The sequence below is a fragment of the Sorghum bicolor genome, chromosome 3 (genome assembly GCF_000003195.3).
Source record: "Sorghum bicolor cultivar BTx623 chromosome 3, Sorghum_bicolor_NCBIv3, whole genome shotgun sequence".
In the NCBI taxonomy this organism is placed as follows: Eukaryota; Viridiplantae; Streptophyta; class Magnoliopsida; order Poales; family Poaceae; genus Sorghum; species Sorghum bicolor.
The window spans coordinates 53,501,133-53,563,793 of record NC_012872.2 but is presented as its reverse complement, the minus strand read 5'-3'; the positions used below and the strand labels follow the sequence as shown (position 1 = coordinate 53,563,793).

Sequence of the window (62,661 nt, the reverse complement as noted above, 5' to 3'; positions counted from 1 at the left end):
GAAATTGACCAATAAACTAAGACACTTGCTTTAAGTGAGCTCACAGTTTGCATTACGATCGTTCTGGAACTGTCTGATCTGTGGCATCCATATTCAATTGGCAATTCTCCCGTTCAGCAATGCCTTATGCAAGCGGATCCATTTAATTTCAGTTCTTTGTTCTTTGGGTAATCATTATTTGCTGAGTATGATTTTGAATTGTTTGATTGCCTACTGTCTTTCTTGGCCTTCTACTAGGTGATGGCTAATCCAATGTATGTTGCACTATATTACCTTCTATACACACTAGAAGAATTGCGATGTTGACTAATGTGGGATCTGTTGGGACATTCAGGTACACCTGCATGCAGGCACTGATGAACCACTGAATATCACATTTATGAGAGCACCTTCTTCTGCGCTTCTCAAAATAGATGTTCCTCTGATGTTCATTGGAGAGGATGCCTCGCCTGGTCTCAGGAAAGGTTCGTAGCATGTTATGATGATCCATCAATTTGCACAAATTAAACATCAAATGGGAGGCCTTTGATTTTAGAAAGCTGATATTTTCTATCTATGCTTTTTATCTTAAATGGAACAGAATCATTAAAAGAATACTTTGGTTACTTGTAAACATTTCTCTTGAACCATGCCAAAGAAAAGTGAAGAGTTCATTTCTGTTGAAAAATGTTTAGCTATTGTTTATTGTCTTGTTGCTATGTTCATTCGCTTTTGTGTCAATCACTGATCCAGTATCTGAACATCCCATTTCAAAAAAATTTGGCCACAATGCTCAAGCTTTACCTGCATTATGGCTGAAACCTTCATATTTGCCTCCTTTGCTGTGTTAACATCTGGACTAATGTGTATAATTGAAACTCCAGGAGCCTACTTCAACACCATAAAACGAACGGTCAAGTATCTGTGTCCCGCTGACATAGTACCACCGTACATTGAAGTGGATCTAAGTGAGTTGGATGTAGGACAGAAATTGTTGATGCGCGATCTGAAAGTTCATCCTGCGTTGAAGCTGCTTCAGTCACCAGATCAGCCCATCTGTAACATTATCGGATCAAGGGCTCCAGAACAGAAGAAGGGAAAATAACTTGCTTCTTTGTATGAACTGTTTTGAGCACAATAAGGTTCTCTTTTTCTTTTGGTTTGTTTTTCATACCTGAGTGATTCAGGTGTTACTTGTCCTACTGGTAGGATGAATTGTAGCCAGAGAAGGAATGTTTTGAGCAGGCAGATGCTACAGCTAGACGCACTTGCAAAGGTTCCCAAATATGGTCTTGTAGTGTTCACAGAAACTTATGGTGCGGCGAGCATTGTTGAAAATTAAGTCATCATTGTTTGCAATCTAATCTAGCATTACATATTTACAATATGATTTAGATAGCATAAGTTTGTAAGGATGATCAAGAAAGAAAAATGCTCTTTTATCTTTTGCCATTGTGATGGCTTAAGCTCTGTATCTGTGATCACCCTGGAAGCTCAATGTATCCTCAGTTGCCCATCTTCGATACTGGGCTGGTCTAGTCACAGAAGATGTTGACTGTGCTATGTCTAGCTCTATGTTAATGATCTTTAAACACGGGCAGTTCATTCATGCTGTTATGTAATTTTGAGAATCTTTTTTTCTCACTGCATGTATTTTAGAGACAGACTTCTCTTGTGTTGTGTAGACGCAAGACATGAGCATGTCCGTTTGTTTCGCTGCCTTGAGAGCACAAGCATCACTGTCCTGATGAAGGTCTATCCCCGGTCCAGAGACGCCCGTGCATGGCGATCCAGAAGAACAAGCTTCACCTTTGGGTGGCGTTGCAGCTTTCCATATCTCCTTAGCACCTAGCATGGTCGACATCCCGATGAAGAACGACCTGTACGCCGAGGAAGCTGAGTATGATCCGTCATTGGTTGGACCAGCTAGCGCCAGATGAACTTGTCTGATAAAAGTAGGTTGTAGCTGAACACCATCGACCATTTTCCAAAACTTTACATAGTCGCAAAAAGAACGGCCACTGTCAGTTCAGTGCACCGGTGATGTCCATGTCCAGGACCCATCTACATTCTACGCTGATGCCGAGCGTCCTTGACCGAACGTGTACGTGCTCGCCGCGCCACAACACCGAACAGGTCCGGCGCGCGCGATGACAGAGATGGCACCTTCAGGCAACCAAAAGTCAGTGCTAAATCGCGCCGAGGCGCCATCACCAAAAGGTGACCGAGACTCAGGCTGCAAACATCGCCTTAGCACGTCATTCGGTCGTGGACGGCAGAAGGTAATTTCGAGACTAATCTCAACACCGAATCGTATTTAGTAGTATTTGACTATTTACAATAAGCTTGCGAAGTTGAATGAGCTAAAGAGCGTCTGTAATTGTAGTGTGGTTTAGGTGTGTTGGTAGGGTGACAAAAAAAAAAGATTGTATTCTCGTAACAATTTCTACGTTCAAAAATCCTGATCAAAGCGCTTGAACATAGCCATGGACTGAAAGAGCAGCTGATAGTACTGACTACCCCAATCAATCTATAAGGTGCAGAGTAAAATCCATGCCAGATTCCCAGCAAGTCTCCGCACACCAACAAAGACATCACTGAATGCGAACCAGTCACCTGAACTGCTGCACACTGTTCTGTCAATGGGCAAAGGTACCTGTACTGTGATACTAGCAATTGCATACTTGCATAGGAGTGCGAACCTCCTGCCAACAAATCAGTAATTCTACCATGACTTATCAGCCAAACGAACAAGGCAGGCGTGAGCCAGGTATCATGAAATCAAGTGACAAAACAAGTAATATAAGACTTTATTGTTTACCATTTCATTTCAGAAAATATCAGAACATAGGTTCACATACATGATATTAATATAAGAGGCGTCCACATATGACAGCCACTGAAAATGCGGTCCAAGCAAACAAACTCGAGTTGAGACGCGCACGCACACACACCCATCTCCGATCAAGATAATATTATGACCGGAGGTAGTCATTTTCTGGACTCCTCCAAAAATTCGAGGATCCAAGTACGCAAAAACAAAGAAATCAATAGGTGAGGTAAATTCATCAGTGCCGCAACAAACAAAATCTCCAGGCAACAACTCTGCAAACATGATCATGTCCATGGCTGCAACTTATTAACCTCAGACAGCACTTCAGATATGACCATATCAAGTTGTTACTGACGCTGACTCAACGGATCAGTTGGAAAATCCGACCACCATCAGAAGGTGGGCTTCTAGGAGATGCAGGATGATATATGATGGGTTCACCTTCTTCCATCTCATCCACCATGAAATTTTCCCTGCACTCCATGCTGCAAAAGGATTTGTCACCCCTACAATCAATACACAGGATACCAAACATCAAACAACCATCAATAGAACCGCAGGCCTATTCAAGAATGAAAAAAACACCCATAGCAGTGATTCATCTACTAAATTGGATCACTTACTGATAGATGTAGATGTCTTTCCCCTCTTTGAGCTTCTCACTGCAAAAGCAACAGAAGCTCATTGCACCCTCTTTCACATGAAGAGACATACTCTGATCGCCCTTACTCTCAACAGGCATCAGCTGCTCAGCTTGAAACTCAAGAACAAGATCTCCAAAAATGTGGGTAGTCCTAGGATTAGGGCCACGGGAGACAACACAAGTGTAATCCTCTGAATTGACGATATCATCAAGGGACATGACACTACCCATCAGACCATCAGACATGTTATCATCCTTCTGCTCAACTTCCCCAGCTTGACCAGGAGCAGTGGAGCTGTTCTTGCGAGACATGTTATCAGTAATCCTCATCTCAGATCCAAGAAGAACCTTTCTACCACCCAGGGGTACGGGGTTCTCATCAGTGAGGGCGTCCACAAGTCCAAGCCCAACCCTGTCACCAAGCAAGATCTTCTGGTTCTGGCTGGCATCAAGGGAGGATGATCTGGGTGATTTGTTGCCAAGTCCAGTGAAAAACTTGAGGTCTAGGGGTGATGTTGGACTGCGAACCACATCCAGTTCACTCAAACATTTGGCACTCAGTTTGACAAGAAGGTCAGGGACTCTGAAGAACCCCATCTTTTGCGCAATCGATTCAGAGGAAGCCTGCAGAGCTGAGGAATCATTTGCCATTTGGTCGCCTCTCGCTTCCTTCACACTGCATTGATTTGGAGTTAATAACTTAGATATGTAGCATCACCTTTTTAAGACTAACAACTTGATAAAGTTTGACTTATTTACCACTACTAGTTTGAACAACCACAGTTCTGGAGACAAGTTAACTCATACTATCAGTTTCAGAACAAGATCTTCACCAGGTCAAAATAGAATTAAATGAATCATTTTTTTCCACATCGATAAAAAATCATTTCACAAGCAACAGCAGTTAATACTACACAATCAACAGAGGGACTGAAGGTTTAATGAACTCGAGTGTAGTACAGTACAGCATCTTCTCTCTCATTTTTTTTTTGTTTATAATAGATTCCTTCGCTTGTAAGCAATACTCTAGTACATATTAATTCAGTGAACAAAGCATCAGGAGAGGAGTAAGAGTCAATCCACATGGGCATCATCAGTCAGAGAATCCAACAATCCAAGCAAAACAAAAGGGCAAGCCAGGCCTTAGTGATTAATCAATCATCATCTCATTCTCACCTTTGTCTCACCAGCTGTTCTCGCCTCACAGAGTTGTTTCCTCACGGTCACGGCACCCTCCTCATGAAGCACTGAAAAAAAAGTAGGAACAAAAATAAAAATTAACAATACGATCAGCATAAATCCCTAGTGGGAAAAAAAACACCAACTGGGATTAAAACCCTCACAGAAAAAAAAAATCCACAAACAACAAAAGAAAAAAACAAAAAAATCCAAGGAAAAACACACAGACCCCCGACCCACGCCGAAGAATCGATCGAGAAACTCACGAGTGGACGAACCAAACCGAGGAACGAGAAGCAGAATAAAAACCCCATGCCAGGACCTGACGAACGCGCCGCGCCCGAACCAGTTCTCCCCGGAGGGGAATGCAGGTCGGAGAACCCCGAACGAGGACAGGCGAAACCGCGAGGGAATCGAACGGCAGGGGAAGGGGACTCACACTCACCGTCCGCCCGTCGTTGGTCTGTCTCCTCCGCCTGCAGAGCGCGGCACCGGGTGGGTGGGTGGGTGGGGAGGAGGGGGGACTGGAGGTCCTGGGGAGGATGAGGAAGAAATAGAGAGAGCGAGAGGGGAGAGGAGAGAGAAAAAGGTTTACTACTCTATGCAGTTGTTGGACCCTACACCCTACTCCCACAGCAGTCTCTGCCAGCTTGGCCCCACATTTCCCACTTCCTCTTTTTTTCTAGGGGCGAGGCCTGGCCTGCTCCTGCTCCCTCTGTACTTCACTCCGGGCTTTTCTGTGCCGTGTTTAATTCCAAAAAAATTTTGAAAAAAATAGGAATAGTACCACTTTCGTTTGTATTTAATAAATATTATCCAATTATGTACTAACTAGACTCAAAAGATTCGTCTCGTCAATTCCGACCAAACTATGCAATTAGTTTTTATTTTTGTCTATATTTAATACTTCATGCATGTGTCTAAAGATTTGATGTGACGGAGAATCTGAAAAATTTTGCAAATTTTTTGGAAACTAAACCAAGGCCTAGAGAGACATATTCTCTCTCCTCTCTTTCCTGGAGAGGGAGGAAAAAACGAATAAAAATAATTCAGAAAGGGAATGATGGAAATGGCATGTAGCTGCAGAGCCTGCTGGCAGGCCAAGTGGGCCGTTGATTGAGATGATGGCTTGTTGGGATCCTCCCATGGCCTCTTTTTCTAGAATGCTGTATTATTATTATTATTTATTTTATGAAAGAGATGGAGAAAAGGTGTTGTAGATAAATCAAATACTGTAGTGAAGTGTGATTAAAGGTAGTGGGATTATGACGTCATGTGTGTGTCTTGATGTGGAGATTTGATTTGTCATGTTGTTGGTCAGCAGAGAGAGAAGTCATTAGGAAAAAGGCCTGAGAGAGGGAAAAAGGATGCTATGCAGCCTGCGCGCCCTGCTAGGCTGCTAGCATTTGTGACTTTTTGCGTGTGTGCCCGGGCGCTGAGGGACCAGAATTTTTTTTTCATCTGTGAGTGTGAGGTGGGGTTTTTTTAGATACTCCCTCCGTCCACGAAAGAGTCAATTTCTAGAGTTGTCCTAAGTCAAATTTTTTAAACTTTGACCAAATTTTTAGAAAAAAATGCTAAGATTTATAGTATCAAATTAGTATTATTAGATTTATCGTAGAATATATTTTCATATAATGTGCATTTTATATTATAGATGTTGTTACTCTTTTCTGTAAAGTTAGTCAAACTTTAAAAAATTTGACTGGCACGAATTTTAGGAATTGATTTTTTCTTGGACGGAGGGAGTACTTTTACCTAGAGTAATTAATACTAATGTTCTTTGTTGGAGGGATGCAGCATGCAGGCGGTGGTGGTGGAGTTGCCAAAGAAGTGTATGCTGTCAAAATCTGCTTTCTTGACTTGGTTTGGTGTTTGGGGGTCTCTGTCACGGATTGTGCTTGCCAGTCCACTTGCCACAAAAATCCCGTCCGTTTGAAAGTCGTTACAGCTTGTCTAAGATAACTTTGTTAAAAACACACATAGATCTTGTCTCAAAAGAAAAGGGCAGAAGATTGTGTTAGTGGAGACTAATGACCTAGTGTATTGTTTTTTGTCAATAGTAATATTATTATTTGATTAAATACAACTAATAGCTCGTGGATTAAAACTTTTACTTTTAAAATCACAAAACAAACAAAAATAATCGCCTGTATATCTTAGAATAATAACTCAAGACAGAAGAGTGGGTCAAATAAAGTACTTATACAATCACTTATAGTGTGGTCATCTGAATGACTTATAGATACTTTAACTCAATTCACTTTGGCTCGAGCTTTCTAGAAATCTTTGAAAAATATGTGGCCCTACCTTATGTGCCATATGGGTATTATGGACAGCAAGAAACAGAAGAAAGCACTTAGAAACATCAATTTCCATATATCAAGCTTGCAAGTGGGTGTGGGAAATGGCAACTAATCTTATTGGTTCTAGCCCACTATCAGCATACACTTTGAAGATGCAAATGCAGAAAGTTCGCTACTGCCCTCCTCCTGAAGGCGTAATTAAGGTGAATTTTGATGTAGTTTTTAAAATTGAAACTTATCAAGGTGCCTTGAGAGTGGTTTTATGTAATGAACAAGGTCAATTTGTAGCAACCAAATGCAAAAAAACATGAGTCGATACCTGGTGCTCTTGCTGTTGAACCTTATGATTATCGTTATGTGGCGCTACTCATAAAGGATCTTGGACTAACAAAGGTGATTACTGAAACGAATTGTCAAGAATTAGTGACTCTATGGAATTCTAGAGGTACTAATAGGTGTGCTGTTATTCCATTGCTAATTCAAATCTAGGAACTTAGTGCCCAATGCACATATTTTTGCTTTTGTTCATGTTAGGAGGGAAGCAAACATGTGGTTGTGCATTATACAACTGAGTTTGATTTTGCCTCAAGTTCTGAATGTATATGGTTGCATGATGTCCCAGACTTTTTTCTCTATGTATCCAGCACGACTATGATGATGAGAAATGAAGTAATATAAAGTTTCTTTATTCTAAAAAAAGATTTGTAGCTTAAAGATTTATTCAATGACTACGCTATGGGTTTTAGTTGATCTTGAAATTGAACTTCCTACCATGCTTGAACGTGTTACTCTAACTTCATGAACAGGAGAGTCTTGGAGGTTTATCTGATGATCATGTAACGCCCTATATTTTAATATTATGTGTGATTCTTAATAACCCACTATAGTATTATTATAGCTTTCTCATAGGTCTACCACTACAATATTGTTGAAATAATATGAATGTTGATGGTAGTCGTTAGTATGTTGATTGACTTATAAATACCAACTAATAGACATGGAGACATGTTCTCCTAAAGTTTGTACATATATGTATTTGTGTTTTTCCTTACTTAAATGTTTCCATTTATAAGGATTAAGATTTTTTTTTATTTTTTCTATAACATCAATAAATAAAATAGCTTCTGCTATATCATGCTATAGTTTTTATAGTTTTTGTAGGTGGCAAGCTCTAAACGTCTTATCCCTTTGTTTCAAACATTGATACTAGATATAGATATAGATATAGATATATATATAAATATAGATATAGATATAGATATAGATATAGATATAGATATAGATATAGATATAGATATAGATATAGATATAGATATAGATATAGATATAGACTAAGTATATAAAGTGTGTGTATTAATTATTTGTAGATATAGCTATGGGTCTAATTAAATGCCCATCTTTTCATTGAATTCTATATGCTCCCACCGTTCCAAAAATAAGTGATATTTCATGTTTGTTCTAAGTCGGACCATTTCAAGTCTAACCAAAATTATAGGAAAGACCATTAATATTTATGAGACTATATTGGTAGGATACGAAAATATATTTCAAAGTACAATAATACCTATTTGGTATCATAAACAATATTACTTTTTTGTAAAATTTATTTAAACTTGAAATTGTTTGACTAGGACAAATATAAAACATCACTTATTTTGTGATAGGGGAGTATTTAGGATTAACTGATTTCTTCCTTCTTCTTTTTGCGAAGAACCCCCAAAGTTGTTTTAGTGGTACCTTTAATTGGTGACTTAAAAACGGCTTAATCATCAATCGCCCTTTAAGGCTTTCCGCGTGGAGTACTAGGATTGTTTTCAAAAAGCCATTTTGAAATTTGAATTACTGCTGTTGCTCAAGGCCCAAGCAACGCACAGCCATGCTCGTACTAGTGTTGGAAGGCCGATGAGATAGCAAGCTGAGACTGGTAAATTAAAAGTAAACTCAAAGTTGTTCAGAGACTACGAGACTGCTACACATCACTAGCAGTAGCAGTACTGGTACTCCGTATAGCGGACGCACCATAATAATTATTGTACTTATAGCATTGAGAACTTACCTAAAATAAATATAGTCCCTCGGTTCACAGAAGAATATAATTATAGGATTTGTGTCGGTCAAACTAGCTTAAGTTTAACCAGTTTATAGTAATAATATTAACACTTATGTCTCTAAATAAGTTTTTTTAAAAATATATTTTATGACTAATTTAATGGTACTTTTTCTGTCATGAATGTTAGTTTTTTTGGAACTATGAATGCTAGTTTTTTTAATATAAAATTAGTCAAAGTTCAAACTATTTGATTAATTGAAAACGAGAATTACATTATTTTGTGAACGGAGATAGTACATATCTAGCTATAGAATCACCTAATTTAGTAGTTTTCTGCCTTTTCTATACTTAAATGCAATTGCTACATGTTGGAACAACTTTTAATGACATGTATGTAACTTTTCTAGAATATCGTTGATCCCCTCGACAAATCTTGGAAGTATACTTATTTTAGTATGGATGAATGAAGTATATATGTATAATGATGCAGTCAAATTGTCAAAAATACTTATTTGAGTTATTATGCCCCGTTAAAAAAAAATAAACATCACACTTTTTTAGAAGCCAATTAATCTCAATTTTAAGTAAATAAAAGTACTTATATTCATGATATCAAATAAACATATCATTAGACTAATGATGCAGTATATTTTTCAAAAACTTTTTGTAGATGTAAAAGTTGATACTGCACTATTATTTATAATAAGTCTTGTGAGACTTCAAATTGGTTGACATATCAAGAAATAATATGCTTTTTTTCTTTTTTTTTTTTTTGACGAGAGAGTAGTTGGCTGTGAGTTCCTCGTTCACGTACTCACGCGTGTTTATTGGAGGCAGCTCGGCATTTACTTTGGAGTCACGAGGTTTTGATAAATTCTCCATTACTGCTTCAGAGTAGTACGTACGCATTACGTTGTCGAGCGAGAATAGGGCGCCTTGTTCAGTTCGCGAAAATTTTTAGAGTTTTGTTACTATAGTATTTTTATTTTTATTTGAAATTAATGTTTAATTATAGATTAACTAGGTTTAAAAGATTCGTCTCGTAAATTACAGATAAACTGTGCAATTAGTTATTTTTTAATATATATTTAATACTTTATGCATGTGCCGTAAGATTCGATGTGACGAGAAATCTTGATAAATTTTAGAAACTAAACAAGGTAGTTCACCTACAAAACCAAAAACTTTTTAAAATTTCCCGTTGAATCTGGCGGCACATGTATAAAATATTAAATATACATAAAAATAAAAACTAATTGCACAATTTGTCTGTAAATCGTGAGATGAATCTTTTGAGCTTAGTTAGTCCATAATTAGACAATATTTATCAAATAAAAACGAAAGTGTTATAGTATCCAAAACTAAAAATTTTTAAGAACTGAACAAAGCCTAGGCTATTGAATCTAGGCCTTGTTTAGTTAACCTCAAAAACCAAAAACTTTTCAAGATTCCTCGTCACACCAAATCTTGTGGTATATGCATAGAGCATTAATATATAGATGAAAACAAAAAATAAATAGATAGTTTGTTTGTAAATCGCAAGACGAATCTTTTAAACCTAGTTACTACATGATTGAACAATGTTTGTCAAATAAAAACGAAAGTGCTACGGTATCAAAATCCAACAATATTTTGGATCTAAACAAGGCCTTAATAAAGGTAATTACTTTACTCTAGTAATGAAATCGGGTGGGGTGTACCATGTACGTACGCGTACACATCATGCTCGCTCGTGTGGTATTGTTTGGTATAGATACACGTATATACGTAGTATCTGACGAAAAGCGGTGTGCCGGCGTCGCCCATTGTGTATATACCAACCAGAGATGATGACAGATGAGAAACGCCACGTTCCGATCCGCACCGGCACAGACGAATACGGTATGGTGGCCGGCACGGCAAGCGGCAACATCCAAAACCGCAAACCATGCATATTCTTTGGCCGATAACCGATCATACTAGGGTCTTGTTTACAGTTCACCCAAAATCCAAAAAGTTTTCAAGATTCTCTGTCACATCGAATCTTTCGACACATGCATGAAGTATTAAATATAGACGAAAATAAAAACTAATTATATAGTTTAATTGTAAATTACGAGACGAATCTTTTGATTCTAGTTAGTCCATAATTGGACAATATTTATCACAAACAAACGAAAATGCTACACTAGCGAAATCCAAAATTTTTTCGCATCTAAACAAAGCCTAGGTTTGGGTTCGCTTCCAAGGTTATTTGACACCCTGTCAAGCGAAGATATTAGTAGATAAGTATATAGCATCGCTAACTTTGATTAAGAGAAAAGAAGAAAGGGGCCGGGCCGCCGCTCGCCGGAGAGCAGGGATTTGATCGATCGCCTTTTGTGAAGGAGACAGCCGACAGGTGTTTGTTTGATTGATATATATTGATGGTTGCATTTGCAGAAGGATGGATCGTGCCAGGCAAATCTCATCTCATATCCTATCATCACAGGGAATAATGTAATAGTAGTGTGTACTCTTACTATTGGTGTATGTACACGGAACGGAACACTTGGGCAACAACAACGAGGCCCGCCGTCGTCAATCAATCGACCAATCAATCATTGTTTAATTTTTTTTTCCTTTTTCTTTAAGGCCTTGTTTAGTTCCGAAAAGTTTTTTTTGTACTGTAGCATTTTCGTTTGTTTGTATCATGGACTAACTAGAATCAAAAGATTCGTCTCGTGATTTACAGCTAAACTGTGTAATTAGTTTTTGTTTTCGTTTATATTTAATGTTTCATGCATGTGACACAAGATTCGATGTGACGGGGAATCTTGAAAACTTTTTGGTTTTCATGGTGAACTAAACAAGGCCTAAAATTGGATGGGTTATTATTCGTTGGTGCAACGGATACATTCATGCACCCGACAGTGCGGTGGATGGACGGACGGACGGACGGCTCTGAACTGAATGGGACATGAGGAGGATCTTTGTGCGTATGGCTGTGGACAAGCAAATGACAACAAACAAACTTTTGTAGTCACGCTTATATTTATGATAACAAAGAGAGAGACAATACATGGAGCTGGATGCCACGGTAGTTGGCAGTAGGAAAATGAAACAGTTAATCAAAGCTAAACAAAGCAGCTGTACTCTACTCCTCCTCTCGCGATGCGAGCGACGGAGAAAGAAAGAAAGGAACGAGGAGGGCTGTGGTGTGGTGATTTGACGCGGCACGATGGCGACCCCGCGGGGGCGGCCCGTTTGCGCGTCCCCTGCCGCCGCTAGCGCTCTGCGTGCTGCCCGCTCCGCTCCACTCGCCCGCTCGCGAAAGCGACGGCACTGACCAGCGGCCGCCGGTGCTCTTGCCCCCTGCTGCGTTTGCGCGTGCTCGAGACCTCGAGTCCTTTCCGGCCCGCTGCGGCTGCGTCGCTCGCTCGCTCGGTGCGGAACCCGACCAACCAACGGCACCGCACCCGCACCCGGACGCAGGCGGCAGGCGGCAGACCACGCGTCCGTCCGTCGCCTGCCACCGTCGGTGGTCTGCCACGCTTTTCCGCTGCGGTGCGGTGCGGCTCCCTTTGAGTTCATGTAAGAAAAAAATACGAATAAGTAGTTAATATATTCGATAGATAAATTTAAGTAAACAGATTCACTCGTGATCGACTTGTGTTTAGACTGAATTAAACTTGTTGCAGCAGTTGCTTGGATCGGCCTCTAATCTACGAGCACTCGCGTAGCGGGTAGCCCAGCCGGTAGTTGGCGCGTCTGCGTCTGTCGGCGTACGTGCGCCTGTGACTGATACGGTGGCGATACCTAGAGTAGAGTACCAGTGCTGCAGGCATTTCTGCAGGAGCACTTCACTTCACGGGGGGCGCGCGCGGCGCCGGTAGGTGTACACATACGCATCATACTCATCAACAGCAGGGTCAGCGGATTCCGTCGATCCGCCGGTGGTTGCCGTAGAAGCGAACAAATGGATCGTCACAACCACCGTGACGCCGCGGTGATGGCAGTTTCCGTAGTCTACGCTGCAGACAAACACACTGATGTGTGTCATATATGGAGCGATACATACATACATACGTGTGTATATATATGAACAAGACGAACGAGCATACGTACGCATACCAAGACTAGTCTGCTCGAGACAAAGCGAGACTAGTGGCTGGACGCGATGACGCCTACCGCCCCGGGCAGGGGCAGGGCCACACGTCAGTCAAACAGCTGCCGCTGCTGCTGCGTACTACGCCGTCCCGTCCCCGTCCTCCCCACCGACCTCACGTGTTTCGGGTGCGACGCAGCTGCTCGGTGCGGTGCGGATCGTCAAAACTTGTAGCCATACTACACCGCCGAATATGACCCACTACTCTCGAAGCTTCTTCGTCTTTCACACGCACAAGAAAACGCCTTTCACCGACGGGAAAAAACAAAGGAAGAGGGGCGACAGAAACGGGGGTTCCTTTTTTGAATGGGAAAAAAAAAAATCCCGTGCTGTGCTTGCTCCTTCTTTCGAGAGGCACCGGATGACCGGGGACGGTCAGAGAGCTAGGTGAGGTAAAGTGACTTTGCGATTCACCACGGCCGGCCGAGCGCCATGATTCATTTCAGGCCACCACCACGGCCACGGCACCACCTCCGCGATTCGCTAGTGCCGCACTAGCACTACACACGTCTACGCTCACTCACTACCACGGCAAATCCAAATCCCGCACCACCCAACACAACAACAGAATCGCGCCCCTTTCGTCCCGCACGCAACCGTGCCCCTGCGAATTCGCTTGTTATCAAAAAAAGAAAAAGAAAAAGAAAAAAGGTGCTCGCTCGCGGAACTATCGTGCTGATGATGAATGCAACTGTGGCCTTCCTCTTGCTCCTCTTTACAGCGTGATGATTCGACTTTGGAGTTCGGTTTGCCGCCAATGGGCCATGGCCCATGGGCTCCAAATGCCAGCCCGGTCAAACTGTTCCACAAGAGAAGTCGGAGGTTTGCCAAACTAGCTCCGGTCTAGGGTGGAACAAGAAGATGCTTTTTCCCTCTCAAAAGAAAAAGGTCATCTAAAGTAGCGTTTGGATCCATCGGGATTCTAAGAATCTGGATAAAAAAAAAAAAAAACTCAAAATCCTAGAATTCCATCCAAACACCCTAAATCTGAATCCCACCTGTTCGGTGCAGCGGCTTTTGCTGCATCTGCAGCTGCACCCAGCTCTCGCAACAATGCTGCACTTGTATAGTGCTGCAGCCACAGCTGAAATAATCATAAGTGAACACACCAGGCACTTATCCATAATCCGGATTCTATAGTGCTACCGGTGCAACACAAAGATTGAGAATAAGAGAATCGACCAAAATTTTCTCAATGATCGGTGAGAGCAAGGAGAAGTTGGCACTGGCTGCTTTGTGGGCTGCCAAGCGCTTACAATTAAACTCGTCTCACTGGATGGGGAAGTAATGGAATTACAAGGCTTCACAACATAGCAGAGACCAAAAATGCAAGAGGCGTAACCTCTCCACAAGGGATAGTATAACGAATATGCACTTAAGAGCCATATATACATGGATGCCTTGTGTTGCACAAAGTGGAAAGATGTTGAAATGGGGAATGAGGATTGAACACCTTCAGCTTTCAGATGGTCGTACCCAGACAAGAATTATGTTCCTTGCTTTGATTATTTTGTTTTTCTGTCTTCACACAAGAACGCTCTCAGCAAGTCAGCATCTATGGTATCACATGTACTGAGCGAGCCATTGCTTACACGTATCAAGTACCGGCAATGCATTTGCATGTAATGCCTACAAAAAAGAAGGTAATATGGACTCAGAAAACAGAACCAAATAAAAATACCGGCGATAAGTACTGAAATTGGCGAGTATAAGTACTGAAATTGCGTACACTCGTCAATATGTATCACATCGTGCTTACATCTCTTGTACCCCTATGGGAGGAGTCATGTTTTTTTGTCACTCAACTTCGAGGGCACATATATTTAAGACCCTAAACTTATAAGTGTATTATTTTTAGACTTAAATCAAAACTTCTAGATAATTGCACAACAGAAATAGGTGGCTTCCTTGTGTTGTGTCAATTACTCAAGAAAACTTCACAGACTTCATTTTCTAATTGGAGACCAATGGCATTTCTCATGGACGTGATTGATGCCACGATTCTTAAAGTTCACAGACCAAACAAATAATTAGAAAAAAATTTCAGACTTGACCCTGCCCATTAAGGGGCCAAACCAGATACTACAGCAACTGATGAGTGGAAGATACTTAACTTATTCCCGGCGTTCCAAATTATAGTTCAGTTTACTTTTGTCTTAAGTCAAACTTCTCTAACCTTGACCAAGTTTATAGAAAATTGGGTTAACATCTATAATATATAATAGTTTCATTAAATTATCCATGAAATATGCCTTCGTGCGTTTATTTGAACTCGTAGATGCTGATATATTTTTCTAACAAAAATTTAGTCAAAGTTTTGACTTACTCCCTCCACCCCAAATTTACCGTCGTTTTAGGATTTATGGCGTATACCAAGAAAGAAGTGTAATCACTACACATCTGGTGCAGAGTTAATGGACATGCTTTCCTGTCTTTGATACAGCCACAAAGAACAATGCGCAATTGATATCCATCACTGCAGCAACTTTTTCACTCCAAAACATGCACTTCCATAGAGTATTTTTCCTTAAACAATGAATCAGGACACTTTCTGGGACATGCTTCATTAATTGCTCATATGTCCTGTCAATGTTATAACTGATTCCTATAGGCACAGGACTTAGCTAGCCGAACGACACTCTTTGTGGGACTTGCTTGCAAAGCTAAAATGACAGCAATTTTGGGACAGAGGGAGTAGTACAAAGTTGAACTATAGTTTGGAAGGGGAGCAGGGGGAGTGCAAGTCATTGATGATAGATGCAACATGACATAAATTCATTCGATAACTAATAAGTACGAAACATCTGTAAATTTAAAAGAAAAAAGATAACTGACCTGATGAGCAACATATTGAACATCAGCGACACTTCCACTTCGTGAGGCTATTTGGAACGCACTTTTTAGACGTCCGCAGACAACACAAGCAAGTACTTTCCTGCAAGTTTATAAATTATTTAGAAAAGTGCAGGATCAGAAAAGGAATTCATTATAAGCACCAATGCTTACTGACAGTAAGCACTATCCAGGCATGAAATATTGAGGTCAGTACTTCGTTGTCCACAGACAACAAAATGCTGCAATTTAGGTAATATAATCATCTGTAACACTAATTACAATTTTGTTCCTGTTGTTAGCAGTGGCTACCTGTGATTGCTGATTAGCATGTCGATGAGGCGATCTGGTCTTTCTTTATGCTTGTTGGCATAAACATTTATAGCAGCACCAATAACCTGAAAGTTAACAAATATCAGTAAATCAGTCAGTTAGAACATCAAGGGGGACTGCCAAATAAGACTATAGTGTTAAATACAAATATTTGACATTACACATTTAGATAAAGCTCGTATGTTAACAAGCAGAACTTAAAGTTCCAAAAGAACTTGTTAGAGTATGAGTGTTGCAGGCCGGTGAGCCTTCCCTGGGCCACCGTCGCGGGCGCCATGGCTGGCCAGCGACCTCCTCCTCCTCCTCCACCCACTTATTTCAACGTTTTTCCCCCTCTCCCCTACTGTGCGTGGGCGCAGGCCGTGGGCACGCAGGCCGCCGGGGCGCAGGCCACCGAGGTTCAGCAGGCCGCGCGGGACGCAGGGGCACGGGCCAGGGCGCAGGCCGCCGGCGCCGCCACTCCTCCAGCCGGTGCCGTCGCTGCTGCTCGCCTTCTCATGGCAGCGGCGGGCACAGCGCCTTCTACAGATGACGTCCAGGCCGCCGAGAACGCTGATGCCGACACCATAGCAGCTACTGCCCATGCTGCCGGCCTGGGGATGCCACTGGGCGCTGCTGCGGCCCACGCTGCTGGACTGGGCATGCTGGTGGGCGCGGCCTTTCCCCCACCACCTCCGCCGCCGACCTCCACCCTCGCCACCGCCCTCGCCGCTGCCCGTGCTGCTGCTGCAGAAGGCCAGACGCGCGTGCGAGCGGCCGCCCTCGCTTGGGAGCGCGAGCGCGATGCGGCCGATGCCCTGGCTCGCCAGATCGCCGAGGCGGAGCAGCTGCTCATCATCCCTACCTCGCACGACGTCGGGGCGACCTCCTCCGGCTCGACGGGTCCCCGCGTGTCCCACACCGCGGTCATCTGGCACGATCCAGCCGACCCGCTCGTGGTACAGCTTCACTATCAGGCTGGGGGGCCAGAACATCCGGCTCCTGGTCCCGATCGTCCTCGAGCCGGAGTCACCCTCCTACGCCCGCTGGAAGGACCTGGTCCTCCTCACCCTCTGCTGCTACGCCCTCGACAACCACGTCCTCCTCGACGCCGCGGGCGCGGTCCCGACCGCCTCGTGGCTGCGCCTTGACAGCATTGTCCTCTCCTGGATTCTAGGGACGATCTCCCTGGACCTCCACGACCTCGTCCGCAACACTCCGAACGCTCGTGGGGCCTAGCTGACGCTCCAGGGCCAGTTTCTGCGCAACGCCGAGGCCCGGGCTCTGCGTCTTGATGCGAGCTTCCGGACGTTCGTCCAGAGCGACCTCTCCGTCAGCGAGTTCTGCCGCAAGAGGAAGGGAATGACGGACTCTCTCGGCGACCTTGGCTGGCCCGTGGAGGACCGTATCTTGGTCCTCAACGTCCTTCGCGGGCTCAGTGACCGCTACGCTCACCTTTGGACGTGATTACTCGTCAGCTTCCCCACCTTCCTGCAGGTCCGTGACGACCTTGTCATGGAGGAGCTCCAGCAGGGAGTTCAGGTCGTCTCGGTGTCCGCCCCGGGTCCTCGTCCTCCTCGACCGCTCTCGCCGCTACTCCACCACAATCGTCGCTTCTTGGTCATCTCCCCCCCCCCCGGGCCGAGCAGGGGTGGGGGGGCCGTGGCGGTAGCCGCCGCTGCCGGCACCTCCACAGGGTGCACCCTGGCCATCCTTCCACAACCCATGGTTAGGGCACATCTCCATGTGGCCGTTCCAGGTTCCTGATGGTGAGCCTCGCCGGCGGCCATGGTCGCAGGTGCTCCTCCGGGGTTCCCCTCACCGACTCCATGGGCGGCACCCCCTAGCGGGTATTCCGCGTCCACGTGGGCTACTCCTTCCGGTGCCTCGCCCGGGCCTGCCGGTTGGGACCACCTCGTCCATGGCCGGCCGCAGCTCCACAGTCTCCGACACGCACCGCGCCGCCACGGCGAGGATGCAGGCCAACGCGCATAGGGCACGCATGCGCTAGTGTCCATGGCGGCCACCGGGCGGGGCCTGGCGCTTGCGAGCACCATGAGCGGTGATGAGACCGAGCGCGGGGCTTAGCCAAGCCAGGCCCCAGAAAAACGGACCTCCCGGTCGTTCTCTGCGAGCCAGGCTAAGGCTTGTACGGAGGCCAACTTAAGCCTGGCTAAGACCCAAAAACAGAGAACCAAACACCCACATCTTAGCTCCAGCAGGCCTAGCCAGGGGTTGGCCACCCAACCAAACATGCCCTATATTGCCACCCTGGTTAGGGTTGGCCCAAGATGATGAAACCCTAGTTCTAACAGAACTTGCCGTGAATAATTATAATCTAATGCAAAAAATGTTCATATTATTTCTCAGATTTCCTACAAGGTAAAATTGAGATTGTCAAAAAGGAAAGCACTTATAACCTGATCCCATTCATCATCATCTATAGTCCCCCTTATATTCTTCAAGAATTCTGTCAACTGGCCCCCTTTTTTCCTTTCTGCGAGGGATGCAGCTACACCAGCATAAATATCAACAGCTGAACCAAAGCAGACAATAAGTTAATTGAAGTAAAGAGCCGTGTACTTCGGAACATGTTAAAAGACATCAATTCTGAGTATCAAATGAACAAAGCACATACTCAATCCGGTATTTATACCTGGGAGATCAAACTCATGAAGCATTCTGAAAGCTAAATCAAAATGCTTTTCAGCCAGCGTTTCAACAACGATGCACCTTCGCCTGCAAAATAATAAGCGTACAGTTTTGAAAAAGTAGTTTCATCAAATGATAAAGAAAAGGACAAGTTGACTAAGCACGATGAACTTGAAAGCAAATAAAACTGGGAGGCAGAATGACTCCCCCATTGCTGCAGGTCATATTATCAATATACAGGCGAGTGTACATAAAAGGAGTAATTCTCCTCTGATCTAGCCTAATCAAAGGCAGCCAACTGTCAGGCTACTGAGTATGTTAACATGAAGCAAAGGATATGGTCTGTGATTAATACTAGTAATGGCCAAGATATGTGACATTCCAATAGAAATGAATGATATTAACCATATACACAGGATTAGAATAGATAAGAGCAGTGAGTCCCCATGTAACAAAACTCTGATCTAATAAACAATGCTCATAAGCAGACAGGCAAAATCTGAAGAATGTAACTTATAAGGCCTAGTCTCAATGGGGGAACAATGAGGTCGAACTAGGATGTCAAATGTCTTGTGGTCCTCGGCTGAAGCTAAGAGTCTACCAAAGAGCTCCTGGTCAGGTCCCTTTCTATGGGTGCATGATTTTTTCCAGGTTACTGGTCATTTCTGGTCCTTTCTAGGCTGTTTAGCAGTTATCCTTAGAGATCCTTTGTGTTGGGTGTGTTCCTGTGTGAGTATTGGGTAGTACAGCTCCTCATCCACCCTTGTGTGTACTTTTCTTTCTTCTTATATGAAATGATATGCTGATCTCATGTGTGTTTGAAGAAAAAAAATCTGTGTCCATGGGCAGGGTTCCAGCACATCCAACATGCCACTTTGGTTAAGCTTAATAATCATTCAGTATATATATGAACAATAAGAGGACAGACTTCGTGTACAATCATTGCAATGAACTAGCACTGAAAACCTGTTAAAAAAACAAACCCTAAAACAGCTTGACAATGGTACATTTAATCTAAACCATGATCTGGAAAACGTAAATCCAACTTTGCCACAATTGACGTTGGGAATGTAGTTGCCTCCTAAACATTTCAAAAGGATTCAACCTTATAAGGCAAATAGATAATACAAACCTCAGAGTTTCAGGGTCAGTTGGATTCCCAAAAAGGGAAGTTTTCCACTGAGGACCATCTATACTATTGAGGGCCTTCACCACATCCATCTACAATTCCAACATGTGCAATTAGGTTAGCCATTTGAGCCAAAATTGGCAAAGTTACATTAAATATAGAGCTAACTGAATCTACAGTCACTTTGGCTTTATGCAAGACATTTAGCTGGGACCCCCAAGAGAATCAGCCTCAAATTAAATTCATAATCCATGTATTTTTTTTCCCTGAACGCACAGGAGAGCTGCACATCTTTTATATTACAGCGAAAAAGGGGATAAAGATTAAAGAGCCCCATACAAATCAACCACTTCAATGTCCTCTGCGAGGCCGAATAAGGTTGCAAAATAGAAAGACAACTAGTACTAATCGCTGACAACAAAAACAACAATTGCCAATAACAAAAACAACGACAACCTCAGCAGGGGGCTCACAAGTCACAACGAGTCTGCTACTCAAACCAACCCTTCTACCCGACCCATGACCAGCTCCTGAAGCTTTGAATTGAAGCTCTAGCCAAGCATCAGAGCAAAAGACAGAAACAAACAGTTCCCTCACCTGATAAGAAACACGAGTGGAATATTTCATTATCGTTTCCCTGGTCATTTTTCCAGGTGCGCTCTTATTCCGAGCAGACCGCAATACCAACTTTGTAGCCTCGATTGTTCTATCTCGTACAGATAAGGCTTCTTCGAAATGTGTCTGCAATCATAAGAAACAGAGCATAAGACAACACAACCAAATAGTTATTTTTTTACTGAACCATGGTCCATATTATTTTCATTGATGTGATAGTCTAAATAAAGATCACATTTTGGAACCTGAAATTATGTGGGTAAATCAAAATTGAAAAAACATTATGGGGACTTAACTCACATTGATTTTATACCCTAACTGTTTTGATAACACATGCAATTGGTATATCCACAAGAATCATTCTCCAAAATACATGTCAACAACGCACATGGTTGGCTGAGCTATCATACATGTACTCAGGATAGTGTATTATGATGGTAAAGACAATGAATATAAGATGTAATTATACCTTGGCATGTCCCAAATGCCTCAAAGCCTCATCTTGAGACATTGAATTCATAAATAATTGAATACAACAAAGCCCAGAAGCAACATGGTCATCTTTTAGAACCTGACACATCACACCACGATAAATTGCCTCAAAATCAGTGAACCTATGGAATCCAAAGAGAGATTCAAATAGATATTGAGAGTACCAGGAAGTTGTAGAGATAATTAAAATGCCTATGTGTTTCACAATAGTTGCAAATGCGAGTGAGAACTGTGTTCATGTACTGAGTCACGTGTGCCTCATGATATGTGGGCGATTGTGTTATTGTCCGTATTGTATTCTCCAAAACAGCCATAGCACCATATCCAAGACAGAGATCACACAAGTCATCAATTGTCCCATAATCAGTTGTTAAAGGATCACTCCATGGAATTGAAGACAAAGATGTTTCCCCTTCTGTGGTTGGTTGACTGAATGGGAAGAACAGAGAGCATGCTTCAGTGTAATGGCCATGCCTGAACATGAAAGCAAGCATTTGTGGCCGAGCATACTGCAAGAATCCAGGAGAAATCATTATTAATAAAAAAAATCAATATAAACTGATGGATTATCGAATCAGACCCAACTTCTAAAAATGCAATCGAAAGGAGTAGCGAGACCAAAACTTAAATAGGGTGCAATATTGTGGCTCAGATGCCAAGATTCTTTAGGAAATCGGCCACTCCAGATGAGAAGGGTGAGAAGGAACGGATACATGATTCAGGTGTTAATATGCATGGTGGAACTGGGGAATCTAGACAGTAAAAGAAAACTCAAGGGAAACCTTACAGAACAAAATTTGATTGACTAAACAAAAAGTGGCATACATATTAATGAGTACAAATCTTACATCTTGCAAGTAGTGAATGCACTCAGCATATCGGACACTATCAAGATTGCTGCGAGGGCCATCTTCAAGGTAGGAACTAGCAGACGTGAATTGGTTGTCTATAGGATCTCTGGACTGTCGGGACCTCTCAGATCGTGGAAATGTCGATGGCATGTACAGAACATTAAGATAAGCATCAGCAGAAAGGGAATCATCAAAGATGGTTGCCGCGCTCTTTGCCAAATGCTCATACCTGCGATGCAAGTTCAGTAGCAGAATTACCCCAAAAAAAGGGAAAAAATGCAACAATGGTGCGCCATTTGAGATTGGAAATGCAAAAACCATATGCAGATTTATGTCAAAAAGTACTATAGTATTACAAATCTCACTGGATTTTGTAGACATATTACTGTGAAAATTAGCTTAAAGTTGTGTTTTCAGGAGGTAGTACAAAGTAAATCCAAATTAAAACTATGAGAGCAGATTTCGTATCCACAGGTTCAGGCATCACGGTGTGAATTCAGCATGTCACAGTGTTCCAAATATTCATAAAATATATGGGACACATAAAAGTCAGGTAAACCTGCAAAATATAGCTCCTAATTCATTGTAGATGTCATGAATCCAAGTACACAAGCAGTCAACCCATATCGTTCATGACGTACTAACTAGTGTTCATCACGTGCTAAAAGCACTTGTGTTTTTTAAAACCTCAGTATCAAATATGATTGTGAAATTGAAATTTTTGTAGCTTACTTAATATACATGATTACTTATGGAACTTTTTAAATATTGCAACATACTAAACTGAGCATATTTTTGGTGATGGAACACCGGTTCTCAGGGCCAACAAATTGAAGAACCTAGGAAGAGTAAACATGGAAACGTCGATGTTGATGACTTACATGGAACGGACAGAAGAAACATCAACTGGAGGCCCTCCTTCAATTGTGTTGATTATTTCAGTGACAACAGAAGTTGCATCGCCTTTGTATTGTTGAAGTGCTTGCCTGAAGAAAAAAAACCCAAATGTTACACAAAAAAGTAATGAAAAGCACAACCTTGGTTGACAAATTAAATGAAATGCTCAAGTTAAAAAAAATATGAAAATCAGTGTGCTTGAGATCAGCTTTGCAACCCTCTCCTCTTTGACAGGGGCTACTGAACAAATTCACTCACTCTATCTGCATTGCAACTTTTTCAGCAATCTTAGCTCAGTGGCAAATTAAGTTGAAGTAGCATAAAAAGATTTCATCACGCTCCTATAAACAAAAGGAAAAAAACAATAACAGCGGAAAATCCATGTACACTTATTGAGAGGTTGACTACACAGAAACTGTTCTCAACATGCATTCTATGGACAAAAGCAGATGTTTTTTTTAAAAAAAAATAGTTAACGTAATCAGATAGTTCTTGCCAGTCAGAGAGATAGCTTGTACACGATGACGAAAGGTGGGTTATGGTAAGTACATAATACAGATGTCATCCTCCAAGCACACAGGCTAAAGGAACCATCCACAATTCCTTGAGTTGATGCCCTCCCCCTTCCTGGTCTCACACCGTTTTCAGTTTCCTCTTTTATTTTATTGAGTCCACTTCGTACAGTTTGGTTACCAAATCATGGTTCCTTTTATTATAACTATTCAATATCCTAAATCTAATGGCATGTTTGGATTGGGATGGGGGATAGGGATAGGGATAGTGAATATTGTATCTTAGCCATCCATTCTTCACACTCATTTAATTCTGGTCATTCATTCATTTCCCTATCCCTATCTCATCCCCTATATCCCAATATCCAAACGGCACCTAAGAGAACATGCTATGGGACACGCACTTCCATCTCGAGTTCGAGTCCTGGTAGAGACATCTTTTAAGTCCTCTGCTCCCTTCTTTATTTCCACGTTTGTGCCTTGTTTTGGCTGCAAGTGACTGAGAGTGTTGTCAAGTATTAGTGGATTGCCCACCTCTTCCCAATAGCTTAAGCTTTTGGGTTCACTTGATTGGTGCATGAAACCTAACACCACCCAAACCCTACTCTCACCCAACCTCTCCATGTGCGATGCAACCATCCCAGGGGACTCTTTACTCCAGTGCGACTGTCTCATCCCCCACCGTTTCTGTTGCCACCAAAGCGCAGTCAGATGCAGAGGAATGTGCATGGCTCAACACTGCCACTGCCGATTGCGGCGCCATGAAGAAGTGTGCTGGGGACACCAAGCCTGAGCAACACCGCCATTGCTCACGCCTGGACGCCAAGCGCAAAGCAGCCACTGCTGTCGAGGAGCAAGTGTAGTTATCTAGATGATAGGTCATAGGCAAGGATATCTGTTGATTTGTCATACTTTTATAAACCAAACCCTAGGAATCTGTCATGTGCGGCATCCCCTACACCAGGAGGAGGCGTGCCCACGACGTGCGCAGGGCAGCCGAGCGCACTGCAGCCCAGGCCCAGGTGGCGCAGCAGGAGATCGTCCAACCAACCAGTGGCTAAGTTTAGGAAATAGATTATATGCATGCCTTAGATTTAGGAGGGAATTACTCCAGTATTGTTAGCAAGCCTCGGGCTATATATGTCTGTACTCGGCACATTGATTTGTTTTAAAAAAGAACTATTACCTAAACCCTGTCTCTCTCTCTCTCTCTCTCTCGTGAGTTCCCAAGCCCAGGCAGCCGCGAGGGGCATAACCTCCGCTACTGGAAGACACGGCAGGAGACTACGAATTCCGTAGTCGAGGGCCACCTACCCTAGATCACCGCGCCCTTGACAACCTGGTATCAAGGTCTCAACAATCCTCTCCCACCCGTTCCGCCCAGCCCTCCACAGCCATGAGCGAGCCCTCCATCACCGATGTCTTGGCGACATTGAAGACCCTCACCACGGACATGACAGCCATGAAGGCCGATATGGTGGCCATGAAGGAGAAGTCCGCCTCGCCGTCGGACAGCGGCGAGGGCCACCGTTCGGAAGCGCCGCGCGAGCCAGATCACATACCCAAACACAAGTGGAACTTTCCCCACTTCGACGGCACGACCGATCCATTGCTCTTCCTAAACAAGTGTGAATCCCACTTTCGCCAGCACCATACCATGGCGGAGGAGCGCATGTGGATGGCTTCGTACCACTTGGACGACGTCGCGCAACTCTGGTACACACAACTCCAGGAGGACGAGGGCGCACCGCCATGGGGGCGATTCAAGGAGCTCCTGCACCTGCGGTTTGGGCCTCCCCTCCGATCAGCTCCGTTGTTCGAGCCCACCGAGTGTCGGTGCACCGGGACCGTGGAGGAGTACGCCAATCGCTTCCAGGCCCTCCTGCCTCGCGCGGGTCGTCTGGACGAGGCTCAGCGCGTCCAGCTTTTCACCGGCGGCCTCCTACCGCCACTCAACCACGCCATCCGCGTCCACAACCCAGAGACGCTCGCAGCCGCCATGAGCCTGGCGCGCCAGGTGGAGTTGATGGAGACCGACCGGCCGGTGCAACCACCCCCTCGGCAAGGGCAGCGCGCCCTACCGGTCCCACCACCGCGCCCGGCGATCCTCCCGCCGCCTGCGGCCACCACTGCAGCACCGGCCACATCCACGGAGAGCCGGCCGATCCGTCACCTCTCGACGGCCGAACAAGAGGAACGCCGTCGTCTCGGCCTGTGCTACAATTGCGACGAGAAGTTCGTTCGCGGCCATAACCGGGTGTGCAAGCGCCTGTTCTTCGTGGAGGGCGCCCTCGAGGAGGTTGGCGAGCCGACGGGGGACGACACTACCAAGGACAGCCCCTGCTACTCCCTCCACGCCGTGGCGGGCGTCCACTTCAGCAACACGCTCCAGATCACCGTCACAGTCGGGTCCGCCTCCCCCGTCGCGATGCTAGACTCCTGGACTCCAGGTCCTCCCACAGCTTCATCTCAGAGTCCGCGGCTCGGCGCATTGGTCTGCCCCTACTGCCCCGGCCGCGCCTCTCCGCCATGGTCACCAACGACGAGTGGATCACCTGCCCCGGCATCCTCCGTCAGGCCGCGTTCACCATCCAGGGCGCACCCTTCATCACCGACCTCTTCGTCATGCCGATGGCAGGCTTCAACATCGTCCTCAGCGCCCCGTGGCTGGGCACGTTGGGGCCCGTGACTTAGGACTTCGTCTAGCGCATCATGTCCTTCGAGCAGCAGGGCCAACGGGTGCTCTGGTGCGCCGTTCCGGAGCCTGTGGCCGCCACAGTCTGCACCACCACGGCCACGGCGTCCCTCCTTGACGTGATGTTGTCTTCGTTCGACGGCGCCTTCACGGAGCCTCATGGGCTGCCCCCACCTCGCTCCCGTGACCACGACATCACGTTGCAGCCAGGGGCGTTGCCAGTCGCCGTTCGACCCTATTGCTACCCAGCGACGCACAAGGACGAGCTCGAACACCAGTGTGCTGCCATGCTGGAACAGGGACTCATCCGCAAAAGCTCCTCGGCGTTCGCATCGCCGGTTCTCCTCGTCAAGAGAGCCGATGGCTCGTGGCGATTCTGCGTCGACTACCGCGCCTTGAACGCCATCACTGTGAAGGATGTGTTCCCCGTGAAGGATGCGTTCCCCATTCCGGTCGTCGACGAGCTGCTAGATGAACTCCACGACACCAAGTTCTTCACTAAGCTCAACCTTCGCTCGGGCTACCACCAGGTCCGCATGCGGGCGGCCAACATCGACAAGACGGCGTTCCACACCCACGACAGCCTCTACGAGTTCATGGTGATGTCGTTCGGGTTGTGCATAGGAATGGCAACGGGTACGTACCCGATGGGTACTTGCCACCCGTACCCGCACCCGCCAAGTCAAAATCTATTCCATCGGGTTACCCGCGAAAGCAGACGGGTAAGAAATTCATTCCATACCCGCACCCGACGGGTAATTCTTACCCGACGGGTATTCCATACCCGAAAATATACCTGAGTTCAATAGAAATATAACAACTTTCAGCAAGTTAAATATCACAACTTATAGGAAATTAAACATAACAACTTCCAGCAAATTAATAGTAGCACTAGTAGCACACCAGACGCTCAATACTTCCCACGTTCAGCCAATCAGTTCATGGGCTATATGGGCTAAATTGCGTAGGTTGCTTACTCATTTTGCGGGTATTTCTTACCCACGGGTACGCGGGTATGGGTACTACTATTCCACACCCGTACCCGCCATACCCGATGGGTAAAGGATTTCACCCAACAACGTACCCGCGGGTACAAAATCCATTCCATACCCGCGTTCTTATCGGGTAAAACCCGTCGGGTACTCGGGTTTCGGGTACCCATTGCCATTTTGAGTTGTGCAACGCCCGACAACGTTCCAGGCGCTCATGAACGACGTGTTGCGTCCATTCCTCCGCCGGTTCGTGCTTTTGTTTTTTGATGATATTTTGATCTACAGCTCCTCCTGGGCCGACCACCTCCGCCACCTGCGCGCCGTGCTCACCGTGCAGCACCAGCACCAGCTCTTCGTCAAGCGCTCCAAGTGCGCTTTTGGGGTCTCCTCCATCGCCTACCTCGGCCACGTCATCTCCGACGAAGGTGTCGCCATGGACCGCGTGTGCGGTCCGCGGATTCTTGGGCCTCGCGGGGTACTACCGCAAGTTCATCCACGACTATGGCACCATCGCCGCCCCACTGACGACACTGTTGAAGGAGGGCTTCTCCTGGAACGCCGACGCAGCGGCAGCGTTCTGGGCGCTCAAGGCGGCGGTCACCTCGGCCCCGGTGCTTGCGCTCCCGAGCTTCACGAGGTCGTTCATCGTCGAATGCGACGCCTCGATGCACGCGTTTGGCGCGGTGCTACTCCAGGACAAGCACCCCATCGCCTTCTTCAGCCGGCCCATCGCGCCTTGACACCGTTCCCTCGCCGCCTACAAGCGCGAGCTCATCGGCCTCGTACACGCCATACGCCACTGGCGCCCATACCTCTGGGGTTGCCGCTTCGCCGTCCGAACGGATCATTACAGCCTCAAGTTCCTCCTCGACCAACGCCTCGCCACGATCCCTCAGCACCACTGGGTCGGGAAGCTGCTTGGCTTCGACTTCACGGTGGAGTACAAGTCGAGCGCCCAGAATGTCGTCGTCGATGCCCTGTTGCGGCGTGACACACCAGATGGCGCGGTGCTAGCCATCTCCGCGCCGCACTTCGACTACATGGCGCGCCTTCGACGGGACCAGGTCGGCCATCCAGCCCTGGTTGCCATGCGGGACGAGATCGCAGCAGGCACACGCGGTGCGCCGTGGGCAGTCACAGACGGTCTGGTCACGTTTGATGGTCGGCTGTATATCCTGCCGTCCTCGCGCTGCTTTTGGAGATCCTCACTGTCGTGCATGAGGATGGACACGAAGGAGTGCAGCGCACGCTCCACCGCCTCCAACGCAACTTCCACTTCCCCGACATGCGCCGCCACGTCCAGGACTCCGTGCACGCGTGCACTACCTACCGGCCTGCTGCTGCCATTGCCGGTCCCGTCCGGGGTGTGGTCAGACATAGGGCTCGACTTCATGGAGGCCCTCCCGCGCGTGCGCGGCAAGTCCGTCATCTTGACGGTGGTGGATCGCTTCAGTAAATATTGTCATTTCATTCCTTTGGCTCACCCCTACTCTATGGAGTCTGTGGCATAGGCGTTCTTCAAAGACATCGTGAGACTCCATGGCATGCCGCAGTCCATGGTCTTGGACAGGTCTTCACCTCCACCTTCTGGCGAGAGCTCGACTCATGGGCGCCAAGCTACACATGACGACGGCCTTTCACCCGCAATCCGACGGGCAAACGGAGGCAGCAAACCGCGTCATCGCCATGTACCTCCGTTATTTCACCGGCGATCGTCCGCGCGAGTGGCTCCGTTGGCTGCCATGGGCGGAGTTCACCTACAACACCGCCTACCAGTCCACGTTGCGGGAGACGCCGTTTCATGTGGTCTACGGTCGTGATCCACCTACCATTCGGTCGTACGAGCCGGGTGACACGCGTGGCGGCGGTTGCCAAGACCATGGCCGAACACACCGAATTCTTGGAACACGTCAAGCACCACCTGGAGCAAGCACAAGCCTCCCAGAAGCGTGCCTACGACAAGTCCCACCAGCCGGTGTCTTATGTCGTGGGGGACTGGGTGCTTCTTCGCCTGCGTCAGCGCCCAATGGCGTCCCTGGCCATCGCCACCAAAGGGAAGCTATAGCCCAGGTACTTCGGCCCCTACCCATGTGAAACTCATCAACGAGGTAGCTGTTCGCCTCGAGTTGCCCCCGCACGCCAAGCTACACGATGTGTTTCACGTGGGCCCTCTGAAGAAATGGATCGGCCCGGCGCCTGCTGCTCCACCGTCACTACCGCCTGTCCTTCACGGCGCCGTCGTCCCAGAGCCTGACCAGGTCATTCGTGGCCGTCTTGCTCGCGGTGTCCAGCAGGTATTGGTGCGCTGGAAGGGTGAACCGGCGTCGTCTGCTACGTGGGAAGACAAGGAGGAGTTTGTCGCCAAGTATCCAGCTTTTCGGCTCGAGGGCGAGCCAGTCGTCGAGGGGGGAAGAGATGTCATGTGTGGCATCCCCTACACCAGGAGGAGGCGTGCCCACGACGTGCGCAGGGCAGCCGAGCGCACTGCAGCCCAGGCCCAGGTGGCGCAGCAGGAGATCGTCCAACCAACCAGTGGCTAAGTTTAGGAAATAGATTATATGCATGCCTTAGATTTAGGAGGGAATTACTCCAGTATTGTTAGCAAGCCTCGGGCTATATATGTCTGTACTCGGCACATTGATTTGTTTTAAAAAAGAACTATTACCTAAACCCTGTCTCTCTCTCTCTCTCTCTCTCTCTCTCGTGAGTTCCCAAGCCCAGGCAGCCGCGAGGGGCATAACCTCCGCTACTGGAAGACACGGCAGGAGACTACGAACTCCGTAGTCGAGGGCCGCCTACCCTAGATCACCGCGCCCTTGACAGAATCCTTGCATATATATGCCTGTACCATATACCTCTCTAATTCAATCTACTATTCAAGAGCCATATCCTTGCTTACAACAACCAAAGAAAATGATACTTGACTTTGGCAACTTGGGAGAACCACATGATCACATACAGTCCCTGTAAATGCAAGCATATTTATGTTTTTCCCTCAACATCTTGTCTTTTATTTGTGTACCAAGTAAAAGTAAATCAAGAAATACAGAAGAATTCTCCCTTACTTGAACTTCACACGGGCTTGAGCATAGTGCTCCATTCGAACTAATGCATGGCCCCATGCTACCCATACCGGTAAAGCATCAATCTGAAAAACCGATCACAACATTAAATTGTCTTACTATCCAGTATGAAGTAGTAAGACTCACAAACAAATTGTAAGTTCAATACCTTGCACTTTTTACAAGTATATACAGCCATGCTGTACCGTTCATCGCTGACCAATCTGTCACGTAATCTACTTGAAGATTCTTTGTCAGCTATATCATCCAGCGAGGCAATAATACCTGATCCCAGCAGGCTTTGAAGAAGCTCTGCACGCCCTAACCACATGTCCGCTTGAGCCAGGAGATCAGACAGCTCATCCACATACTGGCTCCCAGTGCTTGAACTGCCAGTGCCCACAGAAACATCATCAACTTCCTTACTTCTTTCAGAGCCACTTGACAAATCGCTACTACCAACGAGCTTTTTAAGTAGATTCTTTGCATAAGAGAGTGCCTGGAAATATACATTAGTGGATCTCAGTTGATCTACAAGTTATGAACTACAGAGGGCCATACAGTTTGTCATTCTTCAAACCTGTACATAAGTTTCCGTTGCATGATAAGCCCGGGCTATGTTGTCCATAGAGGCATCAAGGGGCAACTGTTGGGAGCTTAGCACAACCTTCATCTGAGTCATACACAATTTAAGTGCACCTTTTGCAGCTACTGACTCATTGGTGCACAAGGATATCAATGCCTACAAAAAGATTTACAAAACCTTGCTGAAATAGATCATAAGAGATGAATTTTGCAATGCATAAAATCTCGCTAGCAGTTTAACAACACAAGATAAGGCTGAACCACATGTGAGTTAGCTAAACTACTCTGTACAGGCATACTGACCAACTTAGCTTTTTATAGGTAATTAACAAGCACTACCACATGTGCCCACTCATAAAACTTGAGTAGAAAAAAAGTACTGCTATAAACTACCCATTTTCTAACATTTTAAACTATACTTCTCTTAGTTGTAGCCCCTTGGCTCCTCTTGTCCCACACTCCCTCGTTGTACAGTGGTGTTGTTCTTTTTGTTGTTTTTAATTAATATAATAAAATCCTTACAGTGGGGGTCTGCCCTGCTGTATTTAAAGCTCAAAAAAAGAAAGTCATTTACAGGAGTAGTTGCTCAGTTATCTGAAAGAACACCAAGTTGTAAAACCAGATAAAAAAACTGTGGAAATCGCCAAAGTGTGCTTGGTCTAGTGGCTAAGACACTCGAGCGGCACTCCACAGGTCTTGAGTTCGAATCTCCGTGGGAGCGAATTTCAGGCTGTGGTTAAAAAAAATCCCCTCGCTCGCCCCAGGCCAAAGCACAGGTAAAGAGATCGGCCCACACCCCGGGGTAACGTCTCCCTGTGTACGGATGGGGCGGGGGTTCAGGGGTTTTCTCGGTCGGGGTACTGAAATCTTCTCTCTTAAGTACAATACCGTGGGGGCGGTCTTTCCCCCACCGGCCGAGTTTTTTTTATAAAAAAAAATGTGGAAATCCATTACGAAATAAATGAAATAATTAAACAAGTCAAAGTAAAGCCTCTGCATCTATTAGCACCTACAGTCCTTATCTTGCCCTGTCTAATGCTTAGCGATTTTCAGGAAGAGCAAACTGTACGTCCACTTTAAACCATTAATCATACCCAATCATGTTATGACAATTAGACTCGAGATATACTAAGGGGATGACTATGCTATGAAGCTTCAAAAACTTTTCCTCCTCAAAAGTCATCTTCAATCCCACCTGTAGGATGAGTAGTGGATGGGGAAAGTGTATAAAAGGAGCATAGGGGGAGTGTGGGTTCGTGCGCACGCGCGTGTGTGTGTGTTGTAGCGTTGTTTGGGCTCTTGCCCTTTACTCTCTTCTTAATATAATGAAGCGCAGCTCTCCTGCGTTTTCGAGAAAAAAAAGTACCCCATCACCTTCCCTTCAGAAAATCCTTTCAAAGCACAAGGCTGAAACAATATCTACCACATTATTTCACAAATTGCAGATATATAAGAAGACCTATAGATGTAAAACTTAATAAATTTAAGTTAGGCGACAAGAATTTAGCTTGTGGATCATCGATACCAAACTCAACATCCTAAACTAACAAATTCAACCATGACCACGGCATAATTGTACATTGAATTCAAAATAGTCTTTTTATCTTAGTGCATATCATTGGGTTCTTCTGTTCTACCACAGTACTACTTGCATCAAATCTCCATTTCTCAGCACCATGGAACTAACAAGCGCGAAGACGACTAAAACAAACATCAAGGATCAAACTTAATAGCATAATAACAAAACACACTTACACAAAACCATACAAGAACAATTGAAACAAATATAACCAGAAAACAGTGTTTTTGACAAGAATAAATAAAACCAAGTTCAATTTAGCAAAACACTAATGTAGATCGAACACAACCTATGAAGAAGTCAGAATAGTTAGATTACACTGCTAGAAAGCTAACTAGCTAGGTCCTTCATGCCTAACAAGAAAAAGAAAACTGCAGGCAGACAATTTAGACCAGTGCAAGTTCGAGAAAAAAATATAGAGCAGTGCAAATAAAATGAACGAAGATTATTAGCATTTGCAGAGCATAAAAGCTTGACACTGTGATAGGGAATAAAAGATCTACCTTGAACAGTGTGATATCAGGAGAGGTTTCATATCTATGGGATGAACGAGTTGCGTCATCCTTGTCAGGGTCTCCTGTCAGCACCCATTCATCAGGAGCAGAGACAAAAGGAAGTCGTTCTTGCCCCTCAGAGGGATATACAGGTGTCCGCTCCTCCTGTAAACCAGGCATTGCTTCCCAAGAGGATCTATCACCTCCAGAGCCAGAACTCTTTCTTTTCCGAAGAATATCTTTTGGGGGTGTTTTAGTGCCACTATCACGGGGGACCCATGAGAACGCTTTGCGTGCTTCTCTCTGAAAGTTACCGAAACTTTGCACAAAATTTGTTTTAGCTGGAGTTGTGGCCTTTTTTTGTTTTGCCCTTGACGCAGAGATATTCAGTCGACGTTCCCTAGGAGCTGAGCTAACATTAACGGAGACTGCTTTTTTAGCATATGCAAGAATTAACCTATCATCCCTCAAGGAAGGAAATTCTTTCAAAATCTGCAGCCACAAAATAAGAAACCTTCCATTAGCACAGACAAGTACAAGTAAAACAGCTGTTCATAGCTCACTGCAGAAATAAGGTAAATGTTTTTTTAAGATTTAATAGAGATGAGGGCAAACAAGAAAAAAAAAGTCAGGTTGGTATACCAAAGAAGCAGAATGGAGTTGTTTCATCATCAACAGTACTTCTACAATCAACTGAGGGTGTTCGTGCAGAGAAGAACAACGCTGTTGCGATGGCAATGGCAATAACGAAAGAACACGGAGACCTAAAGCCCACAAATTAAGCCGTGCAATCTCAGCATCTGAAAGATTCCCAACTGTACGCTTGAGGAAGAAATGCACCTGAAACAGAATTAACCAATGTCAGGACATGCTTTAGTGCATTACAAATGTGACCAGGTCTGGCAACATACAAGAAGCTGCTTTGAACGCAGGTCAGGTAATAACTTCATAGCACCAATGGCTACAGGAAGAGCATCATTGGAATCTCTTAAGGTTGAGAGAAATCTTGAAGCTGCAGCTGGGCCTCCACCATTAAGTGGATCAGTGGTTAGCAGTTTGACAAGCTGGCGGCCTTGCAACTCCCTCCGCAAATCAATTGATAAAGAGGCACTTTCAGCAACCTCCAAAGCAGCTGAAACAGCTCCTTTGGCAGCAAGACGGAGTGCCAAGCCCTCTGGGTCATCTTCACAATCAGCTTCTACCTAACAATATTCAACATTTTCAAGTTAGAAATAGTTTATGATAAGAAAGGTGTGTTCGAGAAAAAAAAAGTTTGTCTTTATGATAAGAAAAGGAATTTATATTTCCAATGATGCAGCAAAAGAACATATCGGGTTACCTCTTGCCATCTGGTGTAGTGGTCATCAGCACTCATGATATGACCATAACGTTGTAAAGATTGCTTCATGTGCAACACCTGTTACAAAATGATGCAGCCAAAATTATAAAGAAATAAAATAGTGGCCCTATGGCGTGACAGATCTCTACAGCACTCAACCACAGATTGTCATGTGAAATACTATAATTAGCTAGATAAGCCATTTAAGCTATATGTATTGAAACATCTTCAGCTATGTATAATCATGGTTCAATCAGACAGAAATACAGTACTATTTTCAGATTTTTTTTTAACTTCAAAGATGAATAAATGCAAGGGAACTACTCCCTGTGTCCCAAATTATCTGTCGCTTTTGGTTTCCATGCCGCAAGTTTGACTCGATTTCTAGAAAATATGTGCAACGTTATATCTCCAAATACATATTAACAAACTAGATTCAAAGATCTTTCTAATGATACCAATTATGTACCATAAATATTAATATTTTTTAATATATATTTTGTCAAAGTTGTTTCTTGGCAAGCGAAAACGACAGATATTTTGGGACGGAGGGATTACCTCACTGCGCATAGGATCATTCTCAGGTAAGTGGCACATGCACATAGTTAGGACATTGGTCGCAGCATCAAGGTCCCAGCTGTGCAGGTACTTGAGAGCGAGCTCAGCTGCAACTTTTTTGTCTCTCAGCCTCAAGCAGTACTGCCAAGTATCGTTCCCAAGATTGTGAGATCCATAAGCATGAATTTGTCCTGTGCCTGGACCTTTTTCTTCCTTATGTTCAATGAGCAACTGAAGTAAATTATCAGATGCACCATTGCGCAAACAACGATCAGACACAGCAAGAGCATCAGATAGTTTTCCTTCACTAATTAGCCTGCAGAGACACATTACAACCAATCATCACATACAGATTATCATGGATAGCATTTTCAGTGTGCTGAAATTTTAGGAAAATGTTTAGTTCTTTCTTTAAATGCCATGTTCACGAAGGGATGACCGCTATAAAGAAAACGCATGCTAGCAAGATGACACCCAAAATACTCGTGACTTGATTTTATATAGGTGCAGCTTGTTTCAGAGTGCCAGCCAAACTAACAGAAAAAAGGCGTCCATAGAGTTAAAATGGACATATACCCTTACAGGTGAAACATCAAGCAAACAAGAGCTTATATGCATATGCACAACAGTAGCATGTATCTGACCTGCAAATGAGAAAATCTCAACATGCAGAACAAAACAAATGATAGAAAAAAAAAACACATGAAATCCTGTTACCTCTCAACAGCTTTTTCATATGGTGTTTCATTCTCCCAATCAAATGAGATAAAAGTTGTTGGCTCTAGCCTAGTATCTTCATGTCTAGTGGATTCTAGCGAACTTGAAGTGGTGTTCCTGCCTATGACAGCCTCTTCAAGCTCTGATTCACCATCACTGTCAGGCTCACGGGTTCGCTTCATACAAAACTTTCCTTTGGATTGATGCAAAGAGACTTCAGATTTATCTGTTACAGAAGACTCGGATACTCGATGAAGATTAGACTGCATCTGTATCCACCGGTTCAAGGTTGGATATCTACAAACAATTTATATAGTTAAACTAACATGAAACAGGTTAGCATGTGATAGTTTAAAGTGCCTAATCATTACCTCTCTGATTGCTCAAGAGCAAATTCAAAAAATGACCTCTCAGTTTCAGGAGCTTGTGTTGAATCTTTCACATGAGTAGGAGATGATTCATTGTCCCCAGATAGTATGCTACTTCCAAATACACATGCCAAAACTGCTCTTACTGAAGATAACTGGGCCAAATGCTTCACTAAATTTAATTGGAGAGGATAGAGGGGTTCTTCACGAGAAGACGAGGACGAATCATTTGCACTCCATCCTTGAGCAGGAGGAAGAGACTTTGGAATGGCGCATAGTCTGTTTTCTGAACTAATATTACAAATGCTAGGTATAACAGGAATGCAAGCCCATCCGTGTCCTGTTCGTGGAGGTAAAACAGGTGGCACACATGCTGATATAATCTCATGCACAAAATCAACACCCATTGTGTCAGCAACCTTTGCCGCTGCATCAGTGCTTCCACGCTCAAAAACTAGACGAGTTAATAGCTGCGTACCAAAATAAACTTGTTAGAGAATTGACACTGTATGCATAAAGACGAGAAATTACATTAATGAAAATGAATTTATCATCGTCTTGACACTACAATAACAAAATAAGAGTTCATTCATGTACAAATGCAAATCCATTTAATGCCTTCACAAACACATCTTCATTTATGTGTGGCATCTTATTAATTTTTTATATTTCTTTTCAGATATATTTTAAATACTGCTGAATTAAAACATGCACCATGATAATTGTCAATTATTTCACTCTGATGCACAAAATTTATGGTCAAACATGAAACCATGGCACTGAGCTGGGCTTGTCAATGCCACGTCCCATAGAATGTTATCTAGACAGTCACCCAAATAAGCTGCTAGCAGAAAACCAGGAGTAGCCAATAAAATTAATTAATGCACATTTATCATTTGTTATGTTAAACAAGAAAGATGGTTTAATCTGAGGTTACAAATTCACACAAGAGTCAGGACAAAAAGGTATTCAATATCTGAAAGCCTAGAAAATTATGTCCATTGAATATGAAGCAATAACAGCTGCAAATTGGTTGGCAAATTTGTTTTACTTTTCATATTGTCAATCACAGATCAAAGCCAAGCGTTCAATTACCATAGGGTAGGGACAAACAAAATATTCAATATCTGAAAACCTGGAGTCTTGTTCATCCATTGAGACATGGACCCCTATAAAAGCTCTGACCTGATTCTTACAAAAAAACTTTTCATTCTTTATTGTCAATTAATGAAAATAGAAGGCAATTGTTCCATTACAATAGGGTAATGGGTGTGTATAGGGTTCAAAAAGACCTGTAGGTGGAGTGAATCCTCTGAAGTAACTTTATTTAAGTATAATGACTGTTCACATTTCATCTTCTACCAAGCCTAAGCTCTTCTAGACTTTTGTGCCAAATTTCAAAAAAACTGCAAGACTTCAAAGTACGTTTTCGGGATGGGTTTTCATCTTCCAACTTCTGACTGGTTTTCACAGAATACACACCCATAAAAGAAAGCACTAACTGAATTAGTTACTCTCGGTTAAAAGTCAGTCATATCCTCTGCACTCTGCAGTCCATATTTTCCAATTAGGACTACTTAACCCCTCTCAGGTATTGTTGTTTGCCTACTTAAAATTCCACTGAAACAGCTAATGTATGTGTAACAACTAACAAATGCTTCATGGTCTGTTGAGCAGATATTTCATCTTTTAGCTGGGGGGTTAGGGAAATTATATCCTGTGGCCATCCAAGTGAAAGATTTCCAGACTTCTGTTGCTGCATTGCTGCCTCCCTTTGGATGTCAACGGATGCACAAAGAAAGGTGTGAATTCAACAAGGAAAGCAGGAGAACAAAAAACTGGCAGTGGTTCCAAGTGTAGGAGAGAAGAAAGCACCATGTCAGTGGAACTGCCCAAGCGTTTTTTTTTTCTTTCCATAGTCAATAGGCTTGGGGTTGAAGAATTGGTTTATTACTAGAGGGGGTTAGGTGAATGAGCAATACCTGAGGGGGTCAAGTAAGCTTGTTCCCATTACAATTATAACTGCTAAATTTTGCGAATATGTTAAATACTATCATTCAACATAGTATGAATATAAGAAAAAAGATCAAATAAAGCACCCAGATTTGAGCTTACACCTTTTGGCCATTCATATAAATGAGATGCATTTGAAACCATTAGAATCAATTTAAATTTGTGAATATGTTGATTCTCATTCAACATATGAATACAAGAAAAAAAACATCAAATAAAGGGTACAGAATTGAGCTTACATCTTTCGGCCATTCATAGACTAATGAGAAGTAGTTGAAATCATGAGTTGTGTCAGTTCCATCAACTATGTCACCGATGGTTGCAATATATATTATGAAGTTTGATAAATATGTTGACGGCTTGGTAGATACAGGTCCCAAATATCTGTTTGCAGAACCTTTGTGTTCTGGACTGCTTTCCACAACATTTGAAGATGCAAGGTCACTCCTAGATGCTTGTTTTAGAATTCTAAGCCCATGACCAAGGAGTACACCTTTTTCAGAGCTCAAAACATCCTTCTTTTCTAAGTTGACACCTTCCTTCGAATAAACACTATCAAAGTCCTCATCAACAATAGCTCTAGCAACATTGTGAAGTTTACCTAAAATAGAATGTTAAATTGTGTGCCAGAACATCACAGCAAAATGATTTAACATTCAGATGTATCAACTGAGACATTACCACTCAAGAACTGTCGCTTTCCTTTGAAGGCGTCATCAATCATCTGGTGCAGAAGCCCAAGAGGACGTTGCTTTTGTCCAAGTCTGCTAGATTCCGTTGACGAAGAGATGCTCATCTCAGTAAAAAACACTTGAAGAGATGGAAGAGCTTCCTAGATGAGAACAAAAGGTATCTCAGTATTTAAAAGTGCATGGTTGTTTAATGTATTAGATGCTGAAAGATAGGAATCAAAGATACAAACATAATTAATTATCTGCTTATATAGAAACTGCTACTAATAATCAGAGGTCCTTAATATATGGTTGGGTGCCGAAACGGCAAATAACATCAGTTACTTTTCTCATAGGCACAACAGAGAAAAACTAAACAAGGGGAAGAAGTCAAGCAAAATGATCCAAGCACGGTTTACAATTGTCTAGTTTGTTACTTACAAAATAAAAGCTTACCAGATCCAGGATGTCATGCAGACGCTGAAGGATGCGCTTTATCACTGATATGGTAGCAAGTTCTTGGATCTGATCCCAGTAAGTTGGTCCTACTTTTGGGGAGCTTCCTGGAAATATTTCAGATAACAAGCTTGTTGCCTGTATGAGGAAAAATATTGTCAACTTATGTATATCGTGCCAAAAGCAATGTAGCCATATAAATGAAATTGGCCATATTGTGCAACACTCCAATTGGGATCACTGACAGAGGGAGAGGGCAAAATTGTGCAGAAGAAATTCAAGCACCAAACTAAAAAAGAAAACAAACATGGATCAGGTTTATGCAATATCCGATAAATCAAAGGATATATTCAATTCAAATTGATAGTTAGAATGCCCTTCAACAGAAAACGCTTGAAGTTGAGCACAGTAGGTTTCATTGCTAACAGCTGAAACAACCCACTATCAGGCAACTTCATTGTGTAGGAAAGGCCCTGTTTGGCATGGCTTAAGAGTTTAGATTATTTTCAAGCCAGCTTTTTGCCAGCTACCCACACAGAAACTGTTAGAGTAAATAGGAATAGTACCACATTGTGTATCCACATAAGGTGTTAGTCCTATGTACCCTATATAATCAGCCCATGAGGCCCAATGCAATATATCAAATATTCCACCAATTATATTCTCCATCATGGTATCATCGCCTAGGTTTAGATCCTAACCCTAGCCGCCGCCGCTTCCTGCACTGTGCGCCCCCGAGGAGAGGTTGATCTACGCCGGGGGCAGCGCCCCTGTTTAGGCGCCCGATCCTATTGATCTGGCTGCCATCATCGTTGTCGCACAGCAGATCGGGATCTCCCCTACATCATTGCCAGGCTGCTGCCGCTGCCTCGTCCCCGAGCTCGCCGCCGGCTGTCGCCATCAACACCTGATCTTCATCGCATGGAGGCAGATGGATCTCGCCCTGTCCCATGCCGCCGTGGTGGCGGCCAGGGCCGGCCACACGCCTCGACCCTACCCTGCCATGGAGGCAGACAGATCTGGCGTGTCACTATTGTCGGGCGGATCTGTCCATCTCCACTTCGTCGATCCGCGTCCAGCACAACCACGCGGTTGGGGCCCTCTCCCTAGTACGCTTGGTATTAGCAACACCGACGCGTGCTTTCGTCCCCGACGCATTGCTGGATCTGGCAAATCTAGCTGCGCCTCGATGCTCAGGCGGCTTGACTGCATCGACTTAGGCATCGACCCTCCCATTCCTACCATGTCTGCCTCGATTGTGTCGTCGCCTTTCTTCTACATCTACGACGGCCCTAATTGCGTGGACTTTGGCATCGCCCCCTCCCACAACGACTGCCTCAACACATCTCCGTCATTACCATGGCGCCCCTTATGCGCCTGCAGCTCAATCGACACGCAACCCGACCACAACTATGTCGACCTCGGCCATCTTCAGCACGGCTTCTTCGACCACGGCTACTGTGCCCTTACGCTTGGCTACCTCGACATCGGCACAAAGGGCTACCTCCTTGCACGAGGACTCATCGGCTTCTTCAGCCACAACATACGCAGCACATTGACTGACTGAAGGAGGATGTTACTTATCAGCTTCTTCTTCAGTCTTACCGTCTATAGCGCTCCTATTGTGACTGCGGGGGGGATGTTAGAGTAAATAGGAATAGTACCACATTGTGTATCCACATAAGGTGTTAGTCCTATGTACCCTATATAATCAGCCCATGAGGCCCAATGCAATATATCAAATATTCCACCAATTATATTCTCCTTCAGAAACAGCTTGTTGGAGAAGCTGATTATGAAAAGCCAGATGTTTGGCACTCTTGACTTCTCTACGGCTTTTTCATGCTGACATGTGGGACCCACATGCCAGCGACTGTAACTCCAGCTGCCTCTGCCTGTCACACCACCCTGTCATCCTCTCCACAGCACCACGCCATCCTTAGTCATCAACGCTGCAGTGCCATGCCACCCTTTTGCTATTGCTGCTGCTTGGCTCCTTCTGCCACTGCAATGGAGGTCAGCTTGTGGATGAGGATCTCGGCCAGCGGAGGATGGTGAAGTAGGCGGAGGGCTAAGGGTGGCACGGCATGTGGAGGAATCTCGACCAACAGTGGGCACCTTGGGCGCGGCAGGCAGCTCAACCAGCGGAGGATGGTGTGGCAGCCTGGTGTAGAGCGATGAAAAGCTGCGGGAAGCTGGTATTTCCACTGCCAGAAAGGACGACCTCCAGTAAATTTTGGAGCAGCACTGACAGGATAGGCTCCACCTGTTTGGCACATGGTTGACTTATTTTGAAGCAAAAGCTGGCTGAGAAGCCATGCCAAACAGGGGACTTACAAAACCATGTATCAATGAGATAAGGTGTTAAATATAATCCTGTAGAAGTGTAGATGGTAAGTATCATAAAATAATCAAATGCACAACTGATAGGGGAGCGATATCCCTGTTTAATGGCACATTCAGTCATCTATATGCTCAAACTTCCAATAAAACAAAACTTAGATAACAAGCATAAATGGATATCTACCTCTAATTTATAGCTTTCCTATTTTTTTATAAACATATAAAAGACACCATGCATCAGTGGCATTTTGGTCATGTACCACAGACTACAAATACCTTGTTTCACACACACACAAAAAAAAGAGACAAGGCAGTATACTGCACTAATGAAGCACCAAAGCAGAAGTAAAATTAGCAGCAACCCAATCTATTTGTGCACTAGACACCTGTAACGGTACAGAGTAAAGACCATACCCACAAAAATATATGATATACCAGCGCTTGTTTCCAATAATATCTGCAAGAGTATGGACATGCAGAATGCACAACTGATAATGCTTACCTCATCAAGAAGAAATCGGCACATATCACCTGACTTAGCAGATGTTGCAGCAACATCAACACAAAGCAGAATCTGAAAGTTCAAATAAACTCTTCAGGTCAAATATGAAGAATGGGTATCATTAATAATACTCAATGGAGACAAGCATAAACTCCTAACTGTAGTTAAAGAACCAAGCTGCGTGCGTAATGACAAAATATCCAATTCATGTGCCACATTCGTATTATCTGTGGCACGATTCACAGCATCTTCAACCTGAAAAAAAAATAGACAACAACATTACAAAACTAAGAAGCATATGGCCTAGATACCAAATCCACATATGTTTGCTATAAATTTATCACATGCAACTGTTCTGCAGTTATTTTTGAATGTCAACTAAACACCTGGAAATTGAAACTGATACATTTTAATCTAATACTAACTATTGCAGATCCAAGTTTCCAAAGCATAGCACCACATATACATAGTATAGCTCAGAAAAAAAAAGAGAATTAAGGCACTATCTTCAGCACACATGTGTTAGCATGATGCATGCATGAATACCACAAGAAAGATTTACATGCCATGATGGCATGAATACGACAAGAAATATTTGCATGCCATGATGGATGAAGTACTGAACATGGCATGCATCGAACAGATGAATATCAAGCATTCAAGCTAGTGGTTCAGGTTGTTTTGTAAGCAGGTGGTCAACTTATATTTTAATCTTACAACCTCTTCTTACCTCCTAGATGAGGTAAGATGGATGAATGCACGGGCCTCTTCCCCTTTTTTTTTCTCTCTTTATTAATATAATAAAGATATGCAGCCCTCCTATGTGTTTGAATAAGCGCCTTATGGGCTGGCCATGGGCCTGGCGCCCAAGCCTATTCGGCTGGGCTGCATTAGGGAATATGGTAGATGATCTATAATTAGGCAAGGATCACAGCTGATTGGGTGCTTCTATCCCTCCAGATCCTTGCCTATATATTGTACCATGTACACATATCAGTCTATCAATCAATTTCCCGAGACCTATTCGCTCTCATGGTATTAGCCGCCTAGGTTTAGTTCTCCTCTCTCCGCTGCCCACCTCCCACGCGCGCCAGCCCGCTGCTGTGTTGTGCCACCATGACGGCTGGGCATGCCTCCTCTGCCACCATCCAGGACGACGACGACACCCAGGAGAAAGCCAATGAGGCTGCCACTACCGCCCAGTGTCTCGAGCGTGAACGCCAGGACGCACACGACGCTGCCCTGGCGCGCGCCCTTCAGGCCGAGGAGGAAGCTGCTGCCAAGGATCGCGACGTTGCCGCCCAGCGCGCCAGCGAGGCCTTGGCACGCGCTGCCAAGGAACGCGCGGCCGCTGCTGCGCCTAAATCCTCCGGCGCTGCACCTGGAGGTGCACTAGCGTCGACCACCAGTCTCCGCGCCACCATGCTTGTTCACGAAACCGTCGCCCTTCTGCAGCTCCATGCCCAAGACGTCGCCGTCAACATCTGAAGCCACGTCACCACAGTCCTCAACGTCGATTCTGGTAATTTCAACCGTTGGCACGATCAATTCATTCAAATCCTTGGCAAGTTCTCCCTTCTGGGCCACGTTTGCGAGGAACCTCCAGCTCTGATCTCTCCTGATTGGGCTCAGATGTACTGTGTCGTCAAGTCCTGGATCGTCGCCACACTCATCGATGACCTCGCTGAGATCATCTCAGCCTAGGGCTCCACCACCCGGCATGCCTAGCGCGCCGTTGAGTCCCAATTCCTCGACAACCCGAAGGTTTGCTCCATCCACCTTGAGACGCGGTTTCGCAACTTCGTCCAGGGCGACCTCTCCGTCACTGATTACTGTTGCCGGCTGAAGATGGCTGACGACCTCACAACCCTTGGTAAGACCGCCACTGACCACACCCTCATCCTCAACGTCATCCACAACCTCAACAAGCGCTTTAGCCACGTCGGAGCCCTCCTCCGTCGCGCCCAACCCTTCCCCTCCTTCTTGGAGGCTCGTGACGACCTCATTCTCGAGGAACTCACCATGGAGAACAAGTTGACGCCCCTGCCACTACGCTTGCCGTCTTCACCACGTCGAACTCTCCCAGCCCCACCCCTACGTCCTCTGGCCCGAGCACCGATAGCGCTGGTGGGGGCTCCAAGTCTTCCAACAGCCGTCGCAGCAAGCGCGGCGGTGGCGACAAAGGAAGCAACAAAGGTGGCACCTCCAGCGGCCAGGGACCACGCCCTGCCGAGACGCAGCAGCAGCCGCCTGCTGACGGCAATTGGCCCTGGCCCAACATCTACAACCCATGGATGGGGTCCATTCAAATGTGGCCAGCGGGTCCTTGTCCTTCCCTGGCACCCATCCCGGTGCCCCCTCACCTGCAGGCACAGCAGCAGGCGCAGCAACAGGCCTGGCCTTGCTTAGCAGTAGCAGGCGTTCGTCGCCCACCAGCAGCCTGCTTCCATCCCTGCCCCTAACGGCTCTGGACAGTGGGTCGCCCCAGGGTACTACAACCCTGTGGCCGGCCTCCCTTCTTGGGATCCGACGGCCCACACCAACGCTTTCAGCACGACGTCGCTGACCCCTCCTTCCTCCAACGAGTGGTACTTCGACTCAGGTGCTACTTCCCATATGGCATCTCAGTTCCCTTTCACATGTTCTATTCTCGTGGTGTCCTACTCCTTCGTCCTTCCATTGTTGTCGGTAATGGCTCCATTCTCCCTGTTAATGTCACTGGCTCCACCGAGGTGTCTCCGTCTTTACGTTTTAATAATGTTCTTGTGTCGCCAGAAATTACTAAAAATCTCATCTTTGTTCGCCAATTTACTATTGACAATAATTGTTCTCCCTAGTTTGACCCCGCTGGTTGTTCTATGAAGGTTCTTTCCTCTCGGGCCGAGATTGTCAGGTGCAATAGCTCTGGGCCGCTACATCCACTGCACCTACCTCCAGCACACTCCCTTGTCGCTCAGGATCCATCTCCGTTGTGGCATCGGCATCTTGGCCACCCCGGTCATGAGGCGTTATCCAAGCTCGCTTCTAGTGTTTCATGTCACATTCAGGATTGTTCAGATTTATGTCATGCTTTCAGCTAGGGCGCCATGTTCCTCTGCCCTTTCATGTTTCCATTTCTTGTGCATCTAGCAAGTTTGATCTTATTCATTGTGACTTGTGGACCTCTCCAGTTGTCAGTATTTCTAGTTATAAATATTACTTGGTTATACTTGATGATTGCACTCATTATTTGTGGACTTTTCCGCTGCGGCTTAAATCTGACACTTTCAGTACACTTGCTCACTTCATCGCCTCTATGCCTCCACCCAATTGGCGCCCGCGTCAAGGCTGTTCAGTGTGACAACGGGAAAGAATTTGACAACTCTAGGACCCGTCACATCTTCCTCACTCAGGGCATCCATGTTCGCATGTCTTGCCCCTACACCTCGCCACAAAATGGTAAAGCTAAACGCATTATTCGCTCCATCAATAATGTCATTCGCTCACTGCTCTTTCATGCGTCCATGCCTCCTTCCTACTGGGTGGAGGCCCTCTCTACAGCGACTGTTTTGCTTAACATCCTGCCCACCAAGACTCCAGTTCTCCATGCCGCACCTTGCCCTGCCCGGCACGCCACCGGCATATGATCACCTACGAATCTTTGGCTACAATTGTTATCCCAACATGTCTGCCACCGCTCCTCGTAAACTTGCTCCTAGGTCTGTCTTGTGCGTCTTTCTAGGCTATTCCGCTCACCATAAAGGATACGTTGCCTTGACCTCTCCTCCAATAGAGTCACCATCTCCCGGCACGTCATCTTTGATGAAACGGCCTTCCCTTTTGCTAAGAGCAATGGTCCTAGTACTCCGGCGGACCTCGAGTTTCTTGATGCTTCTGATGTTGTGCCTGCTCCTATTAGACCGCTGCACAATGTTTTGCTGCAGGATCACCATGCAGCACCTTCAACGCCACTAGCGCCCCTGTCGATCCCTCTCATAATCTCTCGGTGCCCGCGCTCTACATCCCACCAGCACTGCGTGCACCGGGGACCCCTACAGCGCCACGCGCGACCACTAGGACTGCCTCTCCCGCGCCACGCGCCTCAGGAGACGCCCAACATACCTGGAGGCGCCTCCCCCGTCTATTGTACGTCCTGCCTGCCCTTCGCACAAGCACGTCATCTCCAGCATCGTCCTGGGCTCCCCAGCGCCTTCTCAGGCACCCCGTGCACCCCCGCTCGGGTCCCCGCCCTTCGTCCAGCACATCATGTAACACTACATGCAACGGCCTCATCCGCCGTCTGCTCCGGCTGCTCCTACACCAGCTGCCCCACTGCCCAATGGTGTTGATGTTGTTCCCCCAATAACCAACCAACACGCTATGGGCTCGCGTTCGAAGAGCGGCTATCGGATGCTCACAGCCCACTATGCCGCACTATTCTCTCCGGTGCCGAAGACCTTTCGTAGTGCTAGGATCTCGTACCTTGCCCCCTCAGGCCAATGTTGTCACTAGCAAGTGGATCTTCAAGCACAAACTTCAAGCAGATGGCTCCCTCGAGAGGTACATGCTAGACATTCTGGATTGTGCCGGGATGACAGAGTGCAAGCCATGCTCCACTCCAGTTGACATCAATCTGAAGGTTGCTCCAGCTGATGTGGCACCTGTGTCTGATGCTACAGACTTCCGCAGTCTTGCTGGAGCTCTACAGTACTTGACATTCACTCGGCCAGACATTGTGTATGCCGTTCAGCAGGTCTGCCTTCATATGCATGAACCCCGTGAGCCTCACCTTGCTGCCCTAAAGCGGATTCTTCGCTATGTTCGAGGCACTCTTCATCTTGGTCTCCTACTGCGACCGTCCACTTCGACAGATCTTGTCGTCTACACTGACGCTGATTGGGCTGGTTGTCCGGACACCTGCAAGTCCACCTCTGGCTATGCTATGTTCCTTGGCGACAATCTTGTTTCTTGGTCCTCCAAGTGCTAGAATACGGTGTCAAGATCCAGTGTTGAAGCCGAGTATTGCGCGGTGGCCAATGGAGTTGCTGAGGCCACAGCTCAACTTGATCCAGCATCAACGAACCAAGCACATTGAGATCAATCTTCACTTCATCCGGGAGCGAGTCACCATTGGTGATCTTCAGGTTTTGCATGTTCCCACCTCTTCACAATATGCAAATATCTTCACTAAATGCTGCCTTCTTCAGTATTCACAGAGTTTAGGTCCAGTCTAAACGTGCAGAGTGGATGACGATTCGACTGCGGGGCGTGTTAGAATAGGCGCCTTATGGGCCGGCCATGGACCTGGCGCCCAAGCCTATTCAGCTGGGCTGCCTTAGGGAATATGGTAGATGATCTCTAATTAAGCAAGGATCACAGCTGATTGGGTGTTTCTATAAACTCTCCAGATCCTTGCCTATATATTGTACCCTGTACACATATCAATCTATCAATCAATTTCCCAAGACCTATTCGCTCTCAGTATCCAAGGCCCTTGATAGGTTTTAAGCATACTATGATAGAGATCAGTGGTCAGTGTGCATTACTGCATTCTGGAGACCATGTAGATGTCCAAAATATCACTTTTTTGAGATTGAAACCAAGGTAGCATATGTCAATCTTCCCCATACTTAACCTCCGACAGTTTGAAAGAGAAACTTCCAGCGACCAAGGCTGATAAGTAACAGCAGAATTCTACGTGCGATGTACATCAAGGAAAGCAAAAATCAAGCACTTGGCATGACTGCATGAGTAAGCATACCAATGCTCTTTTATATGCGCCAGCTACCCATTCAGCTAGTTCAAGGGAAGCTTTATCCTCGGGAGGTAAAGAAAATCGTTGTACAGCTTCTTCTCCTATATCATAGTTTTCCCTTTGCATGCATCTGTCAAGAATTTGAATGGTGAACAGTAAATATATATCATAACAACCATGTTCCATAACATACTGATATATGCCACACAGAAGCATGCATGCTCACACAATACACGATATGCATGTGGGCACGCACACGCACACACACAAAGAGAATGGTATTCAGAAAAGACTAATAAAATTTCACAAAAATACAACTGTACAAGAGTAAGTACATGATAGATTAAAGAAATATTAATTAAAGGATTATAAACATTTAACGATGTCAAAAAAGAAGAAGAAAACTCACAAATTCTGGAGATCAATATAATAACCATCCAGTATGTTTTTCAATGGGATAATGCTTCAATCATATCAGTATATGAACTATTCTTGCTACATTGAGAGGGTCTCAGTAGCATTGATCAATGGAATGTAAGCTACTCACAGAATTGAGAACAATAGTCCATTGTTTAGGGTTCAGATGAGCAAACATGACAAATTGGAATGAGGACAAAACAGTTCTTGTGTCTCAGATGAGATTGTACATGTCTGAGAAAATAAGTGACAGTCAACTGTGAAGTGAGAAGTCATTCCCATGACATGTATAGAATCCTAAATATTACACAAACTTCAACTGATGTGTACGTAAAAAGAAAACTATTTTGGAATGGTGAAAACGACAAGGCAGGGCCACAGAACAGCCAGGGATGTTTAGCTCCATAGAACTCACTGACCTTATAATTTTTTAAGATAAAACATGTAGATACTTCTAGCCCCAAAAGAATTTCAACCAATGAGATCAAAAGACAATCTTTTGGTAAAGCATTTTTACTCAAACACGCAAGAGAGTTGCACATCATTTCATTAAGAGAGAAAAGACGAACAGTACAAAGGAGGGAGAAGAGCCCCCTCCCCATGGGAAATACTAGGAACTTTGGTAAAGCATAAAATTTAAATACAACAGAATATAGCAGGAGAACAAATTACATCATAGAAAAACTCACAGATTCAGTAACTTTGAAGGAGCAGCACGTAGAAGAACTAATGCCTCCTTCCAACTCCACTGCCGCTCAGACAGAGGTGGAAGACGTTTTAGAACAGATAGACGCCAGTCCAAGTCTTCGATGGAATGTTTGGCATGTTTGAGCCTCCATTCTAATGCTTGTCTACCAGCAGGTGACAGACCAGTACTTGAAAGGTGATCCTTCTCAGAGCCTTTTAATTGGAGATTATGATGAAGTATATCAAGTAAAAGCCCAACAAAATATACCACCATGTTCTTTCCCTCAGATTCGATATTAATATCATGGCATTCATGAGTAACATAGCACTCAGAAGGGACTGATTGAGACAATTTGGCAGAGTCATCCATGTGTAACAAGGATAATATAATGCTAACCATGAAAATCTGCAAAATAATATAGAAAAATGAAGCTTAATAGCATAAGGAACCCCATTTTAAAATATTGAATGTGATATCACACAGGAATAACTAGCATCAACAATTTAAAATCAGTTGTAACACTACCAAAAAAGAAGCTTCAAAAAGTTTAATCTTGCGTTAATAAAATCCATTTAATATTTTTATATTTATGATCAGGCACACAAAACCAAGATGATTTAAACATTTGTAAAAGTTATGCTACTCTTGATAAATAGTAATAGCTCAATCCGTTCACAGCATAGCTACCAATGAAGGACATAGAATATTAAGATCTGATATTTTGCCTTTTTTCCAGACAAGTGCACGTTCTTAAATTTCGTAGCTCTTTACATCAATGATAAATCACACAAAGCATGAATCATCTTATGAATATTGCATTATGTAGGGAAGGAAGATGAGCCTAGCTCAGTTTGTTGAGGGTCTTGATGTACCCCGTACCCCAACGCCCTTGACAAAAACTATAATTTTACTATCAATTCTTCGTATAGTATACTGTTCATATGAACACAAATCATGAAGTTCTTTCACGTACGAATTTTATGACACAATATGCTCAAAAAAAACTTTTGTATCACAAGGTCGGCATATTATTCAATTAGTTATTAATAAAAAAATGATGAAATTTGACAAGCATACACTCATTGCAAAAAGAAACATAGTAAGCATTAGGTTGCTCCTAATAGTATATTAAACTGATAGCTCCACAATTTTGCTACTTTGAGGAACAAAAAAAATGTCTTTGCCAAAAAAAAAAGTGCACCTGAATAAGAACATATCACAGAAGAGCCAACCTTTCTTGGAGAACTTTTGATAGCCTCCATAAAATTTTGCATCTCCCTGAGATATGACAATGCTTTATGATAATAACACTCATTCCCATCACCTGTACACTTTTCCATCTCTCCTAGAGCAAGCACAACTGACTGAAGAGAATATCGCATGTGCATCAGTTCAATATCATGCATCCTGTCACATGAAACAAACTAATCATTAGAACATGATGTCCGGCATAGGTTACTTTTGTTTCCTTTTGTCCTGTATAGTAATATATTATGTGTTACAAATATTAGGGACTGAATTGAATAACTGTACATGAGTGACACAAAGAGGGAAACCCTAGACTAGGAGATCACACTAATACCCTTTTTTTTCTCGAACAGCGCAGGAGAACTGTGCGCCATTTCATTAAGGTAGAAGAAAAGTTACATGGGTCAACAAGACCCAACTCACACAACTCACACTAATACCCTTGACTATTATACCTTAACATTATGAACATGTAGCAAGACAAAAGGCAGATTGACTATTCCGCACGTGAGACAATATGGAAGATATATATGCATCAGGGGCATTATGCATAATAATTGATATTATAGGATCAAAGATTAAACCAAAAAAAGAAAAGAAAATAAGTTTAGTAGCAAACAGAACGTCACAGCAGAGATGGTTATGAACCTCTTCCAAGCGGCAGTCGTTGAAGGAAGTGGCTGCATACCAATAAGCTCGATCGCATCTTGAAATTTTATTCCTGGGACTGCGTCAAATAGCACCTGTGTGAAAGTTAAGGAAAGTGATTTCAAAGGAACATCAAGACGTCAACTAGAGAAAGGTTCCTTTTGAGCACAATGGTAGTGAGTATCATATATGCAAATATGTGCAAAACATGTGGAGCACAAGTATGAGATCCACTTGTTCCCCTGAAATGAGGACACATGCATGACCTGCACTGCACTGTTAGAGTATAGGCCCATGAGGCTAGGCCCATGAGGCCCATGTGTATGATACTATATTCCTAACCCTCTAGGGTTAGCCCAGTTATGGAAAACAGAAACTCTAACATGGTATCAGACAGCTTTCCCCTTCCTCCCACCCGTCAGCCGCCAGGCAGCCGCCTGGCCTTCTCCAGGGCCGCCGCCGGCCGGTGAGCTCCTCTGGGCCGCCGCCGCGCGTCCATGGCTGACCGGCCTCCTCCCCCTCCTCCTTCCCCAACCTATTTTGGACAGTTTCCCACTCTCCAGCCGACGTGGGGGCGGGGGGTGTCCAGAACATCCGCCTCCTCGTCCCGGTCGTCCTTGAACCCGAGTCACCCTCCTACGCTCATTGGCGAGACTTGGTCCTCCTCACCCTCCGCCGCTACGCCCTCGACGACCACGTCCTCGTCGACGCCGCGAGCACGGTCCCGACCCCCTCGTGTCTGCGCCTCGACAGCATCGTCCTCTCCTGGATTCTGGGGACGATCTCCCTAGACCTCCACGACCTCGTCCGCAACACCCCGAGCGCTCGCGGGGCCTGGCTGGCGCTCGAGGGCCAGTTCCTGGGCAACGCCGAAGCCCGGGCTCTGCGGCTCGACGCGAGCTTCCGGACCTTCGTCCAGGGCGACCTCTCCGTCAGCGAGTACTGCCGCCAGATGAAGGGCATGGCGGACTCTCTCGGCGACCTCGGCTGGCCCGTGGAGGACCGCATCTTGGTCCTCAACGTTCTCCGCGGGCTCAGTGACCGCTACTCCTACCTCCGGACGTGGATCACCCGACAGCGGCCCTTCCCCACCTTCCTGCAGGTCCGTGACGACCTTGTCATGGAGGAGCTCACTCAGGGTCTGCAGCCTGGGTCCACCTCCGCCTCGGGGTCCTCGTCCTCCTCGACTGCTCTCGCTGCCACTCCTCCGCCCCGTCCTACCCCGTTACCACAGTCGTCACTCCTTGGTCCTCTTCCCCCTGGGCCGAGCGGGGGTGGGGGGGGGCATGGCGGTCGCCGTCGCCGTGGCGGGGGACGTGGAGGAGGTCGCGGGGGCACCACGACGCCGCCGGCCCCACGAGGTGCACCCTGGCCATCCTTCCACAACCCATGGTCAGGGCGCATCTCCATGTGGCCGTTCCAGGCTCCCGGTGGAGAGCCTCGCCCGCCGGCGGCCATGCTCGCTGGTGCTTCCCCGGGGTTTCCCTCTGTGACCCCGTGGACGGCACCCACCGGGCCTGCCGGCTGGGACCAGGCGGCCTTGGCGCACTCTTTCAGTACCATGGCCCTGACTCCTCCAGTTGGGCCGGAGTGGGTCGCCGACTCTGGGGCTACTTACCACACTACTCCTAACCCCGGTATACTTTCTTTTGTTCACCCTCCTTCTCCTTCTCTCCCTTCGTCCATTATGGTCGCTAATAGGTCTTGTCTTCCTGTCACCTCTGTGGGTGCCGCCGGCCCCCATGGTTCCTTTTGTCTTCCTGATGTTCTTGTTGCTCCTTCTATGGTTCACAATCTTCTTTCAATTCGTCTTCTTGTTGCTCCTTCTATGGTTCACAATCTTCTTTCAATTCGTCGTTTTACAGCTGACAATTCTTGTTCTGTGGAATTTGACTCTTCTGGTCTCACTGTGAAGGATTTGGCTTCCCGGCGTCCTCTACTCCGATGTGACAGCACGGGGCCCCTTTACACTCTTCGTTTTCCGGCATCTGCCTCGCCTCCTAAGCCAGTTTTTTCAGCTGCCTTTGCCACCACTACCTCCACTACTTGGCACCGGCGTCTCGGCCATCCTGGACGTGATGCTTTGACGCAACTTAGTCGTAGTTCCGATATTCGATGTACTCGGGCTCACGATGAGCATTTGTGTCATGCGTGCCAACTGGACCGACATGTTCGTCTTCCTTTTTCTAGTTCTTCTTCTCATGCGGCCCGCATTTTTGACCTTGTACATTGTGACTTATGGACCTCTCCTGTCATCAGTATTTCTGGATACAGGTACTATCTTGTGGTGGTCGATGATTATTCTCATTACTCCTGGACTTTTCCTTTACGTGCAAAGTCTGATGCTTTTCCCGCGCTTGTCCACTTTTTTGCTTGGGTGTCCACTCAGTTCGGCCTCACTATCAAGGCCGTCCAGTGTGACAATGGTCGGGAGTTCGACAACTCCACCTCCCGTGCCTTCTTTCTCTCTCACGGTGTCCAGTTGCGCATGTCTTGCCCGTATACATCCTCTCAAAACGGCAAGGCTGAGCGCATGATTCGCACCACCAACGACACCGTGCGCACTCTCCTGCTCCAGGCCTCTCTTCCTGCTCGCTTCTGGGCCGAGAGCTTGCACACCTCCACTTACCTCCTTCACCGCCTTCCTTCCGCTGCTTGTCCAGCTCCCACACCTCACCACGCTCTCTTTGGTACCCCTCCTCGCTATGATCACCTTCGAGTCTTTGGGTGTGCGTGTTACCACAACAACACCGCCACCGCTCCTCACAAGCTGGCACCCCGTTCGACTCTCTGTGTCTTCTTTGGGTACTCCCCGGATCACAAGGGGTACCGATGCTACGACCTTACCTCTCGTCGAGTCCTCATATCTCGCCATGTGGTGTTCGATGAGTCGATCTTTCCCTTTTCCACCACTACCACTCCTGCTTCCACCTCGGAGCTTGACCTCTCCTCTGTGTTTCCTACTGACCCGGTGGTCGAGCCACCTTTGACGGTGTTTCCTGCAGGTACTGCTACGTCGCCTGTCGCCCGTGACACCTCGGGGCCTCTACCCTGCCCGGGTCCCGCGGGGTCACCTTCCGGCCCGGCCCCTGCTCCTGCCACGGGTCCCGGGTCGGCACCTTCGACACCGGCCCCTCCGGCACGCTTCGCCCAGCCGGTGCGTGTCTACCAGCGACGTGCTACCGACGTGGGTCCCGGGTCGGCGTCTCCGACTCCGGCCCCACCGGCACGTTTCGCCCAGCCGGTGCGCGTCTACCAGCGATGTGCCCGGCTGGCGCCGCTGCCTCCGGCGGCGCCGGTGGCCCCCTCCACCCCGGGGTCACCTGCGCCACCGGCGACGTCTTCCCCGCCGCCGACACCGACCCCGCCGCCGAGGCACCCAGCCTCTCGGGCCGCGACGCCGGTGTACCACCCTCCGCTCCTTCACCGACACCCGCGTCATGTTCACCCGATGGTGACGCGCCACGCGGCTGGGACCTTGCAGCCCCGGGCTCTTGCGGCGATGCCCGGGGACTCGCAGGTCTCACCGGTACCCTCTTCCGTCCGCGAGGCCTTGCTGGACCCTCACTGGCGCCGAGCGATGGAAGAGGAGTACGCGGCCCTCCTCGCCAACCATACTTGGGATCTCGTCCCTCGTCCCCCGGGCTCCAACATCGTCACCGGCAAGTGGATCTGGACCCACAAGCGCCGGGCTGACGGCACCCTTGAGCGGTACAAGGCTCGCTGGGTTCTCCGGGGCTTCACTCAGCGGCCCGGTGTCGACTACGACGAGACCTTCAGCCTGGTGGTAAAGCCGGCCACCGTCCGCACGGTGCTTTCGCTTGCTCTCACGCGCGGGTGGCCCGTGCATCAGCTGGACGTCAAGAATGCCTTCCTACATGGCGTTCTGACTGAGACAGTCTACTGCAGTCAGCCTGCGGGGTTTGTTGACTCTTCTCGTCCCGACATGGTGTGTCGGCTCAACAAGTCTCTCTACGGCCTCAAGCAGGCCCCCCGAGCGTGGAACCATCGGTTTGCTACTTTTCTACAGGCTCTGGGATTTGTGGAGGCGAAGTCAGATACCTCTCTGTTCATCTTTCACCATGGGACTGAGACTGCATATCTGCTGCTCTATGTTGATGACATTGTCCTCACAGCCTCCACTGAGTCACTCCTTCGGCGGATCATCACCTCTCTTCAGCAGGAGTTTGCTATGAAGGATCTGGGTGCCCTACATCACTTCCTCGGGGTCACTGTTGAGCCTCACCCTGCTGGATTACTCCTTCACCAGCGGCAGTACACTCTTGATATCCTGGAGAGAGCTGGGATGACTGACTGCAAGCCCTGCTCCACTCCAGTTGACACACAGGGCAAGATCTCGGAGGCTGAGGGTACACCTGTTACAGATCCTACTGCATATCGGAGTCTTGCCGGGGCACTTCAGTACCTCACCTTCACCCGCCCGGATATCACCTATGCAGTTCAGCAGATCTGTCTTCATATGCATGATCCTCGTGAGCCACACCTCACCGCTCTCAAGCGGATCCTACGCTACCTCCGCGGCACCGTCGACTTCGGTCTCCTCCTTCACCGACGGTCGCCCTCCACCGAGCTCGTCGTCTACACTGACGCCGACTGGGCCGGGTGTCCGGACACCCGCCGCTCCACCTCCGGCTACGCCGTCTTCTTAGGCGGCAACCTGGTGTCTTGGTCGTCCAAACGCCAGCCAGTCGTCTCCCGCTCCAGTGCCGAGGCGGAATACCACGCTGTCGCCAACGGCGTGGCTGAGGCTTCGTGGCTCCGTCAGCTCCTCGCCGAGCTCCACAGCCCTCTCTCTCGGAGCGCACTGGTCTACTGCGACAACGTCAGTGCGGTGTACCTCTCCACCAACCCGGTCCAACACCAGAGGACCAAGCACGTGGAGATCGACCTACACTTCGTCCGGGACCGGGTCGCTGTCGGCGATGTTCGGGTCCTTCACGTCCCGACCACCTCCCAGTTCGCCGATATCTTCACCAAGGGTCTCCCGTCCTCGACCTTCACCGAGTTCCGCACCAGCCTCAACATCACCAGTGGCTAGTTGTGTCTGCGGGGGGGCTCATGTGTTGTACTTTTTTTCTTTCGTGTCCAGTCTGTAAACTCCGCTGCGACGGTAGTTCAGACTGCGGGGGGGTGTTAGAGTATAGGCCCATGAGGCTAGGCCCATGAGGCCCATGTGTATGATACTATATTCCTAACCCTCTAGGGTTAGCCCAGTTATGGAAAACAGAAACTCTAACATGCACTTTTCTGCCCACTACTGCTACTGTGCTAGATGAGAGATAGAGAGAGGGAGAGGGAGAGAGAAAGAGAGAGAGAGACTAGGACTCACTCTCATGGGACTCTGAACAGCTAACCGCTCAAGTATCAAGTTCTCGACAAAAGGGTCTAATATTTCTGCATTGTTAACATCTGAACCTTGCTCTTGTTGGGTAAACAACAATGAATTCCTCAAATTCCACAAGCGGCCAGAATTAACACTTGAAACAAAACGTGCAAGGTCCAGATGGAAGCATAGAAGATCACACAAGTACTCCTCACAGGATGTCTGCCAAAAGAAACTGTCACGATCCACATATTTTTTATGCACACTACCACAGAAGAAGAAAATTCATCAACAGAAGGGGTACCTCATCTGTTGGGCTACGGTAATGTGAATATTCCTGTAGTCGTAGACCTTGGGATTTGCTTGTCCAGAACAGCTGCATTAGCTTTCTCCGCAGAGCTGTTTTACCCTTCAAAATATCCCATCCCAAGACAGCAACCAGTGGGTGGAGAAGGGGGAACAACGAAACAACCTGCAGAAAGCCACTTGCCAGAAGATAAATCAATGAGTCAATAAACTAGTGGAATTTGTCATGGAATGCTCATACCACCAGGGAAAAAACACAGGGTTATCCTTGAAAATTGACATACATCAACAGCCTCTAGAAGCTGCTCCCTCTTAATTGATGATAGAGCGGTTTCCAAGACTACTTCAAGCATATGCTTTCCAGACAATCGGCAATAATGGTACAGATCTTTTTTGCAGGATGTTATAGCTGTGTCCAACAATATCTTGTCATCTGAGTCAGTATCCTTCTCCAACAACAATGTTTCCAGAAATTTTTTGAAAGGAAGAGGCATCCCATTAGCATCAGAGACATCATGATCTTCAATTTCTTCAGAAAGGATGTTATCCAGAATGAGCTAGAAACAATACAAAGAATTAGCACTACTCAAGATCAAGCATGCAAAAAAATGTAATCCAGAAGGTAAACATTGTAATTATGTCAGGTGCTGTGATGTTCGATGAATAAACTCAAACTGTGGCCACAACTAAATCGTTGGCCTAAAATGCAAATAAATACAGGATATGTGACATTCAAGGACTAAAGTTTCTGTGTGTATCGTATGAAAATGTTGAGTCAAATTTCCATAACAAAAGGGAGAACAGCATGGTTTTCTGCATGAGGTGCAGGTTCTCAACCAGGAAAGGAAAAGCTGGAAACAAATTGAACAGGCCGAGAAGTTCATAGTTAAGCACTTCAATGAAAGAAGAATGCCAGCAAGAAACAGAGAATTTTGTAATTACCTGAACGAGTTGCACGAGCTGGGGACTAGTACATTGAAGAGCTGCTCCATACAATTTAGTTATTCTATCCTGCAACTCAGACCATGTTCCACCATAATTGGATGCTTTTGCCCATCCCTCTCTGAGAAGCTCTGCTATGACAACCCTGTAAGGAATCGATTTCAGTAATTTATTGCAGTATTCATATTCCAGGTCCAGAAGCAAACTGAGACCAATATGCATAATATAAGAATTAGTTGACTCCTTGCATGTGTTAACCCAGAATCAATTGAAAATGTTTGATCTGAAAACAGCAACTTGAATATTATGGTGTTATCTCAAAACATACAATTGATCACATAATCCTGCTCTGCAAGACGCTAGTCATTACCAATTTACGTATGCTGCTACTATTGGCCGTAAAACTACATTAAATCCTGGCCAACTCAACTATATGGCACTGAGTGTAACTGAATGCTACTACTGGCCTTACTATTCCACAAACAATTCGACTTGTTTATTAAATGCTCAGGTTGCAACTCTAGCTAATGTCCCTGGCTATCAGATGTTGAAATAGTACTAAACAAAGATGTGCAGTCCACTAAACCCTTACTTGTACTCATCCTCCTCCAGTCCATGGTCAAGGCAAAGAAACCGAAGATGGCCAGCAGCAGCATCCAGATCACCTTCCGCGACAAGAATTTTCATGGCATCCAAATGGGCAAGCTGCACGTTCCGCCGCAGCCATAGGAGCACATCCACGCCGAAACCACCCCCGTCCAAGGCGATCTGCCTCGAGACGCCTATGCACAATGCGTCAAACACAAGGGCGTTGTCGAGGAACACTCCCCACAGTCCTCTCAGATCCTTCTCGGAGACGGGGGGCTCCTCGGCACCAGCACCTGCCTCCCCTCCACCTTCGACCTCGCGCTTCAACCTCGTCACCCCCAAATCCAGCAGCCTCGTGAGGATTCCGCTGGCCTCGGCGCCAATGGCGGGGTCGTCAGCGATGGGCTGGAGGAGGACGAGGAACTCTGCCTTGAGGCGCAGCGCCTCGGGATTGGGAGTGGAGGGGAGGGCGGCGAGCTCGAGCGCGGCAAGCCAGGCGAGGTGGGACGGGGACGGACAGGCAGGGGGAGCGGACCAGAGCACGCCCGGGACGCGGCCGCCCGCGGCGGCGACCGCGCGGAGGAAGTCCGCAGAGAGCCCCGGGTCGGCGCGGCGGCGGAGGCTGAGGAGCACCGCGCGCAGGGGCTCGAACTGCCCGAGGAATAGGTGGTTCGCTGCCACGCGCGTGAGGAGCGCGGCCTCCCGCTCCGACGCCGCCATGGCGAGGAACGTCGGCGAGCGGCTAGCCGGCCAGTGGGTTGGGGATCACGAGGCGATGGCAGGCATGGCGGTGCGCGCGCGGGGATAGATGCCGCGGTGGTTTCGCGGTGTGGGGAAGTACTGGAGTGTTGGATTTCAGGACTTGCAGGGGTTGCTTGCTTGTGCGGTTGTGCCCGGGGGAGACGGAGGACGACGGTCACACGAAGGAGGAACGCGATTGCCGAGCCACGCCTGCGAAAACCTCTCGTTTTCTTCTCTCTTTTTCCCTTTTTGCGAGCAAAAAAAGAGTCTGTCATCGAAAATCGATTCAAAAGAATTCTCAAAATTATTGTAAAAAAATTCTTAAAATTCATTTTTTTAGAGAAATGCTATCTACTCCCCATCCCAAATTGTAAGTCATTCCAAAAATCTTAGAGAGTCAAAGCATTTTCACGTTTGACCAAAATTATAGAGTGAAATACTAAGATTTGTAACGTAAAGTAAGTATATTATACAAATATAATTAAGGAAGAATCTAATGATATTTAGTTGGTATCATAATAATTATTATTTTATCATATAAATTTGGTCAAACTTTAAAAAGTTTGACTCTTCAAGATTCTTAGAAGGGAGTAACAACGAGTGTTGAACACTTGATTTCTTTCTTCTCTTTCTCTCCCCTTTTTCTTCAAATCTGATGACTCCCCCTCTCTTTTTCTCCAAATTCGGTGGCTGGGAAATCAGAGGGGGCATGCCGGCTACGCGGTGGGGCTGGTGAGGATGGCATTAGGGTTATGGCATGGTGCACGTGGCTAGGCTAGGTCAAGATGACGACGTCCATGACCATAACGATAGTGGAAAGGAGGAGAAAGAGGTCACCACGACGCGGAATGTTCCTTGCCGGAGCTCCACGAGACCCTATCACAAGTGCGTCGTGACAATGGGTGGTGGCTAGCGGTGGGGTGGCACAAGAGGAAAAATAACAGTGAAAAAAGTTAGTGCTCTCCGCCGATAAAAACACTCAAGTGCTGCCTAGATATATTTTTTTTAGGTACATAAATGGTGATTTGGATAATTTCCTCTCTATTAAAAATAAAAATATACGTTATTTTACCTTTTGAAGTCAGTTTTTTTAGTTTTAACTATGAAGGCGATAGAGAAATTTATTTAATTAATAAACAAGTGTGCACGCAACGGAAATGCTAAAAAAATATACTTTCTCTATTCCAAATTATAAAATCATATATCTACACAAACTAAAATACTTTGTAGTCTGAAATGGACGGAGCAATAGATAGACACACAAGCTCATGCGCTACTTTAATCTGCTATTTGTCTTCTCAGAAACTAGTTTACAAAGATTCAGGCTCTTTTACATGTCTCGGCGATAATTGAAGTCACCAATAACCTATTCTCCCCCATGTTAAAGGAGATTCACCGCCCTCACATAGTTTACTTCATCCTAAAAAGAACATAAATCTTTGTTTCCTGATAAGTCAAAAGTTCTTAATTTTGACCGAATATCTATGATATATAAAGTATTGATGTTTATGATGTGTAACGAGTAATCATGAAATAAATTTTCATAATAAACCTAACTGAAGATCTAAATATAGATAATATCTTTTTATAAATTTAGTTAAACTTAAGATTCTTTGACTCCTCGTAAAACGATATTTACATTCTTTCTTTTAGGCGGAGATGGTACTTTCAAAACAAAATTGTATTTCGGTCACTCATTGCCAAATGGACACCCTCTAGCTTTGGCCTCTGTGTGTGTCATGCAAGGGTGCATGGTTCTCCATATTGTAAGAGTGAGACACCGTTGCCATTTCTAATAATGGTTTCCGTGCCTAGTTGCCATATATGCGCACAAGGAAATCACCATCCACATTAATCTTCGTAGCTGCACTGAAGGTCTAGCTCATTTCTTCCTTGCCTCCACTCTTATCGTAGACCCAGCAACAAGAGTAGTCAATATGCAACCTGCTTCCTCTTATGCAGCCCCTAGTTGACTGTTGCCGAATTGATAACAACTCCTCTGCATGGCCTTTCAGTAAACCAATCGATTCCTCAACAGAGATACCCTCACTCACTATGAAAACATCATTATTGACATTCCAACAAATCCATAAAAAGCATTAGCAGGTTAGGAATAAATCTATAGGGAGTTGGATCCAAACTCAATAGCAAATGGCCTGCCCAGGATCAAACTAGCAATTCTTCGTCATGGAGAGCCAAGTACTCCTCGTTGTTGTTCTCAGGCCACGTCGTGAGGGCATTCCAGTGTAGCATGGATGTCATCCTTCCTCAAGCATATTTAGGCCCTCCACAGCATAAGGCTTGAGTGGTGCTCGTAGAGGAGAGAGAATTTGAGAGTCATTCTTTTCCATAGCAGCAAGTGATCCCAACTTTCACTGGTGCCAGAAAAATCAGGAGCAGAGCAACTACTTGCTCTGATGACCAAATAATAAAAAAGAATTTGATCAAATGTTGAACCACCGGTTTGATCCGGTTTAAATACAACAAATATATTCTTAAATCACAACCAACAATATGACTCTGGTGGTGGATTCTTGCGTTCCAAACTTGGAGGTTGTGTGGGTTCAAACCTCATCCAATGCCCTCCCCACGCACGGCTTGCCGGTTTTTTATGTTTCGTAGTGATCAGTTATTATTATTTGTTTTGGCTTAAAAATCGTTGGTTCATCGAGTTTTTACTGGTCTGATTGCATGCTTGATCTGGTCTAATTCCAATAACTCCCTCAGTAAACATAAAATTGATATCGATGACTTTGACTACCGAGATATCTGTTTTTTATGGTTGTTTTATTCACACTAGGATCCATAAGTGTTTTATTCACACTTATCGCTCTTAACAGAGAATGAACCTGCCGCAAGAGAGAGAGAGAACCTGATTATTCGAAGTTCAGGCAACAACATCTTCATTGGGTAGGGGAAGAATGCAAAATTTTAAAATCTCCTTCACATCACAAACAATCTTTTTTTTGAGAAACTTCACACGTCACAAACAATCCGTGATGTTTGTTTTGTCCCAACTAGACTCCAAAGGCCTTGTTTACTTCCAAATTTTTTTTGCAAAATATGAATAGTGACACTTTCGTTTGTATTTGATAAATATTGTCCAATTATGAACTAACTAGGGTCAAAAGATTCGTCTCGTCAATTTCGACCAAACTGTGCAATTAGTTTTTATTTTCGTCTATATTTAATACTCCATGCATGCGTTTAAAGATTCGATGTGACGGAGAATCTGAAAAATTTTGCAAAATTTGTTGGGAACTAAACAAGGCCTTAGCCTACGGGGATGTGAATTCTAGTTATCCTTTAAAATTTTAAGGTCTATTTCGCAGGAATTTCATATAATTAGCTCTATTAAAAAAAACCTATGTTCCAAATATGTCCTTATTGAGATATTAGATACTTACTAGACTTTATTTAAGAAAGAAGGATGAAACAACTTCAAAAACCACTAGAAACTAGGACGGGGATAATTTAAATGATTTCATTTTAGTAGTGGAAGGGTAGGGTGTTTAGTTTTGAATTTTGAAGTTTGATAATGAAAATTATAGACTGTATTGGTAATAAGGTTGAAAACGGACGGGATAAATCCCGTTTCGTCCGTAACCGTAGACCGTATTTTCCCGTTCGTTTTCGTTTTTTTCAGGATAAACATAAATAGACCAAAAATGGAACGAAGTGAAACGGGAGTGGGACCAAAAACAGTGGAGTTTTTATGCGTCCGTATTTGCGGAATCCCGTTTTTGCATCCCGTTTCTTGTAAATATGGGATAGGTAGTCCAGCACCGCCTAAAGCCCAATATGGCCCAAATTATGAAACCTTATCCTATTCCTATCCCTATCACATGATGTGTCTTGTCTCTTGTCTCATATGATGTATGAATAATTCATATTTGTGTGATCTATGAATATTTAGTATTGTACTAATATTTATGTATGGTCACTGGTCTCTGATTAGTGCATATTTGATATTTGGCATTGCACTTTGGTCTCTCTATTTGAGCTATCATATGCGGCTTATATGTTCTGGCTTAAGTTTCTGTTTTCCGCTCATTTCTGTCTATTTTCCGACCGTATTTACTCGTTTTCGTATTACTGATTATTCCGCTACCATATCCGCTCTCGTCTGTCCAGCTCCCGTCCCTGTTTTCATCTAAAAATATGAAAATGAAAACGATAGAGCGATTTTCCATTCGTTTTCAACTTTAATTGATAGTCTATGG

The 62,661-nt window shown here is 45.7% G+C and overlaps 3 protein-coding genes across 6 annotated transcripts in view; 1 reads left to right on the top strand and 2 right to left on the bottom strand.

Moving 5' to 3' along the window:
* The window catches only part of LOC8082181 (50S ribosomal protein L25), a 2,537-nt gene extending 1,014 nt beyond the window's left edge, over positions 1–1,523 (top strand). The window contains exons 2-3 of the mRNA XM_002458038.2: positions 335–464; positions 864–1,523. Of these exons, the coding sequence (XP_002458083.1) occupies positions 335–464; positions 864–1,084 (351 nt within the window). The 3' untranslated portion in view covers positions 1,085–1,523. The remainder of the gene's footprint in view (positions 1–334; positions 465–863) is intronic.
* On the bottom strand, positions 2,778–5,198 carry LOC8082180 (protein MARD1). Of its 3 annotated transcripts, none has more exons than XM_021455038.1 (4): positions 5,074–5,198; positions 4,632–4,702; positions 3,436–4,131; positions 2,778–3,318 (listed from the first exon to the last, which is right to left on the bottom strand). In XM_021455038.1, exons 3-4 carry the CDS (start codon positions 4,104–4,106, stop codon positions 3,174–3,176), a joined length of 816 nt encoding a protein of 271 aa, XP_021310713.1. In that variant the 5' UTR covers positions 4,107–4,131; positions 4,632–4,702; positions 5,074–5,198; the 3' UTR covers positions 2,778–3,173. The 3 variants fall into 3 exon arrangements, with proteins under 3 accessions (XP_021310713.1, XP_021310714.1, XP_002455878.1); XM_021455039.1 differs by having other exon boundaries at positions 2,778–3,297; positions 5,080–5,168; XM_002455833.2 differs by having other exon boundaries at positions 5,080–5,167.
* On the bottom strand, positions 14,279–58,619 carry LOC8082473 (protein DDB_G0276689). 2 transcript variants are annotated; one of them, XM_021456586.1, is made up of 35 exons: positions 57,702–58,619; positions 57,110–57,254; positions 56,452–56,724; positions 56,166–56,333; positions 55,868–56,083; positions 50,518–50,612; positions 49,854–50,028; positions 48,623–49,026; positions 47,523–47,646; positions 41,942–42,037; positions 41,783–41,854; positions 38,938–39,075; positions 38,492–38,642; positions 38,050–38,411; positions 35,801–36,267; positions 35,430–35,726; positions 34,713–35,028; positions 34,155–34,232; positions 33,727–34,017; positions 33,458–33,655; positions 32,825–33,307; positions 30,738–30,899; positions 30,327–30,656; positions 30,161–30,243; positions 22,881–22,985; positions 21,997–22,228; positions 21,313–21,657; positions 21,126–21,227; positions 20,639–20,782; positions 20,045–20,133; positions 18,917–18,999; positions 18,681–18,796; positions 16,261–16,346; positions 15,952–16,051; positions 14,279–14,745 (listed from the first exon to the last, which is right to left on the bottom strand). In XM_021456586.1, exons 1-35 carry the CDS (start codon positions 58,415–58,417, stop codon positions 14,680–14,682), a joined length of 7,308 nt encoding a protein of 2,435 aa, XP_021312261.1. In that variant the 5' UTR covers positions 58,418–58,619; the 3' UTR covers positions 14,279–14,679. The 2 variants fall into 2 exon arrangements, with proteins under 2 accessions (XP_021312261.1, XP_021312262.1); XM_021456587.1 differs by lacking the exons at positions 57,110–57,254; positions 57,702–58,619 and having other exon boundaries at positions 14,291–14,745; positions 56,166–56,346; positions 56,452–56,592.

Coding starts and splice junctions, on each gene's coding strand:
- LOC8082180 (XM_021455038.1), bottom strand. CDS start 4,106: ATGGCAAATGATTCCTCAGCTCTGCAGGCTTCCTCTGAATCGATTGCG. Junction 3,319..3,435: donor AAAGACATCTACATCTATCA/GTAAGTGATCCA, acceptor TATTGATTGTAG/GGGTGACAAATCCTTTTGCA.
- LOC8082473 (XM_021456586.1), bottom strand. CDS start 58,417: ATGGCGGCGTCGGAGCGGGAGGCCGCGCTCCTCACGCGCGTGGCAGCG. Junction 50,029..50,517: donor ACGACTGCCGCTTGGAAGAG/GTTCATAACCAT, acceptor TTCATGTGACAG/GATGCATGATATTGAACTGA. Junction 47,647..48,622: donor CCTTCAAAGTTACTGAATCT/GTGAGTTTTTCT, acceptor AATTCTTGACAG/ATGCATGCAAAGGGAAAACT.